Raw genomic sequence first — 72,089 nt, forward strand, 5'->3', positions numbered from 1 at the left:
TCATGTCCCAGCAGACCCCAGGTAAGTTGTCAAACTGTTCTCAAACGGTTTGACTACTTACTTTAAAATTCTTTTTAACATTTACTTAGTCCTTAAAGGACCACTATAGGTACCCAGACCACTTCAGCTCAATGAAGTGGTCTGGGTGCCAGGTTCTTCTAGTTTTAACCCTGCAGCTGAAAACATAGCAGTTTCAGAGAAACTGCTGTGTTTCACTAAGGGTTAATCCAGCTTCTAGTGGCGGTCTCACTGACAGTTCGTTAGAGGCTCTTCCGCGATTCTCACTGTGAAAATCACAGCGAGAAGACAAGCTGGACGTCCATAGGAAAGCATTTAGTAATGCTTTCCTATGGGCGGTTTGAATGCGTGCGTGGCTCTTGCCGCGAATGCGCATTCTAATCTGACGTCGGCAGAGGAAGGAGAATTCCCCCGAGGGAGCCCGGCTCTACTCTAATATTATAGTGCTACTTTAATATTTTGTCTTCGAAGGGCCCTGGACCTAATTTTGTCCGGGGGCCCAGAAGGCTGTCAGTCCACCCCTGGCCGCATGCAAGGTGTCAGATAGTGCTTTCATGTCCTCCTTGGTTACCATGGTTGCTGCCAGGGCTCTTATATCGGCGCTGATGTCAGCCAGCGAGAGTTCAGCCGGCTCAGAGGCATGTGTGCTGGCCGGGGAGTCGGCCATGTTTGCGCCCGCTGCCACGTGGCGTCCGGTCGTCGACAGTGCCAGGTACCCATCCATGGGACCAGCTTGGGAGTTGCTCGGGTGAGTCCTGGGGGTTTGTGAGCCGTCTGGGCGTTTTGTGCGCCCCATTATCGTGCCGTGCTGCGGGGTTAGCTTGCTGTAAAGGCTGTGTGGGACGGAGCTCTTCCCCTAAGCAGCCATTCTCGCTCGCGGCCAAACCACGCCCCCAGTAGTATTTCTTACCTATCTCATCCACTGCACATTTTCTCATACTTGTACACCAAGGCATTTTCACTCTCTCTCTTATCTCTGCAGGCATACGTTCAATGTACTTGGATTAATTTAATAAAATGACCAACAATTTCAATATTGCATGAGTATAAAGCCTTGTGCTGCATAACTAATCTCAGTTCCATGTTGAATAACTAGATAGGCTATAATATATATTTAAATAGCATTTTATTAAAATCATTCTTTTTTTTTAATCATTTAAAAAAACTACCGTAATAAAAAATATCTAAGTTTAAATGAAAAAGTTCCACTTTATTTGATCTCCTTTTTTGAAATAATCAATTTTCACCCACCCTGATTAAGGCCTTGATAGGCTTTTGTTGGGATGTGTCCAGATCCACAAAGGAATATCAGAAAATAGACAAGTTCGCACATCAAATAAAAAAAAGTTACCTGCGCACTTCCCAAATCCCTTCGCATATTTAAATAAATGCAGGTTATTTAGTAACTCCGATGGCCATTAGATGGAAGCCCACCTGCCACGTTAAGGCAAACCTCTTAGGTGGGTCCTACACTGACTATTCACCTTGCTTCCTTGAGCTTCAGGCAAAGAAATCTATTTGAGACATCAACACAATGTCTCTGGAACATAGATTTTTTTAAATCCAATTAATGCATATAATGCCACTATGTCTTAGTACAGGTACAGTGGCAATCTATGAAGCTTAGTTAATGTGCCCTGGACAAAAAAATATGTAACACACATACAAACACGCATATAAAAGAAAGTTAAGAGGAAGAGAGAAAATTTGCATAGTAATGGTCAGCTGGGTCGATTGTCATTTTCTTTGTTTGCAATCTTAAGGTTCCAAATGATAGTTCTGCAACTGACATATCTTTGAATATTTTATTTCAGGATGAGTATCCCTAAGTGGGCCCATGTCGTCATCCTTCCAATTACAGATATAGATTTATTTCTCTTGGCTAAGGATCCCTATGCTTCAGAGATCCTTGGTATTGCCAAAACCTTGGGTGTTCATCCTGGGGATGTGCTCGGTCTAAACCTTGTTTATGAAGCCACAGCGTAAGTATAGACAAGTCAAGATAAAATTATAGCATTTAATAAGCAGAACATAAAGCAAAAATACATTGAAATATCACAACATAAGAATAATGTATTTATTGTATTGGACCTGCATAGCTCAATGAAAATGTGGATGCTGCGCTGGTACACTGGGGAATCAGTAAGTTGTTTAATTGGACTAAAACTGTTTTGCAGATCACTCAATGTGGGTCCCATGGCACTCCGGGGACCATATTAATTACAGTTTTGTATGGTGCTTGGATTGTTTTTTAAAATAATGGGTAATTCAATTACTGATCTTTAATGGGTTAAATTAAGCTAAAAAGTTTCTGCTAGATTTTTCAAGGTACATTAAAGCCTTCAACATGCTCACGACCATTGGAGGCACATGAAGGAGTACAGCCAAACATAACTGCATTTTTATGTGTGTTGAAAGTTATTTTGTATACACTAAAAAGCTGCCTCCATAGCTGTCCTTCTTACTGTCCTGATGTAAAATATTTATGTCTAGAGGTGAGCTCAAAGTTCAACTTTGATAATCTGTCAAGATAATTTACCTAATTGGCCACGATGAAACGAAAATATGTAAGTGTTATTTTTCAACTATTTATGTTAGAGGTCATCTTGTTGATTTCATAATGTTTAAACAAGGCATGTCAAACTCGTCAAATTGCACAATTGGCCAAAACCCAATGAAAACCCCTTAGCTCTGAAACTGTTTTGCATATTTAAACATTAAACATATATATATATATATATATATATATGTGTGTGTATATACATATGTAACTGTGTAATGTATATACATAGTTCCACAGCTATCAAAGTATTTTCATGTTTAACTTCTTAAAAAGCAGTTTGGATGCTCCATGCTATCCTGGAAATAAGGACATTTTACACCATTAGGACAGAATGGAATGTCCTTTACTTTTGGTGCAATCAGGGTTAAATACCCAAGTATCAGTCTATCAGGGCTGCCATCAGAAATTTTTGGGCCCCTAACACAGCTCAAGGTCTGGGAATCACCTCCAAGTATGCCCTCAGGACCCATCTTCAAGTTTGCCAACATGGCCCACCTCCAAGTCCTCCCACAAGGATGCAGTGTGTATGAAGTGTATATAGGGTGTGTTTACGTATTAGATGCAGTGTGTGTAAAGAGGAGACGGTGTATGTTAGTGCATGTGTAGTGGATGTATTGCGTGTATATTTGTAAATATTTTGTTATATCTTTTCATGTGACAACACTAAAGAAATGACACTCTGCTACAATGTAAAGTAGTAAGTGTACAGCCTGTATAACAGTGTAAATTTGCTGTCCCCTCAAAATAACTCTACAGACAGATATTAATGTCTAAACCGTTGGCAACAAAAGTGAGTACACCCCTAAGTGAAAATGTTCAAATTGGTCCCAAAGTGTCAATATTTTGTGTTGCCACCATTATTTTCCAGCACTGCCTTAACCCTCATGGGAATGTGTTCACCAGAGCTTCACAGGTTGCCACTGGAGTCCTCTTCCAATCCTCCATGACAACACAGAGCTGGTGGATGTTAGAGACCTTGTGCTCCACCACCTTCCGTTTGAGGATGCCCCACAGAAGCTCAATAGGGATTAGGTCTGGAGACATGCTTGTCCAGTCCATCATCTTTACCTTCAGCTTCTTTAGCAAGGTAGTGGTCATCTTGGAGGTGGGATTGGGGTCATTATCATGTTATCATGGCGGCACCCAAATGCTTGTAAGAGGAGATCAAGGAGCTGGCTGAGTGTGATAGTATTTGCACTCCAACCAAGGCTGGCTGTACGACCAGCAGTACAGATTAAGCAATATGGGTTGAACTGTAGTTTCAGTCTGAAATTGTATATAGAAAAAGATGAAAAAAAAACTGTGTATAAAAGGCGCTTATAAAATATTGAAAATAGTGTAGATGCTACAACACTCTTGTGGGGGTCCCTCACACCCACCTCAAATTGTAGAAACTAGAAGAAAGGTAGAAAAGCCAAAGGCAGTTCACCTATATGAGTGGAGCATACAGTGATAATAATGGATACCTACCCTATAACAAGGGTCGTCTAGTCCTGATATTGTTGCAGTATCACTTTAAATTCAGCGTATATATACATAGAAAGAAAAACATATACAGGGAAATAATCTGTATGGTAATTAACCGTTGTGCAGTGATCAAAACAGAATGCTAACTCACATTTATTAGAGCCTAAGATGGGATAGGCTCAAATCACTTGCGCTTTAGTACCGTCTGGTGGTACTTGTCCCCTTTTTTTGAAGCGTTGGTGGAATCCCTCAGAGATAAGAGATACAAAGAAAACGTAATAGGAGATAATATAGTGTAGTAACTTAGGTTATAAAGGTGAGTATACTGTATCTTTAAATAGGTGCTCACCTTATTCAGAGCCAGGTACTCGGCTCTGAGTTTACCAGCTTGAGTGTCAATAAGGGAGACACTTTCCCTTCTTGGAGCAGGTTTGGTGAAGATCAGAGGAGACTTGAATTAAAAATAAAAATTTATTTTGCCAGCAGGCAGTAAAATACAAACAAATAAAATAGAATAAAAAAATGTCCCATAAATATCCTTCACTTCCGAGACGCGTTTCACCCTACTTGAGGGCTTTCTCAATCGGTGTTCACTGCTCTCCTCCTCATTCTGGTTTAAATATCCTGGTCCGGTTCTTCATTGGTAGATTTCCTCATTGGTTAGCCAATCACATCACTCGTTTGGGGGGAGTGTAGTGTGGCTTGTCAAAATCGTTTTTGTTTTTTTATTTATTTTTTTATTCTGTTTGTAACAGGAAGTGACATCACTTCTGGTATTGCGGTCGCCATTTTACTTGTGGGCAATAAGTAGGGAAAGTAGCAGAGTATCCTATATTCGTGCCTGTCACTTCCCTTATACTCTTTAAAGGGAAACTCCAGTGCCAGAAAAACGATCCGTTTTTCTGGCACTGGAGGGTCCCTCTCCCTCCCACCCACCAATCCCCGGTTACTGAAAGGGTGAAAACCCCTTCAGTCACTTACCTGGGACAGCGGCGATGTCCCTCGCCGCTGTCTCCGCCTCCGCGACGCTCCTCCTAGTGATTACGTCGACCGGTGGGCGAGACTAATCTCGCTCACCGGCCGAGGAGACCTAATGCGCATGCGCGGAAATGCCGCGCATGCGCATTACGTCTCCCCATAGGAAAGCATTGAAAAATCATTTCAATGCTTTCCTATGGGGTTTTGAGCGACGCTGGAGGTCCTCACACAGCGTGAGGACGTCCAGCGACGCTCTAGCACAGGAAACCTGTGCTAGAACCCAGGAAGTGACCTCTAGTGGCTGTCTAATAGACAGCCACTAGAGGTGGAGTAAACCCTGCAATGTAAATATTGCAGTTTATGAAAAACTGCAATAATTACAGTTGCAGGGTTAAGGGTAGTGGGAGTTGGCACCCAGACCACTCCAATGAGCAGAAGTGGTCTGGGTGCCTGGAGTGTCCCTTTAACCCATATTTTTTTACAATTTGTATTAGGCAAGTAGAAGGATGTACATATATCTTGTATATTGTAAAGATGTCCTCATTTGTGTCAAGCCAGATTCACCCCCAGTTACGCTAATTTGTTCATGTCATTTTGGGAACATCAACATGTATACACAAGGCGGGACTGGGAGGCGAGTCTGGTGCTCTATCGCCGTTACATAGACGATATTTTTTTAATCTGGAGGGGAGACGAAGAGTCCCTACTATCCTTCTTGTCAGAACTTAATGACAACACATGGGGTATTAAATTGGAGAGTAACTACAGCCGTCAGTCCGTTGATTTTTTGGACCTTCAAATATACATAGATGACGGAGAAATTAAAACTAAGACACATTTCAAAAAGGTAGATGTCAATAGTTATATTGATGAGACAAGTTGCCATTTTTCACCCTGGCTTACCAACGCACCTAAAGCACAATTGATGAGGATCAGGCGAAACTGTACTGATAATGAAGTTTTTAATATTCAATCTTGCAAAATTCTCAATGATTTTAAACAAAAGGCTATAAAGCCCAACTACTAGATAAAGCTCAACGTGAAGTTGCTCTAAAGGATAGAGAGTCACTCCTACAGTATAAAACCCCGCCCACTGATACAGAGGAACGTAATCTAGCGTTCATTTGTGATTTCAGCTGCCAGAGTTATAAATTAAAAAGAATTTTCCAGAAATACTGGCCAATTCTACAAAATGATACGTTCCTGAATAAGGTCTTACCAAATAAACCTATTTTTACCTATAGAGGAGTTCCCAGTTTAAGGACCAATTTAGTACGTAATCATATAAAAGAACGTGCAACGATTAAAAATGTCTTTAACCAAAAGAATGGCTTCTATGGCTGTGGCACATGTGGCGCTTGCAGAAATAGTGGCCAAAAAAAGAGACATATAACTTCATTCTCTACCTGCGAGTCTCAATTTCAAAGCAAACAGCCTAACAACTATAAAATAAATCAACTTATAACTTGCTATTCTAAACGAGTCATCTATCTTATCACATGTCAATGTGGTTTAAGTTATGTAGGTAGGACCACTAGATCCCTCTATATAAGAATACAGGAGCATATCTGTAATATTAGGAAGGGTTTTGATAAACACAGCCTTTCAGCACATTTTAAACATAAGCACAATTGTGACCCAACCCAATTGACATTTATGGGTATTCAAATTGTTAACATCAATTGGAGGGGTGAGGATCCAATAAGGAAGATGGGACAACAAGAGATGAGATGGATTTTCAATCTCAACACTATGATTCCCACCGGCCTTAATGGCGATTTTGAAATGTGTCATTTTTTATGATATTATCCCGAACAGCATGTATTAATCCTCTATGTTTATTATGTATTTGGAGTGAATAGATCCATTTCCCTTTATAAGATGCTTATCACATCTACTCTATACAATTCAAGTGAAACTTTAATCACAGGGGATTTAAAATTACTATTACTAACTAAGTTGAATCTTATCTCACTATATAATATATGTATGTAGCTACTGCTTTAAAGCTTTAAAAGGATTTATATACATGCTGTGGGAATGTCAATTTTCATTGAATTTCAATTTAATGCACAGTTTATTGATATATGTTTTTTCATTTATGCCCCAATCATTTTTTCTGCATGCTTGACACAAATGAGGACATCTTTACAATATACAAGATATATGTACATCCTTCTACTTGCCTAATACAAATTGTAAAAAAATATGGGTTAAAGAGTATAAGGGAAGTGACAGGCACGAATATAGGATACTCTGCTACTTTCCCTACTTATTGCCCACAAGTAAAATGGCGACCGCAATACCAGAAGTGATGTCACTTCCTGTTACAAACAGAATAAAAAAATAAATTAAAAAAACAAAAACGATTTTGACAAGTCACACTACACTCCCCCCAAACGAGTGATGTGATTGGCTAACCAATGAGGAAATCTACCAATGAAGAACCGGACCAGGATATTTAAACCAGAATGAGGAGGAGAGCAGTGAACACCGATTGAGAAAGCCCTCAAGTAGGGTGAAACGCGTCTCGGAAGTGAAGGATATTTATGGGACATTTTTTTATTCTATTTTATTTGTTTGTATTTTACTGCCTGCTGGCAAAATAAATTTTTATTTTTAATTCAAGTCTCCTCTGATCTTCACCAAACCTGCTCCAAGAAGGGAAAGTGTCTCCCTTATTGACACTCAAGCTGGTAAACTCAGAGCCGAGTACCTGGCTCTGAATAAGGTGAGCACCTATTTAAAGATACAGTATACTCACCTTTATAACCTAAGTTACTACACTATATTATCTCCTATTACGTTTTCTTTGTATCTCTGAGGGATTCCACCAACGCTTCAAAAAAAGGGGACAAGTACCACCAGACGGTACTAAAGCGCAAGTGATTTGAGCCTATCCCATCTTAGGCTCTAATGAATGTGAGTTAGCATTCTGTTTTGATCACTGCACAACGGTTAATTACCATACAGATTTGCACTATTATTTCCCTGTATATGTTTTTCTTTCTATGTATATATACGCTGAATTTAAAGTGATACTGCAACAATATCAGGACTAGACGACCCTTGTTATAGGGTAGGTATCCATTATTATCACTGTATGCTCCACTCATATAGGTGAACTGCCTTTGGCTTTTCTACCTTTCTTCTAGTTTCTGAAATTGTATATAGGTTTTATACTAAATCACAGAATGTATGTGTTGATAAAATACTTTCAGATTCAAAATTTTTATAACCACTCCCCCCAAAAAAACAAAGCATACAGTAAAATCAACAGTAATTGGTGTAAAGAGTCCCCTGCACTCCCTTAATATAAATTCCCTCCCCTTAATTAAAAAAAACCTCACACACCCCCTCCCAAAAAAACCAAAGCACACAGTAAAACCAACAGCAACAGTAAGTTGTGTAATAAAGACTCCCCTGCACTCTCTTAACATAAATTCCCTCCCCCACCCTTAATTAAAAAAAAAACCTTGCACACACCACCCCCTGAAAAACATACAGTAAAACCAACAGTAAGTTGTGTAATCAAGATTCCCCTGCACCCCCTAACATAAAGAGTCCCTTGCACCCCTTAACATAAATTTCCTCCCCCTTAATAAAAAAAATCTGCACCCCCTTAACATAAATTCCCTCCCCTGCTTAATTAAAAAAAACCTGCACACCCCTGCACCCCCATAACATAAATTCCCTCCCACACTTAATTAAAAAAAAAAAAAACAGCATACATTCTCTACTATTTGATGATGCCTTGAGTCTGCGCTGACCTTCTCTGCTCTGAGCCTCTCACCACTCGTGCCTCATGGATGTTGTATTCTTCTGCTCCTCCTGGAGATTCATGAAGGCGGCAACGCAGCGGCGCACGTCGGTGCGACGTTGGCGGCACGTTGCGCGACTCTGCAACACTTTTCCCCCTGCTGCTCCTCCATATTACTGCAGTCAGTGCATTGCAGTATAGTGAGGCTGGCCACAAAGGCGCAGAGGCCGGGGGGGTGACTCATGACACTGGCAGTCATGGCACCCCCCTAGTGGTTGGCACCCGGGGTGGGCCACCACCCCTTCTCCCTCATTAGTACGCCACTGGAGGGGATCATGCTCTGCTTCAGTATGTCACAGTACATGTTGGCATTCATTGTTCCCATGGTTCCCTCCCCAGTGCAGCACTCATGCAGGCCTAGACCATGACGCTCCCACCACCGTGCTTGACTGTAGGCAAGACACACTTGTACTCCTCACCTGGTTGCCGCCACACACGCTTGACACCATTTGAACCAAATAAGTTTATCTTTGTCTCATCGGACCACAGGACATGGTTCCAGTAATCCATGTCCTTAGTCTGCTTGTCTCCAGCAAACTGTTTGCGGGCTTTCATATTTAGAAGAGGCTTCCTTCTGGGATGACAGCCGTGCATACCAATTTGATGCAGTGTGCTGCGTATGGTCTGAGCACTGACAGGCTCTGCAGCAATGCTGGCAGCACTCATACGACTATTTCCCAAAGACAACCTCTGGATATGACGCTGAGCATGTGCACTCAACTTCTTTGGTCGACCATGGCAAGGCCTGTTCTGAGTGGAACCTGTCATGTAAAACCGCTGTATGGTCTTGCCCACCGTGCTACAGCTCAGTTTCAGGGTCTTGACAATATTCTTATAACCTATGCCATCTTTATGTTGAGCAACAATTCTTTTTTTCAGATCCTCAGAGAGTTCTTTGCCATGAGGTGCCACGTTGAACTTCCAGTGACCGGTATGAGAGAGTGTGAGAACGATAACACCAAATTTAACACACCTGCTCCACATTCACACCTGCGACCTTGTAACACTAACAAGTCACATGACATCAGGGAGGGAAAATGGCTAATTGGGCCTAATTTGGACATTTTCACTTAGGGGTGTACTCACGTTTGTTGCCAACGGTTTAGACATTAAAGGCTGTGTGTTGAGTTTTTTTGAGGGGACAGCAAATTTACACTGTTATACAGGCTGTACACTTACTACTTTATATTGTAGCAGTGTCATTTCTTCAGTGTTGTCACATAAAAAGATGAGGGGTGTACTCACTTTTGTGAGATACTGTATATATGTATGTGTGTATACGCTTACACACACACTTATACACATACAGAGACATACAGATTCACACACATTTACACACAATGACACTTAAATACACACTGACACACAGACTATGACACATATTTACACACACAGGTATACACGCACACATATACCCACCCTAACACACACACACACACACACAGATAAACAGACATTTGTAATATTCAAGCACCATTTAAAGGGAATCTCCAGTGCCAGGAAAACAATCCGTTTTCCTGGCACTGGAGGGTTCCTCTCCCTCCCACCCCCCAATCCCCGGTTACTGAAGGGGTGAAAACCCCTTCAGTCACTTACCTGAGGCAGCGGCGATGTCCCTCGCCGCTGTCTCCTCCTCCGCGCCTCTCCTCCTCTTCATTGCGTCGGCCGGTGGGCGGGACTGACCCCGCCCACCGGCCGAGGAGACCTAATGCGCATGCACGGCAATGCCACGCATGCGCATTACGTCTCCCCATAGGAAAGCATTGAAAAATAATTTCAATTCTTTCCTATGGGGAAATGAGCGACGCTGGAGGTCCTCACACAGCGTGAGGACGTCCAGCAACACTCTAGCACAGATAATCTGTGCTATAGAGCAGGAAGTGACCTCTAGTGGCTGTCTAGTAATTATTGCAGTTTATACAAAACTGGTAATTATTGCAGTTTATAAAAAACTGCAATAATTACTCTTGCAGGGTTAAGAGTAGTGGGAGTTGGCACCCAGACCACTCCAATGGGCAGAAGTGGTCTGGGTGCCTGGAGTGTCCCTTTAAAAAAAAAAAAAAAAATCAGACTTAAATGCAGTACACTTGTTTTTGCATGCAAATGATAATTTCAAGTACTTTTTGCCCTCTGACTATGTTAGGAGCAAATTGTAAATAGCCCTCAACAGTGCAAAGGTTAACCATGTGGTAGCCGGCCAGGGTTTGCTAGTCAGCTGTCATATTAAGATATAAAATCTATATATATAAAACCCCCACAATATTACTTTAAGGAAATGTTTCCCGATTGGTGTTCCGCAAACAAAATTGGGGTTCCGCGGTGATTTGCCCATTGGGTGGCCCAACCACTTAGTGACACACGATGAGTATTGCTAAACAGGGGCCCGGTTAGGCGAGGCGGACATTTCCTGGCAGTATTTCCCAGGCGAGGGGTCCGGGTCCCGGTAGTATGGGATGCTGGAAGAAGTGACTTCCTCCCAGACATAGCACGCCAACTGGAGGGAGAGAGAGAGGGAGCAGCAGGGAGTGAGCAGCTGCTGACCTGGCACACTAGCCTCAGCCAGCAATTTATCCCCCCCCCTCCTATTTTTTTTATCCCCTTAAAATTAGGTCCTTTCTAGTGACTGGGAAGAAGTGGCTTCCCACTACAATTAGTAGAGCATGGATGTTAAAAACCTCTCTTATATTAATATGGTGTCATATTGACCCACATAGACTCATACATATGCATATCTATATATGCACACACAGAGATTCATATACACAGACATTCAAATAAACACTCATAATTACAGACATACATACACACACACACACACACACACACACACACACACACTGGTAGAAATACCGATTGTGCTGCCGGTGCAGCTATACTGGGACCCACAGACTTGAGGGGCCTATTGGGTGTCTCTCATACTTAGGAACAGTGACACCTAATGGGCATCTCTGATCAGAGGCCGAGTCAGGCCCCTTTCAGATTTATACTGTTGGGAAGAAGTGAGTTCAGGTCACTTCTTTCCAGCTAACAGAACCATGTTCGAAGGCAGAGGAGGAGGCAGAGGGAAAAGAGACTCATTTCATTCTCGGCCACATTTGGACTCCAGAGAAGCCACTGTTCTGCACCACAAATGTTTGAAATCAGGGTGGTTAAAATATTTAAATTATGGCTTTTGTGTGTTATTGTCAGTGTCTGTATCTGTGTGTGTGTGTATTAGTGTGTATGTGTATCTGTGTCAGAATATATGTTTGTATCTTTGTCAGAATATGTGTGTATTTGTGTCAGAATATTTGTGCATCTGTTTGTGTGGCAGTGTGTATATGTATCTGTGTCAGAACGTGTGTGTATCTGCGTATTTTATACACAGAGGGCGCAGGGTATGTATACATACACCCCTGCAATCAAACTCCAACACCACACAAAAGCAGTGAGGCAAAGTGATGTCGCCAGACAAGGGCTGCCAGGAGAACTTGGCTTCATTCCTTTTCTCTTGGCGGGATGGGAGGGGACATGCCTGTAAGGGCTACACTATCCAAAACAGTATTATAATACAACATTTTGATTTTTGGTTGGAGTAACTCCTTAATATTAAAGGACCACTCCAGACACCATAACAACTTCATCGCAGTGAAATTGCCTGGAGTTGGACTGTTAACAAACAATTTAACCCTGAAGTCTGCAAGATGGCACATGATCGCTCTGACCCTACACTTACTCTGAATTTCTGAGACTTCGATCAAGAAGCCTCGTAACGGGTGACACTGGTAGCCAGAGCCTAGCACTATCTCCCCATTCAGAAAAGGGAGTGAAACAGATATGTACCTTTTTTTCCGTTAATCATTTGACTCCTTCAAGTAAGAAATTGTCATGGATTTCATAGTGTCCTTTTAATGATAATTGATGTATCTGAGAAGTCATTGACATTCCTGTGACTTGATAAAAGAATCAGAGAGAGGATAGGGGGCACTCCCGAGACCTACTTTTGTATGAAAGGTGCGTGGAACCAAATCCCCATATTTATACTTAGATAGGCATTTTAGTAGCCTTCTTTGTTCTCTTTGTAGTCTGAGTGTGCCGCAACTATTTATTCTCTCATTGATAAAAGAATCAGGCATTACTTAAAGGATCACTATAGTGTCAGGAAAACAAAGCAGTTTTCCTGACACTATAGTGCCCTGAGGGTGCCCCCACCCTCAGGATCCCCCTCCCGTGGCGCTGAAGGGGTTAAAACTCCTTCAGCAGCTTACCTTTATCCAGCGCCGGGCTCCCTCGGTGCTGGTGACCTCTCCTCCCCGTCCGATGTCAGCTCCCTAGTGGAGCGGAATGCGCATGAGCGGGAAGTGCTGCGCACGCATTTAAAGAGTCCACTAGAGGCTGGCTTAACCCCAAATGTAAACATAGCAGTTTCTCTGAAACTGCTATGTTTGCATCTGAAGGGTTAAAACCTGAGGGACATTGAGCTGAAGTGGTCTGGGTGACCATAGTGTCCCTTTAAGGATTTTTTTTTGCATTTTTTCTTTGCTGTGTATTTTAATGACAGATTGTCCTGTGTTAAGATGCATGGGTATAGATAATGTGTCACCTATTGCTCCTCAGTGAAGACGAATAGTTTTTGCGGAAGAATAGGTTTAAGGAAGAATAGCTTTTAGAGGAAACAAACTATAGAAACTATTTTGGTTTGGGGTTTTAGAATCTCAGGCAGTGAATAAACTCTTCACACAATATGTTACATGTGGGTACATACCACTTTCAGAAGACATAACATCACTTCATTATAAGCACCTTTAACCCTGTTATGGCCTGGGTAAGTGTGAAATGCAATGCACCAGTCTAAAGTGCTAACATTCCATTTCCCTATTCATTTTACTTTAATATGCATGTCTACTTTAACTCAGATCAACATAAATGTATTTCATGTATACTTACCCTCACCTCCTGTTGTACCCTTACGTGATTATCATAGGGTTAGCCAAATTCTACATGAACTCTTTGAGATTATTTATTGCGTAGTCAAAAAGGAAAACCCATTTCAAGGGGGAGAAGATAAGAGTTGTGTGCAGTTGTGGTGGTACCGCTAGACCACCAATGATAGATGAGGTGAAGAATGGTACAGGGTTGTTATGCCATTAAAAATTCTGGTGCAAGAAAAATCCTTGGACGATAATGTTTTTGTAATTGCATTTTGCAGCAGTGTATAAATGACATGTTGCATATTTAATCATTTTTCTTCAATGTAGGTATTGCACAAGCATAATAGCTCAAGATGAAAAAGGGAACCTTTATCATGGAAGAAATCTGGACTACAACTTTGCTGATATTTTAAGAAATCTGACAGTGGATCTTAATTTTATAAAGGGAGGGCAGGTACAGTAAGTCATCTAGATCCGATTGTTTTGATACAAAACCCCGTCCTATTGGTGCTGTGTGACATTTGCCACACATGCTCAGTAGTGCCCTCAGTGCTTCCCTTCCCTGTGCCCTCAATGCTTCTGCTGTGGCGAGAACGTGGCACTGCTGGATAAGAGGTGATTTTCAATGTTTTTAATTTGGAGAGGAGCGCTCATTAATCTAATCCGACTAAGAACAGTATTCTAATCCAACATATATGTATTTATAACCTTACAATGTTCCTTTAAGTTGTTACACAATTAAACGATCAGTGTCGCAACTGATCTGTGATAATGATTGTTACTTTTTAAAAAGCCACCAAGAGCCATGATGATGATTCTAAAGGAAGTTGGTGGGACGCAAATTGAAAAATACCAGAATAATGGTAACCTTGCTGTTTTTTGCCTGTTCTGCTGCCTGAATTGCAATCTTCTCAACTGTACTTGGTTCAGGGTCCTGCCGCTCTGTCCCGGGTACTATCCACATACAACAACGTAGCATGGGTACATTGTTAGACGTGCAAAACTTACTGCTTAAACTGATGTAAGAGAATCTCCTTAAAGGTATATTCTATGCAACATAAACTCTAACCCATCACTCTCAGGCAATCAATGTATCATCTAATTCCACATTATCAAAGCAGTTGAGATAGGTGGTTCCAGGATACCAAGAAGATCCTTGTTATCTATCATGTTGTTCCATAAACAGCGCTAGTGAACTCTAGCGAGCTATAGAGGTTATGTTGCTTAAAGTGGTCCTTTAAACAAAGCAAAGCCATGTCGACCTCTGCAGATCAGCCTGTTTTAGGAATGATTGTATGTTTGCATGAAGTGAGGTAGAGTCAGACAAATGAGAAAGGTGAATATCTACATATTTATTATGGTGTAAAATTGGTAATATCCATAGGGAAGTTGTGAACCTCAAGAAACTTCAGCTGTTGATATGAAATTGTACAGACATTCTAGTCTAGACCACAAACCGAATGAGTTATCATCGTGGTTCAAACAACACTATTTCTATGGAAGTAGTAGAGAGACTTATTTTAGCTCGTGCTAAAACACAGGGAGTGGGCAGGATAGAATTTCAGGTTGGCAGCTGCCTACAGGTGTCTGTCTACAAGGGGCACCAACATTGACTACAAATGTGCATTTTTTAAAATTTTAGATATATTTTGATATATTTTCTTTTTTCCCTTCATTTCTACATGCATTATTTGTTTGTGGACTTGCAGACTCGTATGGAGCAAGCACGAGAGAACTGCATTTTTGGAGGGGGTGTAGCGGGCACTTAAGAATGATGTGCCTACAAGCATCGGCCCTGCTAATGCAGCTAGCATAACAAGTAACTGTGTGAAGAATGGGGCTATTCAATCACTCTGCAACAGCTTTTTAAAACTTGGTTAAAGACTGTTACAAATAATTATGTGACAGCATCATTACCATAATCCTTTTTGAATTCTCTGCTAATGAGTATATTTCCCAGTTACATTATTTTTTTTTAAATGTATCAGATATGATCACATGTGCTGAGAGACTAATTTATATAATTTAGCTCTTGAATTTTCGATGCCAGCAGTAGCCTGCTCAAAAAGATGTCTGTTTTAAACATACTTATAGTGATGATCATATCACATATTCTAAATGACAGATAAAGACCTCACTAACAGGCAGGGCCGGTGCAAGGATTTCTGCCGCCCTAAGCAAAGATCCATTTTGCCACCCTCCTCATGAAAGCAAATACAATCTCACAGAGGTTTATTCAGGAAACTCTGAATTGCAGTGAGTTAAAAACCAAATTGCAAAGTTTAAGCAGAAACAGTTGAACTGTGACTGTAGCCGAATTGGAGAATTCTTCTAGATCAGCTATTTTGGCCTAAATTTTGCCATATGGTTTCCAGTTAGGTCTGCCTAATACACACATACTGCTTAATGCGTACATCCATAAACACACTGCCTAAGACATGCATCCATACACACATACTGCCTAATGGTACATTGAATAGACAATTTATCGCTGTGATAAAATATGTATTTAATGAATTTTGGTGAATTTAATTAATAAGACTAGCACAGACGAGCACACACACTGACAGACGAGCACACTCACTGACAGACACAAACACTTACAGACACACACTCACTGAAAGACACGCACACACACACACACACACAGACAGACACAAACACTTACAGACACACACTCACTGAAAGACACGCACACACACACAGAGACAGACACAAACACTGACAGACACACACTCACTGACAGACACACACACACACAGAGACAGACACACACTCACAGACACACAATTGTATTTTTTTTAGGCAAATTCAGCCTCCCTACTTACCTAGGGGTCCAGTGTAGGGCAGCTTCTCACTCCTCCAGCGCACTGTTTCATATGCTGGGGCCGGAATGACATATTCCGGCTCCCGGCATTACAGAGGGCGCGCGCGGGAGGAGTGAGAAGCTGGAAGAACAGCCTCCCTCGCCGCCCACAGTGCCGCCTAGATCCTGTACCTCTCTCCTCCGGCATTTCACGGCAGAGCAGGCACCTGCCATCAAGGTAATCAGGTGCCTGCTCAGCCATTCTTTAAAATCACGGCATCAGGGCCCCCTGTGACAGGGTCTTCTCTGGGCGCCCCCACCTTCGAGTGCCTGGAGTATCGGCCTTGCGCTGGGGGGGCGGATCAAGAGCCAGTGAGTCTCCCCCACTTGTTGAATGTGAAGCGTTGAGGTGTAACCACTTTAATTCGTTGTATCCTCTAACTCCTTCCTCATAGCAGATGTGACATGATCATAGTGTACGTTCACTGGCCAGTACAGACTACACCATAGCCTTGTGTCCATTGCTTCTCAGATTGCTCAGCATTCCTCTAATTCTCTAGCTAACCTTATGGTGTGTGTTGTATGTCGGCCCCTCAAGCCCACTTTTACCTGACCAGTTGGTGTACCTAGTCCCGGTGGGCATTTGCTCTTCCTCTATCTCCACTGCCTCTATCCCTGTTGTATTGATGTTTTTTGTCTCCTAAACTTCAATTCTCCTCTCCCGAAACCTCTATCAAAACCACCATGCCCCCTCCCTGGTACCACCTCTCCTTAAACTCACATCACAGTCACACTCATTCACACTCTCACCTTCAATCAATCAAACATTCATTCACACACTGTCACAGACACAGTCACACTCATTCACACTCTCACCTTCAATCAATCAAACATTCATTCACACACTGTTAATTACTCTGTCAAAAGAAAATATAAATAGGTGGGAAAAAGGTATTGTGCAGATGTTTATGTTTTGATGCTTCATGTGCTGTGTGTGTGGAAATGTGTAGTGTATTAAATGTAATCATAATCAGTTCAAAACCTTTACTAAACAAATGATTCCTCTTTGTCACCATCCTCGGCCCTGTGTCATAGTTCTAACCCACAAAACACAGACAAATCATGATACAAATGTCATGATTTATATAGTGTGTTGCTAATGAACTTGGATTATAAACTCTACTTGATTGATCGCAAGTTTCGATTTCACATCCATTAATGATTTGATAAGCAGAGCAAGATCCTTTGTGTGTATGTATGCCGTACGCTGCCTTAATTATATAAGTACGGAGAAAATGGCAGCCTTTTAAACTAATGGAACCTGGATATCATTGATTGGATATATACTGACAGAGGAAATATTGTTGCATCAATAAAATCATTTTATTTTACCTCTTCTGAAGAATTGAACCCTGAGTATGTTAAGGTAAAACTAAGCTTCAATATATCTTTAAATGCAGTAATTGATTATATTTATCAACAACTGATCATTCTCCACTGCCATTTTGATTCAGTTATAGTTGTCCTCTAATTCCAGATAGTATATACAGGAACAACTTTCATAGGGTATGTTGGTCTGTGGACAGGACAGAGCCCTCATATATTCACAGTTTCTGGCGACGCACGAGGTAAACCTTATTTGTTTTGCCTTTTCTTATTGTATTAAATGTATTAAAGGTTTATATTCTGGGTGCTAATTAAATATCGCATGTTACAGCATTAATTTGGTTTCAAAATTAAATTCCATCAAAGTCCCAAAAACATATTTATGCACAAAACCAAACCCGTTTAGAGAAGGAAAACCCCATGTTATCACATGGAAACTATTTGTCATGCTTTTAATAGAATGACTGTTACAGCCTGTGGAGAGATTTTCCTGATCAGTTGTGTTTGCGTACCTTTTGTCAATTGGATTTCAGTTTGCTACCATTTGGAATTTTAACTCCAGAGACTTTTATAAAATACTATAGGATTTAAACATAAACAAGCATCTCTTCACCTTTCAGCTTTTCACTAATTTCCTTACTTACAGAGCAAGATGGCAAGTGGTGGGAAAATGCAATTTATGCTTTCCTGAAGAGAAGCTCTCCTGTCAGCTGGCTGATTAGAGATGTAAGTAATAATAATAATAATATTGCAATACAAGTCTTGAACAAATAGGTAATCCAACAATACTGTGCTATTTGTATGGTTGCATAATTTACCAGTACATATCCCATAGGATGAAATTAATGTGTTCTCCTTAAAAGTGAAACCCACTTGGATTTTTCTGTTATGACATCTGGATTACTTCACTCTAATGTCATATGTACAGTTAGATAACCAATGGATGAAGGAACCCAGTTAAAGGGACACTCCAGGCACCCAGACCACTTCTGCCCATTGGGGTGGCCTGGGTGCCAACTCCCACTACCCTTAACCCTGCAAGTGTAATTATTGCAGTTTTTATAAACTGCAATATTTACCTACTAGACAGCCACTAGAGGACACTTCCGTGTTCATAGAACACGACAAGTGTGTTATAACTACGCTGGATGTCCTCACGCTATGTGAGGACCTCCAGCGTCGCCGAAATCCCCATAGGAAAGCATTGAAGGCATTATTCAATGCTTACCTATGGGGAGGTCTAACGCACATGTGCGGCATTAGGTCTCCCCCGCCGCCGGATGAGCAATAGGAGGAGCGTAGTCGGAGCCTGACCCAGTGCCGAGGGACATCGGTGCTGGATGCAGGTAAGTCACTGAAGGGGTTTTAACCCCTTCAGCAACTTGGGATGGGGGGTGGGAGGGAGAGGGGACCTGCAGTGCCAGGAAAACGGTTTGTTTTCCTGGTACTGGAGAGTCCCTTTAAGTCCTAACTAAACAATGAGCACATCAGTTGCAACATATCCATGAGAACTATGACAGTGACACTTACATTATGGCAAATGAATGAATCAGTTTCAACTTGGGGGTATCTTGTGAGAAAATATTTTGTAGACTGTTGATCTAAGCCATTCTTTCTTCAGCCATGGAGCAGTGTAAGTCCCAGGTATATGTATAGTTCCTCTACCAATATTATTTGCTTGTGTGGGAGAGAAGCAACATTCTCTTTGTCGTGAATAGATCCTGTTTGCGTTGGAATTGTATTTAGTACTATGGTCGTATAGATGTACCTGTTTCACAAACTCTGTTGCAGTTATTCTTCAAAAACAAACCCCTTGATTGGTCATTACCTCTGGTAGCCTTCATGAGTTGGATGTGTAATTTTTAAAAAATGTTAATGCACAGTTTATTTTCACAAATATCACACATAATCCTTCTTTTCACCAGACTTTAAACAATGCCAAGGATTTCCAATCAGCTGTTTTACATCTCTCTGTTACTCCAATCATTGCTGAAACATACTATATTATGGCTGGGACACAACCGAAAGAGGGAGTGGTTATTACCAGAAACAGAAATGGACCTGCTGATATTTGGCCTTTGGATCCATTATATGGAGAGTGAGTTGCTTATAACTAATAGCTGCACAGCACTGTCCTTAAAGTTACACTTTGAAAGGCAGCAATCACTGTATGCTGCACATTGAAGGGCAAAAGACAAAATACCTGGGAAACTATCTTCACTGCATTGGAATTTAATTGAAATTCCATATCAATCAGGAGATAACATAAGACAAAGAATGAATTACTTTGTCTTATGGCAAAGTACAATTTGTTCAAAAAGAGTAAAGTTTTTAGTCTGTCATAAATGAAATATAGTTAATGGACTATAACCAGCAAAAGGTCTGCACTCATCATTCTCCCAGTTTGTGTTAAACATAGGACTCTTTCAGCACTTACAGACTGACTCCTCAACTGTACTTCGGCTAATGCAAAAGTGGACTTAAACATTAACTACTCGAATGCTCGTCTGCTCTCAGCCTATCATTGCCACCCAAAGTTGAATGGGCTAAATTGGAAGTTCCTTACTGCATTAGTTGAATAACAGGAGAGGGATAAGTCTGTAGGTTTGTGAAGAACCTAGTCGTCAAACTGCTCGACCATGGTCTGACACAAGCTGGTGTGCTTTACATAGAAACATAGAATGTGACGGCAGATAAGAACCATTCGGCTCATCTAGTCAATTTTCTAAATACTTTCATTATAGTTAGGATAGCCTTATGCCTATCCCACACATACTTAAACTCCTTTACTGTGTTAACCTCTACCACTTCAGCTGGAAGGCTATTCCATGCATCCACTCAGGGGCATATTAGCCGCGAGGCTAACAAGGCATTTGCCTTGGGCGGCATTTTCCAGGGGGCGGCAAAAAACGCCGCCCCCAAATGCCCAGGGCAAATGCCTTGTTAGCCTTGCGGCTAACCGACATGCCGTCTGGGCGGGCGGGCAGCGCTGGCGCGGGAGCACTTCCTCTGAGCTGTCTGCTCAGCCCCCTCGCGCGCCACAGAGTGAGGCAGGGAGCCGGAAGATGACGTCATATTCCGGCTCCCAGCCTCACTCTGCGGGCGGCGCGCAGACAGCAGACAGCTCAAAGGAAGTGCTCCCTCGCCAGCGCCGCCCAGCAGCCACTGGACCACCAGGGAGAAATAGGAACCCCCCCAGCATTCCCAAAGGTAAGGAGGCTGGGGGGGTTAAATTTAAAAAAAATAAAAAAGTGTGAAATATGTGAGTGAGTGAGTATGTGTGTATGTCTGTTAGTGTGTGTCTGTTAGTGTGTGTCTGTGAATGTCTGTGTGTGTCTGTCTGTTAGTGTGTGTCTGTCTGTTAGTGTGTCTGTGTATGTCTGTTAGTGTGTCTGTGTGTATGTCTGTTAGTGTGTGAATGTCAGTGTGTGTGTATGTCTGTTAGTGTGTGTGTCTGTGTATGTCTGTTAGTGTGTCTGTGTGTGTATGTCTGTTAGTGTGTGTCTGTTAGTGCGTGTGTGTGTCTGTTAGTGTGTGTGTGTATCTGCTAGTGAGTGTGTCTGTTAGTGAGTGTGACTAAGTGTGTGTGTTTCTGTTAGCGAGTGTGTGTTTCTGTTAGCTAGTGTATGCGTATCTGTAAGTGAATGTGTGTGTGTGTGTGTATTTAGAAGGCGGGGCGGGGGAAGGGTGGGGGTGGTGCGGGCGGGGGGAAGGGTTGGATGGGGGTGGCGCGGGCGGGAGGGGGGCGCCTAAGTTTTGTCCTGCCTAGGGCAGCACAAAACCAGGATACACCACTGCATCCACTACCCTCTCAGTAAAGTAATACTTCCTGATATTATTTTTAAACCTTTGCCCCTCTAATTTAAGACTATGTCCTCTTGTTGTGGTAGTTTTTCTTCTTTTAAATATAGTCTCCTGCTTTACTATGTTGATTCCCTTTATGTATTTAAATGTTTCTATCATATCCCCCCTGTCTCGTATTTTCTACACAAATCATTTATGTATCTAAAAAAATTTATTTTTACCCTTTTTTTTACTGACTGTGCTATTTTCTCTCCATTCTCCTTCCACGTAAGCCTTACAATACACTATATAGAGCTCCTGTATAGTCATGAGACTTGGGGGGGAACAAGACAATTTTTTTTTTTTGTATAAAATATTTAAAATAAATTTTATATAAACACACATATATATATAATACATTGCTAAACATAAATACACACAAATACAAGAAATCCATGTATAAAGTGGAATAATGAGGCAAAAATGTGGTTCTTTGTTGAGCTCATTTGCATACGCCTACCCAGAATCCCTTGCAGTAGTGAGAGCACTGTTAAAGTGAGATTTCTGTGGGAAAAGCATGTCTTATGGCTTGACAGGTGTGTGTATTTGTGTTTAGCAATGTATTAACTATGCACTTACTTCACTTACTTCATCCACACTTTTTCCCCACCACAACTATGTGGTGTGTGTGTGTGTGTGTGTATATATATATATATATATATATATATATATATATTAAAAAAATTACAAACAGGGTAGCTGCAGTCACCAAACATGTATAAATGGGGTTCTGCTGGGGCCAATTCATACAAAGTACAATATCCAGTGTGCTCACTCATCCACTAAACAGCAACTTCAAAGCTTGCAGATTTTATTAGTTTTTCTTTTTTCTAAGAACACCTAATCTAGGCAAAAAAATAATGAGGGTTTATATATAAATATATTTGGGAGTCTAGGCCAACTCCCTGGTTTTGCACCCCTCCATGTCACAGGTGTCTCATTCCAGGGTCCTATTTACATTGTACTGCAGAGAGCCCCAGGGATTATTTACACTCTTCTTAATCACTACAATCAAGCTTTTTTAAAGGTAGTCTGAATTTACTGAATACCATTCTAGAATTACAAGTTCAGTTCAGAATTACGTTTGTGGTTGATGGTGGTCAGAATTCTTTCAGTACTGTGACTATAATTCAGATAAGTTTGAGGGTTATCTTTAACAGACATCAAATTGCTGCAAGGCAAATTAGCATATTCTGTGCTGATCTCTGAGTGTTCTTAGACCTTCCTTAAATAAATACATGAATTCTAGTACCATTAGGGATTTTCCTTGTCTTGTTACAGCTATGCAATGTAGGTATGTAAATAGTTCATCGGTTTTAAATTGACCTACTTGATAATTGTAAAAAATGAAGGTGTCTCTTTTTAAATACTTTGGTTTGCATGAGTAATTGTATTTATCTTTTCTTCTGTACATACAGATGGTTCCACGTTGAGACAAATTATGATCACTGGACCAACCCTCCTCCAACAGATGACCGCAGGTACATCCATGCTCATGCATAGTCTGTTTCCCTGTGGTTTATATGCTAAATTTTTCATGCTTCTAAAACTAGACTGTGTGTGAGCAGGATTTATTTCCATTTTTCTATTCAGAGGACCGCAACCTTTGCAATTCTAGTAAAGCTTGTATTTTCTGGAGGCCTGTTGGCTCCCACCAATCACAGTTTTACAAACAGACGTGACTTACCATGACCATTCCTGATGTACTGTAGGAGAGGGAGTGGGGAGAGGAGAGTTATGTTGTCTGGAGTACACCTTGTGTAGATATTAAGAGTAATTAAATACCAGTGGAAGACCAATATATGATCTCCTAGTCACCACCCTGTTTTGATACAAGGATCATTGACAGTCCACATTTTCAAGGCAATATTTATAAATCTCTCCTCTCTCTTTTAATTTTTTAAAAACATTTTTTCTCTTCTTTCCCTTCCCCTCCAACACCATGCTGTAAAACAGGCAGACACTGTAACGTTATGATTATTCTCTTATTTTTCATCTTTTCTTTTTCCCGTTCAGCTAAAGGGAAACTCCAGACCTCTAAAGCACTTTAGCTTGTTTAAAGAGAGCCTATAGGCACCCAGACCACTTCAGCTCATTGAAGTCGTCTCGGTACAGTGTCCTTATTGCACTTAGTGGTGAAATGTAAAACATTGCAGTTCGAGAGAAACTGCAATGTTTACATTGAAGCACTAAGTCTGCCTCCAGTGGCTGTCTGATCCGGTAACCGACGCTCTGCATGAGGATATCCAGCGTCCGCTATTTCCCCATATGAAAAGCATTGATTCAATGCTTTCCTATGGGGAGGGCCAAATGAGCGCGCGGCTCTCGTTTTTAACTGTTTGAACAGAAAAAAGGGGAAGGGTGAATTGGAGGTAGACAGTAACAAATACCTCACAGTCATAACCTTTCCTAGATAAAAAGCAACCCATAAATTGATAAAACATAACCTTTATTGGATTCAATAGAAGACTTAGTGTAGGATGTGTATAGGATATCATATATAAAAATAATAATAGCCTAGAGCAGGCTTTAAATGGCCAAGAATAAACTAAACTATTTATATAAAAAGATTACTTAGAGGAAAAGAAAAGGAGAAATGGTCAAATTACTGTGAAAACCATCATTGCCAGAAACAGAAAAGTACTTAAGTCACCTGCTTCGGTTGGATATCTCCTTTAGAAAAAAAGGAGAGAGAAGAAACAATAATAATGTAAGCACAACCCCCACCTGTGGACGTCGGGCCCTCATACCACCCTCATAGAGTCTGTTTCTGACCATTTGAGCAGACACATGCACATTTGTGGCCTGCTGGAAGTTATTTTGCAGGGCTCTGGCAGTGCTCCTCCTATTCCTCCTTGCATAAAGGCAGAGGTAGCGGTCCTGCTGCTAGGTTGTTGCCCTCCTACGGCCTCCTCCACGTCACCTGATGTAATGGCCTGTCTCCTGGTAGCGCCTCCATGCTCTGGACACTACGCTGATAGACACAGCAAACCTTCTTGCCACAGCTCACATTGATGTGCCATCCTGGATGAGCTGCACTACCTGAGCCACTTGTGTGGGTTGTAGACTCCGTCTCATGCTACCACTAGAGTGAAAGCACCGCCAGCATTCAAAAGTGACCAAAACATCAGCCAGGAAGAATAGGAACTGAGAAGTGGTCTGTGGTCACCACCTGCAGAACCACTTCTTTATTGGGGGTGTCTTGCTAATTGTCTATAATTTCCACCTGTTGTCTATCCCATTTGCACAACAGCATGTGAAATTGATTGTCACTCAGTGTTGCTTCCTAAGTGCACAGTTTGATTTCACAGAAGTGTGATTGACTTGGAGTTACATTGTGGTGTTTAACCCCTTAAGGACCAAACTTCTGGAATAAAAGGGAATCATGACATGTCACACATGTCATGTGTCCTTAAGGGGTTAAGTGTTCCCTTTATTTTTTTGAGCAGTGTACATCAACATGGAATCATAGTTGTAAGACTTCCAACAATATACATAAGGGACACACACAAAAAAAATGAAAAGAGAAGAAAAATAGTGCAACACTGCATGGATAGTTCTATTAATAGATTTCCATAATTCTAAATAAACCTTATCATGTATGCAGAAATTTAAATGTGTCATTTTGTGAAGTTTTTCAGATATTTGTTTTGAAGAGTTTAACTCTTTTTTTTTTTTTGTCTCACAGAACTCCAGCTATTAAAGCTATGAATGCAACTGGCCAGGCAAACATCACCCTAGATAGTTTATATAGGGTGAGTTATATGTTTATATACATTATGCTGTAATCTAAATAAAGAACTCATACTATTAAACTGTAGTAATCAACCCAAACCAGCTACTTGATATTATGGTTAAAGTATTTAGGATTTTGATAAGATTTCTAAAACTTTCCATTAATTCACAATATATTGATTTTTAAAACCACACAAAATACATATTTATTAAGATAATAATTATTATAATTATTGAATTGATGCAGAATAAAATAGAGATATAAGTTAAGAAGGTTGGCTATGGCATTTAGATTTAATTTGCCTTATTATATTAAAAAATAGCCAGGAAATGGCTGGACTTTGGGCACTGGTTAAAGGTACAATTCAGGCATAACAACAAATGTTGTGCTCCTTATAACTTTTAAGTATAAAAGAAACAACAACAAAAAACGGTATTTTTGCATCAGTATTTATATATATATATATATATATTTTTTAATTACATAAAATAAACAAACAATGCATTTTTTGAAATTTTTTTGGATGGTTTGGAAGAACTAGTTCCTATTTCTGTTGTTTTTAATTATTTACCTCCAAATAAAGCATTATTCTTTTACTATTGAAATCTTCAAAAAAAATAGCTATTATTAAAACATAGGACAAAACAGCAATTGTGTGTATAGATTGTTCAGGGAAACAATGTAAAAAAAAACTAAATTCTATGCATATAGTAAGCATGGCAAATAAAAGTAAGTCAATAAACTGCTTGAGGGTATTTGTGAGGGACATGCTGTCAGTTTTGGAAAGTCAGATAGCCATAATGGCATCTCAATGTAAAAAAATATTGTCTGTTAATGTCCACAGAAAGTATAGTGGCAAACATTAGCAATCAGTACTATACAGTTATTGCAGGTTGGTATAACAGCATTGTTATTCTTATTAAGAATTTAACTATTTTATTATAAGGCACTTTAGAAATCAGGATCTTAACATGTATAGCTTGGAGGAAATACGAGTCAGGGGGGATATGATAGAAACATTAAAATAAATAAAGGGAATCAACACAGTAAAGGAGGTGTGTATATTTAAAATAAAGAAAAGTACCACAAGAGGCAAAGGTTTAAAAATAATATCATGAAGTATCCCTTTACTGAGAGGGTAGTGGATGCATTGAATAGTTTTTCAGCTGGAGTGGTAGAGGGTAACACATTGAGGAAGTTTAAGCATGCTTGAGATAGGCATAAGGCAATCCTAGATATGGGGGGTACCTAAGGGATCTGTACTTGGACCTATTCTCTTTAATATTTTTATTAGTGATATTGCAGAAGGTCTTGATGGTAAGGTATGTCTTTTTGCTGATGATACTAAGATATGTAACAGGGTTGATGTTCCAGGAGTGATAAGCCAAATGGCTAATGATTTAAGTAAACTAGAAAAATGGTCAGAGTTGTGGCAACTGACATTTAATGTGGATAAGTGCAAGATAATGCATCTTGGACGTAAAAACCCAAGGGCAGAGTACAGAATATTTGATAGAGTCCTAACCTCAACATCTGAGGAAATGGATTTAGGGGTGATTATTTCTGATGACTTAAAGGTAGGCAGACAATGTAATAGAGCAGCAGGAAATGCTAGCAGAATGCTTGGTTGTATAGGGAGAGGTATTAGCAGTAGAAAGAGGGAAGTGCTCATGCCATTGTACAGAACACTGGTGAGACCTCACTTGGAGTACTGTACACAGAACTGGAGACCGTATCTTCAGAAGGATATTGATACCTTAGAGAGAGTTCAGAGAAGGGCTACTAAACTGGTTCATGGACTGCAGGATAAAACTTACCAGGAAAGGTTAAAGGATCTTAACATGTATAGCTTGGAGGAAAGACGAGACAGGGGGGATATGATAGAAACATTTAAATACCTAAAGGGAATCAACACAGTAAAGGAGGAGACTATATTTAAAAGAAGAAAAACTACCACAACAAGAGGACATAGTCTTAAATTGGAGGGACAAAGGTTTAAAAATAATATCAGGAAGTATTACTTTACTGAGAGGGTAGTGGATGCATGGAACAGCCTTCCAGCTGAAGTGGTAGATGTTAACACAGTAAATGAGTTTTAGCATGCGTGGGAAAGGCATAAGGCTATCCTAACTATAAGATAAGGTCAGGGACTAATGAAAGTATTTAGAAAATTGGGCAGACTAGATGGGCCAAATGGTTCTTATCTGCCGTCACATTCTATGTTTCTATGTTTCTGTTTCAATGTCGCTTTTCACCTGTTTGCTAAGAAATCATGTATTATCATCTGTTTGCTAAGATCTAGCTTAGTCCGTGGCAGATCTTTTTTGACAGCATTTTCATTGGTGCCCATGGTTGCAGTTTATTACTTTTTTATTAATATTCGGTGTTGCATTAACTTGGCAAGTGAATAATAGCGTACTACCATCTGTAGCAAAATGCTATTTTTGTTTAATAAAATGTGTACTTTTTTCTACTCAAATAGGTATTATCAGTAACACCAGTATTAAATCAGTAAGTAAAATTTGTATTGATTTTATTTTTTTTATTCTGCTTCTCTACAACAAAATATCTCTGGTGGACAGAGCTGTCCGTGAGAAAACCTGGGACTGCTTAAAATGCACAAGCTGGGTCCCCAGAGATAACACTCACAAACACATATGCATTCCAGACACACTTTAAGACACATAGTCGTACACAAATGCAAAATGCCAGTCAGACCTACACACAGGGATACTCAATGCCAGACACACAGATACCAATACACACTGCCAGACAGATACCGACAGACAGACACACATACACACTGACAGAAATACGTACAAATCTAATATGTTTTAGCCACCCTTCTCTCTGCCTGCCTTTCGTCAGAGGGCTTTGCTGGGCTGTCCTTCTCCTCTTGTGTGTCTTATTTTGAGCACTGTGAGGAAACAAGGTAGGTAGGTAGAGACATGCAGATATTGAAGTGAGAAAGGGCAATTAAGAGAAGAAAGCTGAGGAGAGGACATTTGAGATTTAAAGAAAGGAGGGCATGGTAAAGATCAGATAGGGGAAAGTAATAAAAGTTGAAAATAAATTAACAGGACTATTGATGCAATAACTAACATTAACAAAAACAATTTGTTATCAATTAGCTGAAAAACTATAGGGGAGGTAGGGTAATAGGAAAGCAAATGTAAATTTAAAAACAGAGATAAAAAATAGATAGTGCAGGTATTCTTGAGAAGATCTTCCAGAGATGCTACCTCCACATAAGTCTTTTGAGCTGCAACACTTGCTGGCTGTGAGTCCTGGGAGCAATCTTTAAGTTTGTTTATTGGCCCTCCTATAAAACAGGAGGGTTGTGACGATACGATGCACTAAAAAGCAAACCGAGCACTGCTGAAATACAGTAGTGAACAAATAATTCCTAAATAAAATAATATTACTTAATGCACCAAAAATAAAGAAAATATACAACTTGCAGAACATATATATATATATATATATATATATATATATATATATATATATATATATATATATATATATCATGTCTAGACTCTGTCACAAGTGAAATTCCATATGTGAGAGGAAGTGTATTAAGCTTTATTAAATTGCAGGCTTACAACTTCCATCACAAAAAGTATAGTCATAAAATACTTGTAACACATATTGAGGGTAAACACATATAGAGGAGAAACGAAAGTAGGTATAACATTGCAACAAAAAGACTTCAAACAAGATCTTCAAAATAAGTATAAAATATAGTATCCTTTGATATAGAGAATCCTGCAAACTTGTCACTTTGCCTAGATAAATGCTGCGCATAGCATAGTTTCTATTGAAAAGGCAGAACAGGAAGAAAGTATATAGAATCCCTATCTCCCTTGTAATCTTGCTAGATAGAAAAGATAAAGTGCAGAGAAAACTATATCTAAAAAGTGCTCAGTGCATCATGTGCAAAGCGTGCACAGTTTGCAGAGTGTTGAGACAAACGCCCAACACGCATTTCGGTACAGATCACATGCACCATCATCAGGGGAAAATACCAAATGGGAGTGACCTCCTATAAATAGGTATATCCCCCTCCCTTCAAGCATTTGGAAAGAAAGACAATGTTATCAGTATGAATATGTTTTTTGTGTTATTGTCCTGTTGCACCAAGAAGAAGTGATCAGTTTTTTGTTCTTGGATTTTAGACAAACAGTATATACTACGGTTATGAGTGCTGCCTTTCCTGAGAAGTATACAACTCGGATCAGAAATTAGCAAAAAGGTGTGTATTCCAAGCTGGACATTTTCCTTTTACTTTGTTTTAACATTCATTTATTATTATAAAATGTGCCAGTTTTTTGGACGTGTTCTACCCTTTATGGTGTGATCAGTCTGATAATATATAATATAGACCAAAAACGGGCACATTTTATAATAATAAATTAATATAATATAGAATTATATATAATATAATATGATATGGGTTCTCATGGTATTGGCACACATTGAGCCAAAACTAACTTCAGAAATGATTGCAACCCACAGATTTTGAGCTATTTGAGTTGTCCATTCTCAATATTTAAAAATTGTATTTATATAAGTAAATATATTATTGAGAACAACTAATACGAAATATAATTTCGTGCTTACATCCCATTGATTAGACAATGATTTTAGAACACTGGCAGGAATATTCTCTAAAAAAAAAAAAGGACACTCTAAGTACCAAAACAGCTTTAACTAAATTAGTGGTTTTGGTATATTATTATATTTATATAGCGCCAATAAATTCTGTAGCGCTTTACAATGGGTGGACTAACTAACAGAAACAGAGGGGTTGAGGGCCCTGTTCAATGAGCTTACATGCTAGAGGGAATAAAGTGACACAAAAGGTAAGGGAAGTATTAGGGAAGTAGATTGGCCAACCAAGGGAGATCACAACCAAGGGAGATGTGGCTAGGACTGCATAAACAAAGTGATGTACTGCAAGCAATCTATTGATTTATTTAATGTTTGTGCTTTTTTTATGCAGGTCAATGATGTACTTCAAGTTCTCAGCATCTAGAACATATTTATATACCAATAATCAGTTTTTAAACCAATGAGAGGATTTTGAAAAACAAAATATTCTAATTTAATCAAAACACAGGTCATGATTTTGCCATGCACTGATCTGTTTTCCTTGCTCCATTTTTCTTTATCACATGAGCCTCCAGGTGTCTCTAATCCTAACTATTTAATTACCCCAAAGGCTACAGTGCATTTGCTTATATCCCCAGATCTCTGGACATTAACTACAAACAAACTCTGCATTCTCCTGTGTCAATGTCGCATTTCCATTAGATTGTAAGCTCACAAGTTATCTTGCTAACCACTTTGTATAACTGTAATCACCATGTTAATTATTTATTTGTATTTTTTTCCTTGTACAACGCTGCAAAATATGCTGGCGCTACGTAAATACTAAATAAATAACAATAATTAGCATGGAAACCAGAGCAACCAGTCAGCACGTTGCTTTATGGACTCCTCATCTTTTACTTTTTTTTTTCCATTTATTTTTTACACTTTGGAACAAAACTCTTTTATGTATCTCTCCCACAGTGTCTCCAATTTAAGGTACCAAAAGTAACTAGCTGGTTGGGCTGCTTACATGTTTCTTGGCCAGGTTATTGCATTGTTAGCTCATACACATGTGAACTATAAAAAAAGTATAGAGGCATTTCAGGTGTAATGGTTGCATTTCGTGTCAGTTTATCTTTATATCTTAGCATGAGGAAGCACGTAGTGTAAATTCCAGTTTAGCAAGTCATCGTGAGGCTGAAAATACAGATACATTTTTTGTTTGCATAGTCAAAACATTAGATGCATGGTACATTGTTAAACGTGTGAGTTCTGCAAACAGCTACACTTCATGATTCATTTCCAGAATTTGACAAAATATGGCAGCCCTGAAATGCCTACCTTCCGACACCGGTTAAAGACACGCATCCCCCCATTTTTTCTTTCAAATATTACTAGCATATTGCCTAGCCACCTTTTGTTTTCCTATATCCAGCTTCAGTTCCATTTCTTTTCTGTTCACCTATATCCTTTGCAAACTACAAACTTTTTTTAATTTCTTCATATTTTTTTTGTATTTCATAATTTCTTGTATTTACAAGTTCTATTATTCGTACAATCTTCACTTTCACTTTCTTCACAATTTTTTGGTAAACTACGATTATTTACTTTTTTACATGGTATCTCAAGTCTAGTTATTCAGGCTAACTCTATCCTCCTATAACGCTATTGGAAAATGATTTAGGGTCATTAGTTACAAGTTATTATATGGTACTGGATTTTATAATAATAATAAAAAATGATTGTTATACATGGACTAAATTCCCCACCTGTATTTTCTGTCTATTTAATTTGTTCTAAGATGCATTTTTACACCATTGGAATGTTGATTTTTGTGCTTTAATAAAAGTTGTTTAAAAACAAGAGTGAGTTTTGCAATATAAATGGAAGACCAGTAGTCGGTGACAAGTGATTGACGATGAATCAAGAATGTTGTAAAGGATATATTTTGTTTAAATTTAGTGTCTTCCACTTTAACCCCTTAAGGACCAAACTTCTGGAATAAAAGGGAATCATGACGTGTCACACACGTCATGTGTCCTTAAGGGGTTAAAGTTAAACCATTACTGTTATTACATCATCGTTTTGGTATTGTCAACACTGCAGCATTTGTAGCATCAAAAAGCATTTTAAACATTTATCTTACATTGTGTTATTTCATTTTGAGTGAGTATTTTTGAGTTTCTATATAATTAATTTCCTTTTATTCCAGAAGAGACACCTGGTACAAACAAATGTACACCTTTCAAATTGAACGGAATGATAAAGTGTGTCAATGACCATTGCAACCAACATTTCATTAAATAAAAAAATATAATCAGTAAATCTTCTAAATAGTGATGTCCCGAACAGTTTGCCGGGAACCGTTCACCGGCGAACATAGCGAGTTTGCAGTTGCGAACACGCGCGATGTTCGGTCCGCCCCCTATTCGTCATGGAGGTGGGAGGGTCTGGGAGGGAGGGTCTGCTGCTGATTGGCTGGAATGTGTCTGCTGACTGTGAGGTGCAGGGTCAAAGTTTACTCAATGATGACGAATAGGGGGCGGACCGAACATCGCGCGTGTTCGCGACCGCGAACACGCTATGTTCGCCAGCGAACGGTTCCCGGTGAACTGTTTGGGACATCACTACTTCTAAACAGAATATCGATTAAGCTAGAAAAGGGTTAGGATCATAGTGAAAAGCTAAAGGTAGTCATGTTTTGCGATTACTTTATCCAATTGTTATGAATTGAAAACTAAAATGCTCAATCTAGGCAAACATAGCTGACACGGAAACCTTTCCAACGTCACCATGTTCACATGTTCAGGATTATTTACCAAAGTGAGAATTCAAAGTGAATTCATTGTGAATTTAAAATTATGGGCAAGAGAAGCTGAACTGAAACCACGGCTTACTTTGAGATTTTCTCCAGTCTGGATATTTTGACCTTAAATTTGAAATTCACTTGGAATTCACACTTTAGTCAATAACCTAATCTAAGGCAAAGAAAATGTGTTTTTTATAGTAAGAGCAATAAGGATGTGGAATTCTCTGCCTGAAGAGGTGGTTTTATCAGAGTCCATACAGATGTTTAAACAGCAATTGGATAAATACTTGCAAAAACAGAACATACAGGGATATAATTTCTAATTAGTGGGGTAATAGCTGCTTGATCCAAAGAGACATCTGACTGCTATTTTGGGGTCAAGAAGGAATTTTTTTCCTAGTTTGTTGCAAAATTGGAATCACTTCAGACTGGGTTTTTTTTTTTACTTCTTTTGGATCAACAGCAAAAACATACGTGAGAAAGGCTGAATTTGATGGACGCAAGTCTCTTTTCAGCTATACGTCTGAGGTTTTTTATTTTTTTAAATATGGGTAAGATAGGAATAGGCCTTTAAATACAGCTCACACGAATATCAAAGCCAAAAATAGTCTTTTCACTCCAAATGGTTATTTTCTGTGCATGTATATTAAAGTAACTGAATGTCACAATTTGACAATCATAATAATGTGTATTTATTTATACAATGAATGATGCATGACGAGTTTACTTGTTTTTCATAATGTTTAACATTTAGAGTGCAGAGTCTATGTGTGGCATTGATATAAGAGACAAAACAGCCGTCAATAAGTCTGTCAGTCACACATCTGTCCCAATATGTTGATGTCCCACTGCTGCCACCAACTGTTAAATCCTATTAAAGATGAAGAGTCAAGTTGTTTGTTTAAGGTTTATTGAAAAGAGCTAGATTATGAATCCAAATGAAGAATCAAGATACAACAGAGCATTTCTTAACTATATAACTGGATAAAACTAGTTAAAACATTAATTAGTATTTCAAATAGTAGAATATTTTAGCTACTAGGAAGAACTAATTCAAAGATTGCTTTCTATTCTAGTTTTACATCACCCACTAAACCCCCACAACCATTGAAAAAAATAAGAAAACTACACATGGACATTGGGCCAAAAATGGTACGTTTAAGGCCTGCTTAAATTACTGCAATCACAAACTCGCCTCCTAACCTATACTTGGTCATCTCCAAATTTTATCTCGAAGACCTCACTTGTATTTTTGTTAACTGTGAATATTTACTTTTATACATAGTATTTTACTCAAACTCGGTAATGAAACAGAATACAGATTAATTTTACCAAACATATAAGCCATCCCAGCCAAACTCCCAGTACATTTATCTTCTTACAGGACAATCACATGCATTCTTTGGTACACAGTTACTTCCTCTTTCGATAGCTTTTTGACAGCTTAATATTAACAGGACCAAACTTGTTGTGGCTCCATGCCTCACATGGTAGTGTAATGGAGGACACAGTGAATACATGTCATATGTTAGGGTAGTTTTATTATTGTACACATTTACAATATTCACATGTACGGTGCCCTCCACTAGTATTGGCACTCTTAGTAAATATGAGCAAAGAAGGCTCTGAGAACTTGTCTTTTTCTTTAATCTGTTGTTCAAAGAAAATACACAATAATACACTTTGCTCTGATGAATATCAAACAATAGCAAACGCAACACAGGTTTATAAAAAAAAATCTTTGTTAAATATATGTGGCACAATTATTTGCACCCTTCTAGTCCATACTTTGTGCTTCCTCCTTTTGCCAAGATAACAGCTCTGGGTCTTCTCCTATAATGCCTAATGAGGTTGGAGGATACACGGCAAGGGATCTGAGACCAATCCTCCATACAGAAGCTCCCCAGATCCTTCAAATGTTGAGGTCAACACTGGTGGACTCCCATCTTCAGTTCACCCCACGGGTTTTCTGTGGGGTTCAAGTCAGGATACTAGGATGGCCATGGCAGGACCTTGATTTCGTGGTCAGTTAACCATTTTTTGTGTTGATTTTGATTTATGTTTTGGATTATTGTCCTGCTGGAAGATCCAACCATGGCCATTTTAAGCTTTCTAACATAGGCAGTCAGGTGTTCATTTAATATCTGTTGAGTCCATAATGCCATGCATCCTAACAAAATGTCCAGGTCCTCTGGCAGCAAAATTGCCCCCAAACATTAAAGAGCCACCACCATATTTAACCATGGGCATGATATTATTTTCCATATGGTTACCTGTCTGTTTTAGCCAAACCCATCTCTGGTATTTATTGGCAAAAAGCTCTACTTTAGTTTCATCTGACTATAGAATCCAATCTTATTCCAGTAGTGTCTTAGATTAAAGTAGAGGCTTTTCTCTTGAAACCCTTCCAAACTATTTGTAGTGATGTAAGTGATGTCGGATTGTAGTTTTGGAGACTTTTTGACTCCAAGACGCAATTAATTTCTGTAATTCTCCAGCTGGGATCCTTGAAAAAAAATTTGGCCGCTCTGACCATCCGCTTCACAGTGTGTTCAGACAATATAGACACACATCAACTTCAGCTTCTAGAATTTCTTAATTATTGTCCTGATGATGGGAATGGGCATTTGCCATTATTTTGTTATTTTATATATATTTTATAAACCTGTGTTGTGTTTGCAATAGTCTGATATTCATGAAAGCAGAGTAGTTTTGTGTTTTTTTTAGCAAAATGTCAAAAGGTTTAAAAAAAGAAAATTTTCACAGCGTCTGACAACAGTAGTCAAACCATTTGATTGGCACAGCGCTTCGCTTTGCACAATAAACCCCTAATGCTTTCCTATGCAAAAGCATTGGATTGGCTTATATCGTCAATGTTGATGGTCTCATCCAAGGGGGCGGAGCAGCAGCGGGGCCAGACTGACTGTACTCGTGTGGCGCTGGAAAAAAGTGAGCACTCAAAGGTAAGATTGTTATTTTTGAACTATAGTGCCAGGAATACGTTTATATTCCTGACACTATAATGTTCCTTTCAAATAGATGCATTAAAGGATCACTATAGTGTCAGGAAAACAAAGTGGTTTTCCTGACACTTCAGTGCCCTGAGGGTGCCACCACCCTCAGGGTCCCCCTCCTTTGGCGCTGAAGGGGTTAAAACCCCTTCAGCATCTTACCTTAATCCAGCGCCGGGCTCCCTCGGCGCTGGTGACCTCTCCTCCCCCGCTGACGTCAGCTCCCGCAACGTCAATGCTTTCCTATGAACGCTCTGAGCGAGGGAGGCATAATATGCCTCCAGCATCGCAGATGCGCCTCTAGTGGCTGTCCGGAAGACAGCCACTAAACTGCTCTGTTTGCATCTGAAGGGTTAAAACCTGAGGGACCATTGAGCTGAAGTGGTCTGGGTGACTATAGTGTCCCTTTAATGTAAGTCTGTATTTGTATAACTCTGTTGGGAGATATTCTTAATATGTAAAGCACATCATTTGGATCTTTTATTTTTAATTTAAAGCACAATATTTAATTGTTAGGCTGACAGAACCATGTTTTCCTGTAATAATTACATTTTACCCCCTGACCTTTTCATATTAATAGCTTCTCCTTAAGCACAGTTACCTGCTTACTCATATGCTCCTCTCCACATGGATAAACAGATATTAAGACAGTGACCTAATTTTTTTGAGTACGGTCCTGCATCGAGCAAGCGTATACGCTGTGTATAGAGAACACACAACGCTCATCTCTGGCAGGTAAGCTGCACATATGCAGCAATATGTTTTTATTTATTATTTTTAAACCATGTACTATGTTGTAAACAAACAGATAATGAGACCACACAGGCTAAGATAACATGTTGAGACCATGATAAAGAATTAAGCAGAAAAGGATTAAGTATTCTTTTTTAAAACATTATTGTGTTTTCTTACTAACTCTGCAAATCTACATTACACATAAAAACATTGTTAAAAATAAGCTATTCTTTGAAGATTAGTGAAGGCTAAGCAGGTGCTGTACTGAGTGCAAAGTGCTAAATATGAATAGAGGTTCCTTTGGTTTCCACGGTGATTGCTCCTTATTTTGCAACCTGCATCGGAATAGTACCTGTTTTGTGTTTTGCCCTATTATAATAATTATGCAATCGGTGCTTATATCAGGACTTGGAGTCTATCCTACCCCTAATTATCCATGCAATCACAAATGTTTCTTCTCCTTCCTGGCATTTGAGTTAAAAATAAATATAAATCAATCAATAAAATATACACATTTTAGCAAACATACTTATTCTTATAGGACTATGCAGTCATTGCAACATATAAACATATTCTATACACTTAAATTAGTAAACATAGGGTTAAACGCAGAATTGGAGTAACTGAAAAACAAATTGAAAAAAAAAAAGATTAAAATAGTCAAACTGTGACTATAGCATTGAGAATGCCCTGATCAGACAGTTTTTTGTAAATTTACCGTTTGGTTTTGGTTTCACTACTAATTGGTGTTTAGTTACTAAACCTCTAAATGTTGTATTTGGAATGTCACTATAGACAAGCGGTGATTTATTTTGATTTGTATGTTCCATTCCTATGTTTAATAGTCCTGTTATTGGCGGAGAGGTGATATTGTTGTCCAGACCTCAATGTATTTATTAATAAATTATGAATATATAAAGGTTTTACACTAAGCTATACAAATAAGATAATAATATGACTGTTGCAGATATGATGCATGTTACATGAATCTCCATACAGGAGCATTTGGTATCTAAAAAAAAATGTTGATAATTACTCAAGTCTAACTAGAATAAATAAGGTCAAATCTTGCTGAACTCAAGAATGTGAGAGAAGGAGTTGGTATGATGCTATGACTTTAATATAAATTGTCAAATAATCACCAGGGTCTGCATTGCAAAGGATAGAGCAACATTAAATAGCCCTTAAGGTAGTCTGTAGGAACTATATCACTATGGTCTGCCTTGGAAGCCAACAGGATAAGTCTGTCTTAAAGGAAAACTCCGACATTAATACTGATATTCCGTTTTAAGGTTTGGGGTGTTCCGTTATCCCTAACCATGACAGGTGTACCCCATACAAAAATATATAACTCACTGTTTTATCCAGCGGCTAATCCCCTCTTGTCACTACTCCACTCTGCTTAGGGACACTGTCAGTGACAACAACCCCCTTTCTTGTCCGCCCTTGTGCAGCAATTTATTTAGAAATTGGCACTTTTATGAATTGGGAGAACGAGGTCATGCATTTAACGCCTAAAGCACTTCAGCCAGCTAAATGCTTCAGGTGTTTGGAGTGTACATTTAACTAGTACATTTTCAAATGAACCAAAAGCCAGTTTTCATACAAGAAAGTAATGAATGCCTCGCACAGAGTTTTGAAAAGCAAATTCTACTAAATTAATATCAATTAAAATATATTTTCTTAATTAAAATATTAAAATAGCCAACTAGGGTACTGCGTAAGGCACATATGCATTTTGTTTTCAACAGCACTTCAGTAATAATTAACCCCTTAAGGACACATGACGCAAATAATGATTCCCTTTTATTCAAGAAGTTGTGTCCTTAAGGGGTTAATGGAATAAAGTCACTTAGTTTTTATGTTTACTATGGGGAAACAATGGATTGGCTGTTATCATCGATTGATTAATGCAGCCATAGACACAAGACCAGCCACGGTGAAAACGTGCGGCAGTGGAAAAAAGGTAAGTTTAACACCTTTTATCTCCAAAGAGAGGAACCAGAGAGAAATATCTATTCCAGCACTATAGTAATAGGTATATATATTTGTATTTCTAATACTATAGTGTTACTTTAAGGTTAAAGTAGTCAAACTAGAAATGTGACCTTAAATTTGAAATTGACTTCCTGACAATCCTCATGTTGTGGACCTGGTGCTGTATCCATTCGGGTGCCAGTACTGCCCTGTTCGTTCCTGAAAGAGTGTCCTCTTGGTTCGTTTGTCGAACATTCTGGGCTCCCCTGACTCCATACCTTGCCTCTCAAGGAAGGCATACAAGCGCTCTCCCTGGGTGGCCGCCATTCATGAACAAGCAAAAATCGAATGTACCAGCAAATGGCTGCCATTTTGTCTCCCGAACGCTAACAGCGGGACTTGGCCGCAAACTTCGTGGAACTATATTTGGGAACTTGACCATGCGGTTCCTGGTATATTTGTTTCACTGTTTTGCCCCAATTACAGACATGCCAGGAGAGTGCTAATTGGAGGGAAGGTACTATAGACTATGATGAACAATCGTTCCCTAAGAGCCAGGGGGGGTACCCATTTATTTGGGACTCCGGATATTTGACTATCCAACACCACTTTTTCCCTGGAACTATTTCGGGCTTCACCCAAGTGTGTCGCTGGTCAAAACTTTCCACTGGTGGTGATTGGACAATTCCTTATGGATCCGGGCACTATTTGGACAAGAGCTATCCATGGATGTATGACGTGGGGTTTCTGTGGGATTTAACTGTATTTTGGGGTGTTTTATGTTCAGCTCTCTGTATTCAGGAGATAATTAACTTACTGGGCCGAAAGGGGCGAACATGCCCAAAAAGAGGGCATGTCTGCCCAAAGAACTGGAAGGCCAGCCTGGCATGAATGCATGTCAGGCTACCTGTGAATCATGCAGGCTGGCAAACTAAGGGCATACTATGCAGACCGCAAACTGAGCTTGACATAAATGTGTCTAATGATGCGCCTACTCCTCGCTTTCTAAGGACTGTTCCCTAGCACTCACATGTCCACTTGTCTCCTTACCTTCTTACTAACAGACAGAAGCTCCTGGTATATAGTCTGGGACAGAGAAAAGGTGTATGTAGTGAGTGTAGAAGAAAGGGGACATGCCAAAGTGTTAAAGAAACCAAAGTCAGCATTAACTTAACTAATTTCATTGTCAGCCAGTCCACACAGGTTTTGTTCCCCTACATCCCTCTTAAGCTTCCATACTAGGGTTAGGGTTGCCACCTTTCTTGAAAAAAAAATACTGGCCTTAATTATTTGCATAATTAATTATGTATGCGTGACATCACATGATGTAAATCACAAGGAGTGACATAAGAGAAAATTCTGTAAAATCTTCTTACAGTTTGATTTTGCTGTATAGATGGATTGCTGCCAGTGTCTCATTGTCCCTATGTATAACAGTGTCTCAGTGTCCACATGTCGCCCAGTCCCCTAGTCTCCCAGTGTCTCAATGTCCCCATTTATCCCAGTGTCCTCTAGTGTCTGTGTCCCCAGGTCTCCAAGTGTCCTCCTATCAGTGTCCCTATCTACCACAGTGTGGAAAGGAGAAAAGATGCCGCTATAGTCGGAGATTTGAATTGTCATGCAGGGTAATAGAGCATTAGAGTGGAATGATGGACATGTAGGCTCATATGATGTACTGAAATATAGATGGCTGATTTGGGATATGTATGTATCGAACGCTGGGCAAAAGAGAAGGTGAAAGTTGCCACCTCCCAGCCTTGCCCCCCTCGACTCTCGGAACAACGAATGGTGTGTGAATGTGCTGCATGAGTTGACGTGTATTGATATGGATTTTTCGGTTCCTTTCTTTTTTCTTTTTTTTTTTTACAATACGTAATGTTGATTATATTGTTGCTAGATAGATATCCCAGAGGATAAATCTGGGTAGATATTAGAAGGTAGAGCCTGGTTACCAGAAATCCATATATAATGTTAACATCTGAAGATGATTGTATGTATGTATATACTTGTTTGATGTATTTCATGTGATGGATGTAAAACTTATATGATGAATAAAAAAAACATTTTTACAACCAAAAAAACCAACAAATTTTAAGAAAGTATATTTTTTTCCCAGAACACTTGTCATTCCAAAAAGTGCATCCATGTGTTTAAAGGAACACTCCCCTGTAATAAATAAAAACATTAGAACACATAATGGCTGAGTGTGTAAAGACAATTTAGATTTCTGCCCCCACACAGTGGGCTGCATTACGTTTTAACAGTCAGTAGATTTCTTTTGATAGAGAAACAAATTGGGGAGCACCAGCAAAGCTACTCATAGAGAAGTAACTGAATCCAATAATTCTCTCTAAAAAAAAATTGCCTTCTGTTTTATGCTATAGCATGACGCAATATGGCAGAGCACTTTCCTAAACAGTTTGGCGGGTGCAATTTAGGAGCTTCATACAATGCAGATTTCTCTTGAAATTGGCATTTTTATAAAGTAAGAAAGAGAGAGGCTCTTTTAACTTGTAAAGCATCTCAGCAAGCTGATGTGCCTTAGGGGTTAGCTATATGCAATTTTCATGTCAAAGTTACAAGTTTAACATAAACTTTATTTTTAGTACTTTTAATCTGTTTAATAAAACATCACTGAGATATGACTGTAGCGGACACAGGAGGATCAGTCCCTGCCCTGGGATTCAGACCTAGTTCACCAAAGCATTCGTCCCTTCTCCAAGAGGAAAACTCCAACAAGGATCTGCTCCTTTCAGCACTGTCTGACTGGTAGTTTAAAGTAGATCACACAGAGCTCCACCAGCATAGAAACAATTATCAAAATTCCCCACAATAAAGTTAGGAGGAATATTGTTTTTTTTAGACTGGTAACCAGTTTTAAATAGACCACAATGTTTACATAAAAGTTAGGCACACAAAGATAAAGAAGTGAAGGCTCATTAACCCCTTAAGGACACAGCTTCAGAAGTTTGTCTTACCCTTAACCCATTAAGGACACATGACATGTGTGACATGTCATGATTCCCTTTTATTCCAGAAGTTTGGTCCTTAAGGGGTTAAGGACACAAGCAATTTTTTAATTTTTTGCTGTTTTTGTTCAACTGCAATTTGCATCTCTCTCATTCACTGCACCAACAAATATTATATACCGTATTTTAGAGGACAAAAAGGACTTTAATTTGATGTCATATATACATATACAAATTCTCATTAATTATAAAAAAAAGTCCAAAAATGGGGGGGGGGGGGGAGTGGGGGGGTGGAACAGAATTCTTTTTTTTTTTTTTACAGTTTAGGCAATAATAATGTGTGCATAATATGTCCATCTTAGGAAAAGTTATTCAAAATAAATAATTTTATGTGTCTTGATTTATAGAGTACATTATATGTATAGGATTTCAGCCTATTTTGAAAGTTACAGGTCACAAAACACAAGGACTATAATAAAATGTCAATGTGAAACAAAGTTTGTCTTGTTAGTTTAGTAGCCATCACAAAAAACTAAATTGCCACGCAAAGGTATATATTTATATAAAGTAGACATCACAGGCTATTTAAGGTTATTTTGACACTTTTTATGTTTCCATTTCATCGCCAATCTCTGCTAAATATTGGAGTAAAATTGTAGATTATGCTAACGTAGTGTACTAATAATCTTAATTTTAGTAATGACAGGAGGCGAGTATTTTGCATTGACTTTCTATACTTAAAACTCCAGCAGCAACAAGTCAATCAAAAAACTTTAACCAATGAGAAAACAACAGTCATCATAGATATAAGGTAGGACAGCCCCTAATTCTCTCTCTTTCTTTGGTGTGAATGTAGATAGTCCCTTTTAACTGGAAACGGAAAACTGTAGAAACTTGAGCATCCTGATAACTTCAAACTGTAACGAATAGAAGGAATTACATTCCGCTTGTAGTCGATGGAAGTATTCATATTAAAAAGAAGGAGAAATAAGTGAAAGGTGTTGGTAGACCGTGATTCCACAATTCACTCTTGTACATTTATAGATAATATAATTATCTATAAATAGAATAATATGAAACTCGAATTAAAGAGTTATTCAGGATATAACAACATCATAAATCTCATATCAAACCCTCCATAATTGTCATTAACTACAATTTATAAATTATAGCAGAAGTTGGTACATAGATAAGAGCATAGGCGTGCGCAGCCTTTTGCATTAGAGTGTGCACCCTAAAGCACAAGCACACGCCGCGTATATATATGTATTATTATGTATGTATGTATATATATATATATATATATATATACACACACACACATACACTGCTGTGTGTGTGTGCTGTGTGAGGGTGCTGTTAGTGTGCTATGTGGGTGAGGGTGTTTGTATGTGCGCGCTTGTGAGGGTGCTGTTAATGTACTGTGTGTGAGGGTGCTGTTTGTGTGTGAGGGTACTGGTAGTGTACTGTGTGTGTGTTTGTTAGGGTGCTGTTTGTGTTTGTGAGGGTACTGTTAGTGTGCTGTGCATGTGTGAGGTTGCTGTTTGTGTGCTGTGTGTGAGGGGGCTGTTTGTGTGCTGTGTGTAAAGGTGCTGTGTGTGTTTGTGAGGGTGCTGTTTGTGAGTGCTGTATATGTATGTCTGTTGGTGCTGTATGTGTGTTGGTGCTTTATGTGTGTTGGTGCTGTATGTGTGTGGGTTCTGTGTATGTGTGTGGTGCTGTGTATGTGTGCTGTATGTGTGTATGTATGTGGGTGCTATATGTGTGTGGGTGCTGTGTATGTGTGTGGGTGCTGTATGTGTGTTGGTGCTGTGTATGTCTGTGGGTGCTGTATGCGTGTATGTCTGTGGGTGCTGTATGTGTGTAGGTGCTGTGTATGTGTGTGGGTGCTGTATGTGTGTTGGTGCTGTGTATGTCTGTGGGTGCTGTATGTGTGTATGTCTGTGGGTGCTGTATGTGTGTAGGTGCTGTGTATGTGTGTGGGTGCTGTATGTGTGTGGGTGCTGTGTGTGGGTGCTGTATGTGTGTTGGTGCTGTGTATGTCTGTGGGTGCTGTATGTGTGTATGTCTGTGGGTGCTGTATGTGTGTAGGTGCTGTGTATGTGTGTTGGTGCTGTGTATGTCTGTGGGTGCTGTATGTGTGTGGGTGATTGTGGGGGGGGGAGGTGGGGGTACATTACTTAATATCCCCCCTCCCTTCTTACTTTATGTAGGGAGGGGGGATTATTGTTCTTTGCTGCCTTCCCTGGTGGTCCAGTGGAGGTGGGGGCAGATTATTTAATATCCCCCCTGCCTTACCTTATGTAGGGAGGGGGGATCCTTTCTGCCTTCCCTGGTGGTCCAGAATGCTTAATATCCCCCCTCCCTTCTTACATTATGCCTGGGAGGGGGGATCCTTTCTGCTGCTGCCATCCCTGGTGGTCCAGTGGTGAGTGAACTCTAGCCTGCGGGGCTAGAGTTCACTCTCGCGAGATCTGAGCGTTTCCGCGGCAACGCTCAGATCTCGCGAGAGGAACTCGGCGGAGCTGCTGGCAAGAGCTCCGCCGGTCCTCTCCTGCCTCTCTCCCTGCCTGTGGGTCGGTGGGGAGGGAGGCTGAAAGCAGAGCCGGCGTTTGGATAGCGCCGGCTCTGCATGAGCCGACAGGGGGGATCCTGAGATCTCCCCTGCCGGTCTCAATACATAGGCGTGCCGAGGGGATTAGGGTGTGCCCAGGCACACCCGGCACACCCCGTGCGCACGCCTATGGATAAGAGTAGTACAAAATATGGATAAAAGGGGAAGGAAACATAAAAAGGGGGGGGGAGGATACTCACCTCCTGTCATTACTAAAATTATAAGATTATTAGTACACTACGTTAGCATAATCTACACTTTTATCACATGACAGTAGGCCTCATATTTAGCATTTTTAACGCTATCCGATTAGAGAAAAAGAAGCGTGAGAGGAAAGACGGAAATACATATTCCGAAAGGATTCTTCCCGAGACCAGTCTGCCGAACGCATGATGTCTGAGATAGGAAGTTGAGAATAATGGTGATAGGAGTTGTAAAGGGATTAGTCCCTCTCCAAACACCAGCTAGACCATTTGTTCCAGGCTGCGAGGTAGCTCCGTCTGGTTCCGGGTGCCCACAAGTCCCATAGCAGGTCCTGAGTGATTTGCGATAGACCGTCTGTAGCCCAGGTTCCCCTGAAATAGTCCAAGCCACCAGATCTAGTCGTCCTTGTAGTACCAGAGGGTGCAGTTCTCCCTGAGGGCCGGATAGTAGGAGGGGAAACGAGGGTAGGAGGAGAGGATGGTCATAGGGTAGTTCCAGAGAGACCGGGAACCATGCTTGACTCTGCTGGAGCGTTGTCCAGAGGAGCATAGATATCTTCAGGTTGCGTACCTGGTTTATACTCACGTCAAAATGGAGAGTGGGGAAAAGGCGTAAGGTCAGGTCTAAAGGAACGCGTCCACTGCTTCACAGTCTAGATCTGGTAGCCAGCTGAAGTACCTGAGCAGTTGACAATTGGTCCGTGAGGCAAATAGGTCGATGATGAGAGGACCCCTGCATTCATCCTTACTTTGGAATATCGACTCGTGGAGGTGCCAGTTGCTACTGTCCCTCCAATGTCGTGAATACCAGTTCACTATGAGGTTGGATATTCCCGGTAGGTATTCTGCCTGTAACCTAATATTGTGTGAGAGAAAGAAACTGTAAATGTATTTTGTTGCATCTGTTAGTGCCCAGGATCAAGCCCCACCCAGACAATTGATATATTGGACTGCTGAGATTTTGTCCTTGCACATCAAGATGCAGCAGTCAGACATGTGGCTGGCCAGACTGCGGATGGCAAAGGAGCCTGCTATCAGTTCCAGGCAGTTGATGTGCAATTCCTTCTCCTCGAGTAACCAGAGTCCTCTTGTGGATGATCCCACACAATGTGCTCCCCAGCACCGTAGGCTGGTGTCCGACTCCACCACGGAATTCGGTGTGGGACTAAAATTGTCTTTCCCATTCCAGACTTGCCTGTGGAGAAGCCACCAATGGAACTCCGTGCGTATCTCATTCGTGAGAGGGATCGTCTGGTCGTATTAGATTCCGGATCGCAGATAGTGTGCCTTCAGCCGTTAGTTAGTGGCTCGGTAGTAAAGAGTATCTGGGTAAATAGCCTGTATGGAAGTGGAGAGTAGTCCCACGACCCGAGCGAGGAGATAAGGTTGAGGGTGATCCATATTCAGTATCTTCCAAATTTCTTTGCGCATACAATAGCTGTTACACCCACAGAAATTAGGGAATGTCTTTGTCAATTCAAGAAAAAATGTTAAAAAAATAAAAAAAAAATTTAAAAGTACATTTTTAGTTTTTTTATTTAACAGACTACTATTTTGGGTATAATATGAAACTCAGTAGTCACATCTCGACAATTCTCGGATTATAAAAGACATTTCCAAATGTGGAATATTTTTTTACTTACCAAAATTAATTGTTTAATGAATACTCCCCAAAAACGTTGATTCCTTTTTTTCCCCTGTGTGTATACAGAAAGAATTGAAAGAACTATCAGGCAGCAATTAAGGAAAAGTCTAGAGTATTTGTTTCAGAACCGTTTCTAATCCTAATCCCTTACAGATCCTTTCAATGTCTTAAGAGTCACATGGCAGCATTAGCGCTGTGTACGTAGTTATGTAAATAAGTAACAGGCCTGTAATGTCTGCATAGAAGCACATATTATATAGCAGAGAAGTAAACCATGAGCAATAGCTGTGGATGTTTGCTAACGTTCTGGAAACTGGCCAAATATATATGATTACTTTTCGAGAATTGGGACGATGGTTCATAAAGGAATACAGGTTTTTACGATATTAAACAAGCAATGTAATTCTAGGCTAATGTGGCTAATTTTTAAACTAAGAGGTAAGTGTTGTCTTTGTCAGAAAAACATTCTATTTAGTCGAAACGTAAAGGAAATTTGCATTTTTACTTATGCGTAATCATATGTGAGGCTTCATTCACTAAAGTTCTGTAAATCTGATTGTGTGTTATTTTGTGTTAGTTCTACCATTTGTAAGGTAGAACTGATTTGTAATTTAGGTAAGAAATAGTCCTTTGTGTTTCATTCAGCTGAAGTGATAAATGTTAAGCTTTTTTTTTTTTTGCTATTTTGTTACTATTGCATGCATAACTGATTAATTGCATGCATTAAAATATTATTGGCCATAATCTACCGCATCCAATTTTTCCCATAGAAGGTGTGATAAACGGAGCTGGATGTTTGTCCTATGTGATAAACTAGAATTTTTGTAACTTTATTTTCTGGGAAGATTTTTTTTTACCTGCTCGGACCAAACCTATTCTACTGTAAAATAAATGTATAGCCTAATGTGCAGTTAGCCAGGCATCACAGCCTGTTAAAAAAAAAAGTCGATATGTGGGATTTTGTCATTCACTATACTCAGTCTGATGGACGTCGTGTCAGCTAAGCAGGTAAACAGCTGATAAACAGTAGACTTGTGCACAAATGTGTTTCAGCAGGTTTGAATGAATAAAATCCCATTCAGTCTACACCCAAACAAATCGATCCAGGATATATCTGTGGAAGCTTATTCTCAAAATCTGGCACAGATTAAAAGGAATTTGATTACTTTACCCAAGCTGAAACACATTTGTGCACAAATCTTCTGAATATTGGGTGAGGGGGGAAGATTCAGAAGAGGGCATGTATGTGACACTATTTGTGCCTGACTTGTGCATTCAGTTTCAAACTAATTGCAATTTGTCTGAATTTGGGCGATCGGTGCAATATTGAAATTCTGTAACTCCGAAATTGACAACAGGTTTGTTTGTTTTGTGATTCGGAGTTTGCCCATGGCACCATAAAATGTGAAGATTGATGGGAAAAATGATGAATTATGCTTAGTGTACTGCCACTAAATATTGATGTTATTCACAGCTAAAGCAACATGACCAGCAGAGGAAAAAATGAGGAGCATTAAAATTCAACGTTTATATATTTATTAAATAATAATAATAACATACATAAATATAGATTTTTTTATTTTTTTTTACTGATCTTGATCATTACAGATCACTTAATCTGTGAATCAAATGTTGGGAAAATTCACCTATTGGTGCACTGTAAAATGTATATAGATACAAAAATTATATTATGCATATATCTTGCAGTATACTAATCAGCCCATTTCGGTGCCCTTTTGGTTCACCTGAATTATTTTCTCCAAAACTATTGCATTGAAAGTCATCTGAACTGAAACACCACAAATTGGACAAATTAGTTTTTTTGGCAAAAAAACGTTTGACAAATAGATTATTCCAATATTTTTTTTATTTTTATAGTGCATGAAAGATCACAACATTTCTTGTATGGCCACAACAGCCTTGACAAGCGCATTGGTTACAAGTGTATGAGCATATTTGTGGTAGGAAAGAAACTTGTACATAGTTTAGTGAGTTGCTTGGTTCATAGTATCATTGATGAGTTTAGCTTGAGAATAGTGAGGGTAAGGAAAAGGACCAGAAGCTTATCTAGTGAGCTTGTAGCCATTACGTACAATGAGGAGCGATGCCTGTTTTGCGTAAGTTGTACATACATTAATGAAGGCAATCATGTGCATCCCAAATAGCAGTAGGCTGTACAATTGCATGATACAGCGAGTCATACAGAGGGTATTACTATTTATGTGACATTCGGGGCTGACGCTCGTTTGAGGTTTTACCACCGTATGTCACCTCGCAGTGTATGTATAGTGTCCGATGTCTGTTTGCCTCTGACTGCTTGTGGTGAGGATGTCATCTGCGTAGGAGTGGGTATTAGTGTGATACAGTGTGTGGTAGAGGCTTGTTGCGGTGGGTGATGCCCCATAAGGTGGGGTATGTGGTGTTCTGATGTTCCGTGTTTGGAACACAGGGACTGCTCTGGAGGAGGGAGGGCGGCCTGTGGGCAGCAGGGAGATGTGGGTCGAGGTATCCCTTCAGTTGCAGTCGCCTGTAGCGTGGGGTCATGGGTTCTGGGGTCCTCAGGTAGCAGGTTGGTCCGTGGTGTGTGGTAGGGGGTCTGTCGCCGGGGTTCTGTAGTGTGTGTTTGCTTTGCATCTCTGACAGGACCCCCGTTCGTTACCTGGCGTGTGGCTTGTGTCGGCCTCTGTCAGGCGTGGGAGGGAGTCGTGCGTGTCAGGTGTCTCAGGTGGTTCTCGTGCTCGGCGTTGTCACTCTAGTAGGGGGTGACGTGCGGTCAGGGGTAGTAGGAGGGGGGTAAAGGGGAGGTGGTGATGGCGGGGGGTGACCAGGAATTAGTTTGGGTGTGCCTGGGTGTGAGAGGTGGGGTGCGGGCTTCGGGCTCCCAAGCCTGGGCCCGCGTCCCAGCTCCCCCCGTCCCTGGGTCCGGCATCGGCGCGCTCTTTTCGGTTCCGTCTTTCCGTCGGGACTGCCTCCGATGTTCCGTCGTTCCTGTCTGTGCCCTCCGGCAGGGGGGGCCTCGTGTTTGATCCCGGGGGTTGCGTGTCCCCTCCGGTCCCGGTGGGGGAGGCGAGCCATCTTAGCCAGTGGTACCAGGTGTCGTGGTAGCGCTGTATACGTCCGGCCGCCGAGAGGATCAGCTCCTCGATCTGTCTGATGTCCTCCACTCTGGCTAGCCATTCTCTTGGCGTCGGGGCCGTGGGTTGTTTCCAGTGTGTCGGAATAAGACTATGCGCCGCGTTTAGGAGATGTGGTATCACTGATCTCTTGAATTTAGTTGTGAAGATTAAGGTTAGTTGGAGTAGGTAGGTTTCCGGTGTGAGTTGTATGTTTGCGTCCGTTATGGTCACCATGACAGCGTGAATCGCCGACCAAAAGGGTTTGATGTGTGGGCAGGTCCACCAAATATGGAAGTGGGATCCCAGTTCCCTCCCGCACCTCCAGCATTCGGGTTCGCAGGCAGCTGTTATTATGGATAGTTTCTCGGGTGTCCTGTACCAGTGCGAGAGCATTTTATACCCAGTTTCCTGGAATTTGGTGGCTATGGATGCTTTATGTATGAGCGTGAACACTGTGGTCCATTGTTCCGCAGGGAGTGCGTGTCCTAGATCCCTTTCCCAGTATTTAGTGAAATAAGGGAGAGGTGCATCGGTGGATGGTGTAATCTGTGTGCGGTATAGTAACGATATTGCGTGTGGTGGGCTCGGGGGGTTCGTGCACATCGTCTCAAAGGCGGTGAGTGCTCGGGCCGCTGAGTCCAGTCCAGGCGTGGTCTGCAGGAACCTCTTCAGTTGATGGTATTTGAAGAGGAGCGACCAGGTGTGCGGGTTATTCGGGACCAGTTCTCCCAGGGGTGTGATTGTGCCCTGTTTGTACACGTCCTTCAACCTGCAGGGGGTTGGTAGTCCCAGCACTGTAATGTAGCGGGGATCCTCCGCCGGAGGGAGTCGTGGGTTGTGCGATACAGGGCAGAGAGATGAGAGCTCCGGGGCCATGTCCTTTTGTAGGGCCAGTCTCCTCCAGATGGTCATTGTGACGTTCAGCGTTGGATGTTGTTTCGGCAATTCGCCTGGCGTTGCTTTCGGTAGCCACGGGAGGAGGGAGAGGGGAGTTCGCGAGAAGCTCGCCTCTATCGGTATCCACAGTTTGTCCTTTGGGTTGTGTGTCCATTCAATCAGTCGTTGGAGGTGTATCGCCTGTCGGTATTTTGTCAGGTCTGGTAAGCCTAGGCCCCCATGCAGTTTGGGTTTGGTGAGAGTGGCAAAGTTCAGTCTCGCTTTTTTACGGTGCCACACGTATCCTGCCATTGTTTTTCGGACTTGTGCAAAAAAGGATTTGGGGATATGGACTGGTAGGGTCTGTAGGAGGTACAGGAGACGTGGGAGAACATTCATCTTGAGTACACTGATCCTGCCCAGCCATGTGATATGGGGGAGGTGCCAGGCATTCAAGTCTTTTGTGATCCGTTCCAGGAGGGGGGGGAAGTTGATGCGGAAGGTGTCCGTAGGGTCCGCCGATAGCCATGTCCCCAGGTATTTGATCGCCTCTGCGCACCAGCGGAAGGGGAAGTCGTTCTGTAAGCTGGTAACCAGCGCTTGGGGGCATCCCACATTGAGAATTTCAGATTCAGTGTAGTTGATTTTTAGGTTTGACAAGGTGCCATACGTGTCGAATTGCTGCAACAGTACTCTGAGAGAGGGCCGTGGGTTGGTGATAGTGAACAGGAGGTCATCCGCATATGCGGAGACTTTGCTGACTCCCCAGCTGCCTCCAATTCCGGAGATGCCCGGTTGAGCTCTAATGGCGTTGAGGAACGGCTCCAGACTGAGGACAAAGAGCAAAGGTGATAATGGACAGCCTTGTCTCGTGCCGTTTTTTATCTCAAACGGGTCTGAGAGGAGTCCGTTCACCTGTACCCTGGCTGTTGGGTTGGTGTACAGGGCCGATATCCAGGCCATCATGTGCTGACCTAATCCGAGGTGTGCCAGTGTGGACCGCAGGAAGGACCAATCGACCCTGTCGAAGGCCTTCTCCGCGTCCGTTGAGACCAGTAGGGCGGGCAAAGGACCCTGCTTTGCTGCGTGGATCAGGTTGAGCGTCTTGGTGGTGTTGTCCCTGGCCTCTCTGCCTTCCACGAATCCTACCTGGTCAGGGTGGATTAGGTCTGGCAGTAGCGGTTGGAGGCGAAGAGCCAGAATCTTGGCGAACAATTTGAGGTCAGTGTTCAGCAAGGAGATCGGGCGGTAACTGGCACAGGAGGACGGGTCCTTCCCTTCTTTTGGTATTATCACTACGTGGGCTCGAAGCGAGGCGGGGTCTAATGAGCCTCCGTTTTGAATGGAGTTGAAGAGGTTGAGCAAGTGTGGGGTAAGAACGTCCGCGAACATCTTGTAATATTTTGCCGTATATCCGTCCGGGCCAGGACTCTTGCCCTGCTTGGCTTTTTTGATGGCCAAGCATACTTCTGCGCTCGTGATGTCTTCCTCCAGGGCAGCGACGGTTTCGGGTGGGAGCTTAGTTGTCATGTGTCGTGTGATATATGCCTTCTGGCGAGCCTCGAAGGTCTCCGCCGTTACGGTCTGGCGTGAAGGGTTTGCGGGTAGGTTGTATAGTGAGGAGTAATATTGTCTGAACCCCTCCGCGATTGTTTTCAGCGTGAGCAGTGATTGTCCCCTCAGTGTGATCCGTTGGACATGGCTCTTTTGCCTCCGTGCTCTCAGCGCTCTGGCGAGCAGTTCCCGTATTCATAGAATGTTTTTTTCGTGAGTTGAAACTGGAATGTAATCTTAGATGTGAGGCGCGTGTTTAGATCTGCTTTGGCGTCCAGGAGTTGTTTGTAGGTAGCGTCGTCAAGGGAGCGTTTGTGTCGTGTTTCAAGTTGGGTCACTCGGTCGATGAGGTGTGAAATCTCTTGTGCGCGTTGTCGTTTCAGGCGGGTGCCGTGCTTGATGAGAATGCCTCTGATGACGCATTTGTGCGCTTCCCAAATGGTGGGTAGTGTGCAGTCAGGTGGCTTGTTGGTGAGGAAGTAGTGTTCCAAAGCGGTGCGTATTTCCGTTTGGATGATTGGGTCTTCCAGGAGGGATTCGTTTAGCTTCCACGTCCATTGCGGTTTGTAGGGTCTGGGGTTATCGATGGCGAGGATTAGTGGTGTGTGGTCGGACCAGGTTATGGGTGCAATGCGGGCAGATCTCAGCGTGTCTAGGTTCCTGTGTTGTATGAAGAAGTAGTCTAATCTCGAGTAGGAGCTGTGTGGTGCTGAGTAGTATGTGTAGTCCCTTTCCGTATTGTGGAGAATGCGCCAGCAGTCCACTAGTAGATGCTCGGAGAGAAGGGATCTCATGCCTCGGAGGACATGGTCCGGAATCGTGGAGACGCCTTTCGACGTGTCGACTCTGGGGTCCAGGGGGGCATTGAAGTCCCCTCCAATTATGACGGTGCCCTCTCCAAATGTTTCCAGGGTTCGTAGGGCGGAGGACAGGAATTGCTTCTGGCCCTTGTTCGGGAGGTATAAATTCGCCAGAGTGATTTGGGAGTTGCCTATTTTCCCTTTAATGAAAAGGTACCTGCCTTCTGCGTCCTGTATCTCCGCTTCAAATTTGAATTGGATGTCTGCTGAGAGCAGAATGGCCACTCCCTTGGATTTGTTCAGGGGGTTGTGGGCGAAGTATCCCGTGGGATAGTATCTGTTGGAGAATCTAGGGGCCTGGGGAGCGTGGAAGTGGGTTTCCTGGAAGAAGGCCACCGATATCCCCAGTGCCCTAATCTCTCGCAGGGCTCTGGCTCGTTTGTGTGGTGAGTTGAGGCCCCTTGCGTTTATCGTGTAGAGGTTGATGGAGTTGCCATCGCTTCTGCCCGCGTCAGGGGCGTGGGGAGTGGGGGGGGGCGAACCCATGCCACCGGGTCACCTTCAGGCCCGAAGTGGGAGGTGTAAGGAGGGGAGGGGTAGGGGCAGTGGGGAGGGGTGTGGGGTGTGGTAGGTGTGATCAGATCGCAGAGGCGACAGTAAGTAGGGGTAATGTGCCGCTGGGAGGCGGAGGTCCAGGGACGAAGTCCTGTGGGTCCACCTCACAGGTTGTTGGCAGTACACCCGTGGGGTTGGTAGTGTCGGGGGAGGGATGGTCGCCCACTGATGACTTCCTGGTGAGTGGTGAGTCACAGTCGGCCCTCATCCGTCTCCTGCTGCCCATTAGCTCTGTGGTGGAGGTTGAAGTGGCACCCATGAAGGGTAGAGTCGTAAAAGGGAGCGTAAGTGGTCTGTGTAGTGTGGAAGCGGATGTCCGCTTCGGCCCCGCAGTGTTGTTTTCGTGTGTTGAGCGTTGCGAGGATGGGGCGGGGTGAGGGAGGGACTTTCTGATACATTCGTATAACCTATATCATTAAACAGTAGCATGCACAGGAAGATCGTAGGTAACATTTTAAACAAGTCAAACATTTCAGACGTTTTAAACATATTGAACAAGTTAAACCAGTTGAGCAAGGTAAGCATCTCAAACATGCCGATGTAGGGTGATGTGCAGTGGTGCGATGGCACTCAGTCATCTGTCGGTGGGAGTGTGCGTCGTGGGGTGCACGTCTGTTCGAGAGGTGACCAGTCAGGAATGAGGGGGGTTGGTGGGATCGAGGTGGGGGGGAGCATATGCGAGTTTGTCATTACCCTTTCAGTTTCCGTCTCGGTGTTTTGTTAATTCAGGTTGTCTCACGTGGGTAGGGTTATGGGTAATATCGGCGTATCTGTATCTCGTGGGCGTTTGTAGTGTGGTCGTGTACCTGCGGCTAAGTGTGCGTACTCACGATGGTATGTGCCCCTGTGTGCTCTGTCCACCCTTTCTGGTGTCAGCCCTGTCGTCTATCGGCACTATTTGGTGGTGTTTCGGGCCTTCAGGGGGCTCGTCAGGGAGGGTCAGTCTTCCCGTCGTGTTGTACCACCCCCTTGCTGTTGTAAAGGCAAATATGACATTTTAAAGATTACATGGATTAAGATAAAGATAAACAACCTTGACATGAGCGGTACATCTTTGTAACATGGAAGATCTTAGGTAACATTCTGAACAAGTCAAACATTTCAGACGTTTTAGACATATTGATCAAGTTAAACCAGTTGAGCAAGGTAAGCATCTCAAGCATACCCATGTAGGGTGATGTGCAGTGGTGCGATGGCACTCAGCCATCTGTCGGTGGGAGTGTGCGTCGTGGGGTACACGTCTGTTCGAGAGGTGACCAGTCCGGAATGAGGGGGGTTGGTGGGATCGAGGTGGGGGGGAGCGTATGCGAGTTTGTCATTACCCTTTGAGTTTCCGTCTCGGTGTTTTGTTAGTTCATGTTGTCTCACGTGGGTAGGGTTATGGGTAATATCGACGTATCTGTATCTCGTGGCCGTTTGTAGTGTGGTCGTGTACCTGCGGCTAAGTGTGCGTACTCACGGCGGTATGTGCCCCTGTGTGCTCTGTCCACCCTTTCTGGTGTCAGCCCAGTCGTCTATCGGCACTATGTGGTGATGTTTCGGGCCTTCGGGGGGCTCGTCAGGGAGGGTCAGTCTTCCCGTCGTGTTGTACCACCCCCTTGCTGTTGTAAAGGCAAATATGACATTTTAAAGACATTACATGGATTAGAATAAAGATAAACAACATTGACATGAGCGGTACATCTATGTAACATTGTGACCATCATTAGGCAGTGCTTCGGTGATCTGTCCCCCCGGTATCAGTACCTGAATGTGTGTGCAAAGGTGTGATGAGTAGAGTTTTGTCATGCAGGTGTAGGCCTATATAGTTAAGAGTGAGATGTTTGTATTTTCTGTGTGTGTTGTCTCCTGGGGTGGATGCGGTTTGCGGTGTGTCTGTGGTGTCTGTGTTCCCCTGCAGTATACTTGCACAGCTGGGCACATTTCCCCCAGTGGTCTCCGAGAGAGTGTTCAGAGCGTCTCTGGGTCAGTAATCCACAGAGGTTCAGAAAATCACCAGGCAGGAGCTTCAGCGTGAGGGTGGGGTGTAGTCTCTGGTAGGCAATCGGAGTGGAATGTCAGATGTCTACGTTGTAGGGCCCATATGGCCTGTATGGGGATTTACGGGGCAATCCAGATAGGTTGGGGGGGCAGGGGGGAGTCCAGCTATGTGAAGCTGTGGTGTGCAGGTGCACGTTGTCTATGGGTTGGTGAGCAGCATCCAAGGGGTCTTGCCGTGAAGGTGAGAGAGGGGCCGATAAAAACGAGGAAGTTTCAGGTTTGGGGAAGGGTATCTTGATGCCTGTCGAGGGTAGGCGGGTAGTGCCCATTGATGTGTAGTTCAGACATGGGTCATGAGTGGAGGGGGGTGGGTAGTGCCCCCTTTATTCTTCAGGTGCTGCTTGCAGGGGGGAAGTGAAGTCGGTGTCTGGGCCTTGGTGTATGATGCGGTGGGTCGGTCTTCCTGCGGAGCGTTCGTTCATCGGGTAACCAGTCCAATCCGGGATGGGGATTCGTGGGAGGCCAAGCGCCTCTTGAAAGGCCTGGGTGTATTGTGGCGTGCGAATTGTGGCTTCCGTGGTGCCCCGTCGGGTCGTGAGGGCAAAGGGGAATTGCCATCTATACCGGATCTGGGCCTCTTGTAGCGCGGCGGTTATGGGCCGTAATGCCCTCCGGGCCTGCAGGGTTAGGTGGGAGAGGTCGTTGTAGAGCTCGACCACTTGCCCCTCGTGCCTCCAGGAGCGTTCTGTGCGAGCTTTCCGCATAATGTCTTCCTTTAGTTGGAAGTCAGGGATGTGGCAAATTATGTCTCTGGGGGGGCACCCGGGGGTGGTTTGGGCCTCAGTGCCCTGTGCGCCCTGTCTATAGGGATGCGGGCTTCCCTGGGCCGGCCTAGGATGCGATTAAATAATGGTATTAGGAGGGCCCTGGTATCCTCTGGGGCCTCTGATTCCCTGCAGCCTCTTACCCTGATGTTGTGCCTTCTGCCACGGTTGTCCAGGTCCTCAACGTGGAGGCGCAGGTCCTGCAGTTGTCTGGTTTGTGCTGTGATGGCTGGGAGTGCAGGACAGTGCTGGTCTGGGCCCTGGGATTCAAGGGCCTGCACCCTTGCCTCCAGTGCTGTGAGGGAGGTGCCAAGGGCCGAGATTTCTGTGCGCAGCGTGGATTTGACCTCCTCCAGGAGGGTCTGGAAATCTTCCTTCTTCGGCAGGGATGCAAAGAGGGCATACCAGTCCGGCGTTTGTGGTGCCGGTATGCTGCCTCGTGTGTTGGGACCGTCGTCCGACATCTCGGAGCTCGGCGAGGAGGGCGCCATATTGGAGTCCTCCCGGCGTTTGGAGGTAACTCCTAATTGAGGGGTGGGAGCTGGTCCCATGGGTTCTTGGTGTGGAGGGGGTCATTTGGGACCGTCTAGTGCCTCCCATGGGTGCCGGTTCGTGCAGTTTTAGCGGTGCTTGAGAGCAGGCAGGAGCGGAGCGCGAGGATTAGGCGGCCATTCTCGTCCGGCGCCAATCCACGCCCTCTGACAAATAGATTAGACTGAACCGACTTTTTTTTTATTTTTTATTTTTTTTACCGTGCACAAGTCTATTGTTTTCTCCTGAGACAGAACTAAGAATTACCATATTACACAGTCTAAGGAAATACAATCCTATTTTTCCTAATGTCAGTAACCATTGACTGTCCTATTTCCTTTGTAGGGAATACCTAGAAGTAATAATGGCGCTGCCTTTGCCAGTCACTAGTTGAAGCCAAAAACCTTCGACTTTTCAACTGTTGCCATGATGTGTGTATCAATTTTCGTTTCTTAACATTAAGCAGAAAACACTGGTAAGTAAATGTTTACAGGTATCAAATACTATGTATGCATGGATACAGTTTTTGTGACACTTTTATAAGTATTGTAGGTGGCAGATTTTTGCTATATGTTACAAAATGGCGACTTTAAGGATTTTTAATATTATGATTCTGTACCCCAAATCCTTCCCAGGATTTTTAATATTATGATTTTGTACCTTTGAATTTTGAAACTCCATTGCTATTAAATAAACATAAATGTCACTATAATTGAATTCAATGTGTGCACATAAGTGCATGGCTGAATGGGTTACCAACACAACTCCCAAATAATTGAAAAAAATTAAGATGATTTGAAACTATAGGTATTTACAAATACTGTATTTACAATATAAACATTATGTGAAGACAGGCTTAAAAATATTTTCAATAATGTATTTAATTTAATTTAGATCATTGGTGGGAAGTAAACCATGGGATGTGGGACATCTGCAAACTCCACTCACAGTCACTCAATCCAAAGATCTAGAAAAAGTAAGTAGAGCATTGAATATCCACTGCAGTATACCTGTTTGTTTATATATTTATATCAACAAGGAGAAACATCCAAACTATAACTGATATTTTTAAAGGAAAACAATAGTAGAATACAAAACTATAACCCTAACACTACAGTGCCTGAGAGGTTAAAAAAAAAAATATTTAAACTTATCCTATTCAAGCGGAGGTGGCCCTCCAACGTCAGCAAATGGGGGACCTAATATGCATGAGCAGCGAAGGCTGCACGTGCATTCGGGCTTCTCAATAGAAAAGCATTAACTTTATATATATTTCTATGGGGATGTTTTAGATGATGTCCAGCATTGTTCTCAAACTCTGGCTGTCTGTCTGAATATATCTATCAGTCTGTTTATTAAAGCAAACCATTAGCAAAGTATAAATAATCTTTTTTCTTCTCTCTTTTCCACATTATAGCAGCCAAGTCTATCAATCAAGGTATGGACACAGTTAACTATTTATTTTTTTTCCAAGTCAAATTCAGTTGGGCGTTTAACAATATAATAAATATTGGGTGTAGAAATACGAGAAAGAACTACAATGGAAATAATGCAAATCATACAGTCAAAAGAAAAGTGATGGGATAAATTAGAAGAGGGAGGAGGAGAGACCATGCATGTGGGCCAGGAGAAGATCCAGAAATGCAGTGGTGTGTTTTTTATATGATATAAAATAATTAGAATGTTTTTTGTTGTTGAAGGCCATAAAAATTATATTTAGATTGACACATGAATATTTGTCTTTGAAATTGATCATACATTTAAACTATTTTGTAGTAGCAGCTCCTAATTTTGGTCATTTTTAGAAAAACTGCATGAGAAACATTGCTCAAGAGTTACATGATAAGAACATGGGCATTCAAGTGGTTTGACGGGTTTGCCCAAGCACCTCAAATACAGTCAAATTGTCCTTTCTTCCCCTCTTTATGTTTCTGTGGTCACTTTTGAGAGAGGTTTTTGATGGCTTGATATCTTAAGTCATTATCTCTTTATGCCTGGTTATCAACAGAGCCAACAATTTTAATGTTGTACTCATTTTTTAAATTAGATGGTAATTTAGTCAGGGTTTACACCCTTATTCCACATAACCTAATGTAATATATTATTATGTAACTATAAATACTACTTGTAATCAGGGACAGGTTTGTATGTAAAGATAATGTTAGTGGTTAGTGTTAAGGAAGATTTCAAGTTAGACATGGGTTAATGTTAGCTTTAGAGTACATAAGGTGTCTAGTATTAAGAGTTTTAAAGCTTGAGATGGGTTATAGTAGTGGTATTAGGAGTGCTTAGAATGATTGTGTTTAGAGTTGTAGTGGGGTTATATTTACTGTAGTACTTGGGTGCAAAGGATGTTTAAGATTATTGAGCTTAGTGTTCGAGTTGGGTTACTTTTATAAATGTGGTAATTTGTTTTGGCATTTTAAGAGACGTTCTAACTAGGATTGACATAGAGAGGTTTTGTCCAGATTTAGGTTTTGAGAGTTTAAATATCAGTTTAGCCCCTTAAGGACTGAGGCAGTTGTACAAGTTGTGATCAAAACAAAAAGTAAACAAAACCTTGAATTTGCGATATATATCTGTTCAGGCGTAATTCACATCTTTCATATTAAATGCTCCCACACTTATATATCATTTTGTTCAACATAATTAAATATGAATAAAATGTAAAAAAAAATAATATGAGAAATTAAGACATTTTGTTATTTGTTTTAGTTCTGCATGGCATTCTTACTGGGAATGTCATAATACTGTTAGCTGTTACTGCAATAAAGTACACATATTTGTATTCAGCAAGGTCTCCCGAGTAAAATAGTACCCCCATGTACAAGATTTATGTTGTTTTGGAAAGTTACAGGGTTAAATATAGCACGTTACATTTTTCAGTTTATACACATTTAAATTTGTCAGAATGGTTACGTTGCCTTTGAGACTGTATCGTAACCCAGGAATGAAAATTAACCCCATGATGGCATACCATTTGCAAAAGTAGACAACCCAAGGTATTACCAATGGGGTATGTCCAGTCTTTTTAGTAGCCAGTTAGTCACAAACACTGGCCAAAGTTAGCGTTCATATTTGTTTGTGTGTGAAAAATGCAAAAAACGAATTTGAATGCTAATTTTGGCCAGTGTTTGTGACTACTAAAAAAGACTGGACATACCCCATTTGCAGTACTTGGGTTGTCTACCTTTGCAAATGGTATGCCATCATAGGGGTAATTCTCATTCCTGGGCTACCATACGGTCTTAAAGGCAACATAACCAACCTGGCAAATTTCAATGAGAAAAAAAGGAAAGTCTTATATTTGACTCAGTAGCTTTTGAAAACACCATAAAACCTGTACATGGGGGTTACTGTTATACTCGGAAGACCTCACTGAACACAAATATTAGTGTTTCAAAATAGTAAAACGTATCACAACAATTATATCGTCAGTGAAAGTGCCGTTTGTGTGTGAAAAATGCAAAAAATATTTTTTATAGTGTGCTGGACAGTTACAGGGTTATATATAGGGCTTGCAAGCCAAATTCTCTGGATTTTCTGCCTTGGTTAGCAGGCAGGTCCCCCAAATTGTAATTAATAAAATTACCTAATTATGTAAAAATATTATATAAATATATTTGTAGAATTTAAATCTATATGTATATATATATATATATATTTTTTTTACATTATTTTTATATATTTATATATAGAAAAAAAAACAGAAAATCCTTGCACTCAGGCTATACTATGATGTATTTGCCGGGTGCTCAGCCTGGGACTTTGGTTATCCAAGTAACGAAAGGTATGGCAGCACTCACGGTCTTCAATAAAATGTCCTCTTTGTTTGCAAGTTTAAAAAGTGAGAGATCAAGTTGGATCATCCCACTTGATCTCACGTTTTAAACTTGCAAATAAAGAGGACATTTTATTGAAGATCGTGAGTGCTGCCATACCTTTCGTTTTATATATATATATATATATATGTAGATAGATACATGTATCTATTTATAACGTTATTCTAAATTTATTTTGAATTTAATATATATGTATATTAATATCAAAATACACTTAGAACAAATTTAAACCGGTATATAATTTTTTAGAAATTTATTTTTATTATTTTTTTAAAATGTATTCATTGATTGCAGTGTACTGGAACTGTCAACAGTATAGAGCAGTCTTATGCTTGCAGGTTTGATTTGTATATCGGCACCTACGATCTCCACTTCGATCTATTATAGATAGCTCTTAGAGCCAATTATCTAGTATACTAACAATAAAGGGGATTCAGATCTACTATTCTATTACTGCAGTATAATGGGATTTCTAGAGGTATAGGGCATTTTTATGCTTGCAGGTTCTATCGGTATAGCTGCACCTGCGATCTCTATTTTTGACTTACCATAGATAGCTTTTGGAGCTGCTATCCATTGTCTATCCATACATGTTAGGGTCTGCGGTCTTTTAATTTGACTATTGCAGACAGCTCTTTGAACTACCCGTCCAGTACACTCCCTGCACTTAGACCAGTTTCTTTATATTCCATTGCTCTCCCATTATTATTGCTATTCCAGCTAAATGTCTTTCCCAAACAGCACAGACGTGTGCTGTAGCTCATTATCTTTATACCACTAAGACATTAGAGCTTATTCAAGTTACACTAACTTTGTATCTTGTTTTGTTTTTAGCGATTTCTTTGATTTCTTTTTGATTTTTTGCACTTTTGGGTTATTGTTACTATATATATATTTTTTTTTGATACTATTCAGTATATAATAAATTCTTTTTTGTTTTTTGACCTTTTGGTCTTTTTACTTGTGCCTTCTGTCTTCATATACCTTCTGGCTACTATGTAGTACAGGCACATGTTAGTTTTCTCCCAGTGTCAGATACACTATTCCTCCATTTATTGTTCACTTCCACTAGGGGTTACCCCCCTGTATTCAGTGTATCTCATTTGGCTGCATCGAATTTGTCTTTTTTTATATATATATATATATATATATATATATATATATTAAAATACACTTAGAATAATGGTTTATGTATGTGTATGTGCATATAAAAGTACTCGGATCATGTATATATATATATATATATATATAATCCGAGTACTTTTATTTACTTTAATAAACTTTTTTTATTAACTTTTAATAACTTTCTAAACTTTTTGCAGGCATTAGGGGGATTACCTGAGAGCTCAGGCAGTCCCCCTGCAGGCACTGCATAAGCCGGCTATTCCGGCCATGTGATCGCAAGGACTCCACGATCCCATAGCCCGGGAGGACCGGATCAGGTAGAGGGGGTCTGCCTGAGCTCCCAGGGGAATGGTGGGGACTCAGTGAGTACAAATGACGGCGGGGACGTTCTGTGCCACCCTCCGGCATTTAGAGCCACTCCAAAAAGGACGGCATAGAATGCCCACCGTCCTTACGGGGTTAAGCAATAGGTAGGTTTTCTTGGGATAGGGAAAAGGGTGTTTAGAGCATACGGGATTTGAAATGTTATTCGCAAAGTACACCTCCTCCTTTGATTTCTGTTGTTCGGTCACCCTCCTATGATTGATTGTAGAACTGCAAGTGTTGTTATACAGTGTGCATCACTCAGTGCTTCCCATGCTCCTCCTGCAAGGCATTTCCTCTACACCCACTATAACTGTGCCTGCAGCTCTGCTATGAAGCATAGGAGGCTGACTGGAAAACAGAGGACACTGGCCAAGACTACTGGTGCTTATCTCCCCCACCAGCTCATTTAAGTGCTTCTCCCACGTGTATTAGGAGGGACTTATTTGGGCTTAAATTCCTCTGTGCCTCTTTTCTATTCTAATGTGCCTCCTTTTTAGGAACTCCATATTATTGGTTTGTTTGAGTGTATAACAGAGCTCAGCAGCTATAATACTCAACATAATGTTTAGACTGTGTTTAAACTACAATAAATGTGTTTATACATTAGTCTGTGATCTGTTCTAAACTGTTGTTTAGTTGCAAAAAATATTTATTAGGAAATCACACTTTGTGTATTTGAAATGTTGGGGAGTATGCTTAAGCTTCAAAAAGGCACATTGTAAGTGCTCAAAACAGAAGCCCCCTACAAGAGACGTGCTTGTAGGCAGGTATCTACTCTAACTAAGTGATATTCCCTGGACACAGGATACATGGTCAGCTTAAACAGATAATTGATGCATCAGTCCTGTCATGGCTCTTACTCATTTATGACCAAATATGAACCACCTAGTATGATCTAAACCAACACAAAAAGAAAACGTAACGTGCTAATGCTTTCCTGCAGGTTCTTCGCTCGTACCAGCTGGGACAGGTATGTCTCCTTTATGTGCAAGTATGAAATTATGATTTTTCTGCCAAATGTAAAAGGATGCACAATTTTACCTTAGCAATGCTGCTTGCAAGGCATTAAAGGGTTACTCCAACCTCCATAAGTGGTTAGTTATTTGAAGTGGTCTCGATGCCTGGAGTCTGTGTGTGCAGCATTTTATACTGTTGTGTATCACTGAATAGAGAGCAAACAGCAAACCATTCACAGTGACTGATTCCCATACAATATTGACCAGACCAGTTTGGAGTATCGCCTTGTGGTTCACATCTTGGATGCTTTTATGGTTGAGAGATTCTGAAACCAGTCTGAAACAGCCCTGGAATGTTGAGTTGAACCGTTTGTGGTGCATAGTTTTATTTGAGTCCATGACATTAACGGACAACTTGTAATTGTTATTATATTGGATATTCTACTATCTGATTCTGATGTTTCATGTGATCAATGCTGTAGCTAAGCAATGCATCATAATACACACCAAATAATATAAAACACATTCATTTCAAGCCATGCAGTGGATTAAATTCACCATAGTAAAACATAGTTTATCAGAAGCTTGATGATAAGTGTCCTATCAAAAATGAATGTGGGTAGGTGAAACACATGATGTATGTAGAGTATAGCAGACTAAGAGCAAAATATACATGTTGGCAATATTGTGGAGTTTGTGAAGTTATGATTATTGGGATTGGTGCATCTTTAAATTCATACTTTTTTTAAAGAAAAAAGAGCAAGTAGCATGAAAATGCTCTTATAAAGAAGAGGGATTATTTGCGGTGTAGAAGTTTAGATTATAACACTTTGAGAAGAGCACAGGAGACAAGTCGTTGAGTACTGAGTTGTGAAAGCAGGGGTCATAAAGGGTAATAAGCTTAAATGTTATTCTTGAGTAGTAGGCAGTGGCAGGATATACACATGTCTCAGTAGAAGACAATCAAAGTGCAAGTGGATGAGTTAGATGGGAGCCTTGTATATATATATATATATATATATACACACATGATAGGATATATACAATGATCATAGTCACATACATTATGCTACTGGATGTGGTTTTAGTGTCCTATGTGTTTAGAACAAATCCAGGGCTCATTTTCATGTGAAGAAAGCAATCACTGGCAAGTGAAGAGTGGTTGTCCATATACTTTAAAGATTGTATTACTATTCAGCAGCCAGAGTTGCCGCAAGCCCTTAATATGTAATGAGTCCAAAAGTAGATTTTTTTTTAGTAGTTGGCTTAAAACTGCTGCATGTATATATTTTAATTCATGGAATCACCAATATCGAATTCCTATTTGCACATACAGACCCTATAATTATAGTCGACTGTTAGCAGTTAAGTCTTACATTAAGAGGTCCTAACTGAGGCTTGAGCACGGAGTACTAGAAATCAATATGAGGAAGGTAATTTGAAAATTTTCCAAATATTAATGTAATACTTTCTTGATTTTGCAGCATTCAAATCAGCAGTTCTGATCCAACGCTGGTATCGACGCTACATAGCCCAAATGGAAGTGAGGAGAAGATGCACATGGAGCATATTCCAATCTATAGAGTACACGGGGGAGCAGGACCAAATCAAAGTAACATGCTCTTCTGTAGTACACAATACATAAGCTATACATAGAACTGCAGCAAATTATTACCATAATGTCTGGATAATATTACCATAATGTCTGGAGTCCTTTTGCACTTTCTCTTGTTTCAGTGTTAAACCATTTTCGAGCAATCTAACACTGAACGAGGGTCCCTGCCCACAGCCCATTCCCAATGGCCAAAACAGAAATTACATACTTCCTTCTAGTCATACCAATTTATACCAGCAATGGGCATAGTGATAGGCTGAAATAGGTCAGCTGACACTCTCAGCCAATCAGAGACACTCATTGTTGATCAAGATAATGCTACCTCGTTAGCCCAAGCAGCACAGAGGAGATGGGCTTCGGGGGATTCTTGTTCATCATTAAAACATTAAAACCAATGAGTTGAAGCAGATGCAGTGCCTACTGTGTCTCTTTATGAAGCTGCCATTGTCATAGTACACCAAAAGTATAATTGCCAATTCTACTGAAGCACAAGCTCAAAAATAAAAGTATAATATAATAAAATAAATAATATAATACAGTATAGAAGAGGTGGCAAAGTCTAGAAGCCAGTGACAGATCTGGGTGGAAGTACCCAGGCAATTACCACCCTGCAATGATTGAGTTGTAACTAGGTACCATGTTTTCCTTCTGTTTGTGATCTGACCTGGGCATGAATATGCAAAGGATCAATCTCTGCTTCCCCTGCCAGAACTGACCAATTGTAAATTATAGGGATATGTACTTAGAAGCACCTGGAGAAATGATATTTTAAGTCCACCGCCCCTTCAGCGGGTCCTCACACATTTTTGTATGACAAAGCTGGGCTGTGCAAGCATACAAACATGAGCGATTTCCAACTGGGAGTGGAACGGAACCACCAGAGTAAAGTACATAATAGAAGAAAGAAAGAAATAAAGCTGAGGGAGAAAAAAAGATATGTGTGGAGGTACAGAAGAGAGAGATAGGGATGAAGAGAGGGAGATTGAGTTGGGGGGATATGAATAATTGGGATGGTGTAGATGAATAGATCTGGGAGAAGGGAGCTTGTATGAGAGGGATTGGGCGGTGGGTGAGAGAGAGATTGGGCTGGGGAGAAAGAGTGAGACAGATGAAAGAGACAGAGCTGTGGAGAGAAATAATCAGCACTGGGGAGAGAGGGAGACAGAGAGATGGGGCTTGGTAAGAAGATTCAGGGAAAGAAATGGCGTTCAGGGTAGAGAGAGAAAAGGATTAGAGATGAGAAGAAGCAAAGAGAGAGTGATAGAATAGAGACAGAGATACATGGATGGAGAGGGAGAGATAGAGATTAGAAGGATAGGTAGAGAGGTGGGGTTGTTTTGCAGGTTCAGTCACAGGGCTGTAAGTGTGGACTCCGGCACCTACTGGAGTCACACTAATGTTCAGTGTGTATTGCAGAAACAACTGACAATAAAAATCACGGTCATGTGCACTGTGTATGAGTGTATCACTTAGCTACACTGCTATTAAACTATCATATGTGGGGCGCTGGCTGTTCAGACCCTGAAGTTTCCCCTGTTATAAATGTGTTTACAATCCTGAATGCAATGGCATTTCGCAACATGAATACACAGACACTACAAGTTTCTTGTAGTGGATCCCCACATCCAAATAATCAACTTAAAAATTACATTCATGTTACTGTTACTTTTAAAAGCTCTGATTTTGCATGTTAAGTAGCACAATATTTGTTGAAATGTATACTCCAGCACTTGTTGTTGTTTGATATTAGAGTGCTATATAGCTCAAAGTGCATTTAAGATCCTGTTCTGGAGAATTCCAGAGAAGAAAAAGCCCTATAAATGCTGGATATTATCACATATACTATTACGAGGCCCCTAAATTTCCACTCGCCAATAGTCCAAGGAAGCATAGAAATTCCCCCCTTGTGCGTGTGCCATGGACTCTTCAGACATGAGTGAAGTGCAACTTTTAAGGCCTAGGTAGCATAGGATATCCTAGTAGCATAGGATTTTACATTTTAAGGGCTGCTATTTTATTACTTTATTATATTACAAGAGCCTTGACCTTCCCTGCCGGGTTTTTAGGTAAGTATTTGACCCACTGTCCTCTTGTCACCCTGAAATCTATATCACTAACAACCTGTTGTCTAGGAGCACCACAATGATCTTCTCATCCTACCATTTAGCAGTTTGCTTACAAATAAGCCTCATTAATTCCTGGATGACCCAGATTTTGAGGTATGATTCAGAGGCTTTTAATCTTGTCAACATTCTCTTTGTGAAAACATGCTCTGCTAAATTATCTGGTGGTACTGCCCAGAATTTCTATGTGAAAACATTGTCTGCTAATAGAGCCACCTGTAGATACCAGTACGACTGGTCACAGCTATATGTAAGGGATGCCAATATGTAATCACAGCTAAGATGGTACATGCTAATTTCTACAGATAGTAAACAGATTACAGTACTAAGGAGCAGGTGTATTTTTGTGTGTAGAGTTAGTGTTTCTTTGTAATTTTATCATTTTAATACATGGATGTGTTTGTATGGAATGTTACCATTTGCGTGCAGAGGTGAATTTGGATGTAGTGCTTGATTTTAAATGTGGATGTACATTTGTGTGTAGTATTGGTTTTTCAGTGTTTGTATATAATTTTGGAGTTAGAGTTCAGAGGTGTCCTTTTATGTCATGTTTGTGTTTGCAGGAGTGTGTGTTGTGTTGGTGTTTGATTGCTGGGATGTCTGTACATGTCATGTCCCACACATACTTAATAACAAACAAACACACCGACACATACACATTCATATACATGAAAACACAGGCACACACACTAAAACAGATACACACCTTGAAACACAGATACACAAACTGGAACATACAGATACACACCAGCACATACACAACTTGACACACAGATACACACACTGACAGATACACACATTGGTACACAGATACACACTGTGTGTCAAGGTGTGTGTATGGATTTGTGGGTTAAGGAGTTTGGATCTGTGTGTCAGTGTGTGTATCTGTGTGCATCTGAGTGTCAAGTTATATCTGTGTTCCTGTGTTTGTATGTGTCAGTGTGTATATCTGTGTGTCAGTGTGTATCTCTGTGTGTGTGTGTGTGTGTATGTATCTGACACACAGATATACACACAGGCACATAGTAGCATACAGATACACACACTGACAGAAACATTGACACACATACACATACTGACAGATACACAGACCTTGGCACACAGATACACACATTGGCACACATACTGACACACAGATACACACTAGCACGTACACACACAGACACAGATACACACACATATGTTTAAATTTGCTGTTCACTTACCTTTTTTTCTGCAGGAGGGTCTTCAGTGCTGCTGGCTCACTTCCTCCCAGCATCCCATACAGCAGGGGTCTGGTCGCGCTCTGAGACGGCCACGGCGCCTGACTGGACCCCTCTTTAGTGATACCCATCGGGTGGCCCTAAATGATTTCGGCCACCCGGTGGGCAAATGGCCATGGAACGCCAATTTTGTTCTCGCAGAACCCTAGGATTTCACGGAACACTAGTTGGGAAATGCTGGTGTAGAGACACATTGATTGCATCGATAGATTAGAAGCAATTGGTGAGTTCAGCCTATCCATATATAAGTGTCATTGTGAAACTACTTGTTTGTTTACAACATAGATTTATGTATACATTTCTTTATTGTGTTTATTCTACTGGATGATAGTCCAGGTATTTACTAAACTTTTTTCTTTTTGATATTGCTATCCTAAACATTTAAAAAACAAACAAACAAACAAAAATAATAGTATTTAACCCCTTAAGGACACATGACATGTGTGACACGTCATGATTCCCTTTTATTCCAGAAGTTTGGTCTTTAAGGGGTTAAATACAAGCAGCACACAATGGACACCAGACAAAACTGTCAGGATCGGGACAGGGATCCAACATGCAGAGTACAAACAGTAGCCAGATACGTATACCGGACCTTAGAATGGCCGGACTAACGTAAGTAGTACAGTATAGAATGGTCAAATACAAGCCGAGGTCGAGGGTAACAGAAGACAGGTAAGCGAGAGACAAGCCGAATCAAGGGTAACAGAGATAAGCAGAGTAAGGTAAACAAGCCGGGTCAAAACCAAAAGGGATAATAGAATACACAAGCACTGAGTGACTAGAACAAGCTAGAACCACGACAGGGCAATGAGCTAATGAAAGAAGCTCTGTTAAATACCCTGTTCAGAGCAGTAACCACGCCTCCAAGGCGTCCTGATTGGTCCTGCAGCAATTGAGTGACAGGTCGTTCCGGAGGAGTGTCCTGATGACAACTTCCTGCCTAGATGCTGTAAAAGGCAGTCACTCCCTCGCGGCCGGCCTTGCATGACCGGATAGACCGTGGGGAAGGGAGCCATCAGGCCGTCTGGATGGAGCAACAGCTAAGTCTCTACCTCTTTCGGAGGTAGAGACCACAGGTACCCTGACAGTACCCCCCCTCTTAGATACGCGCACCGGGCGGAATACACCAGGGCGAGAAGGGAATCTAGAGTGAAACGCCCTGCGGAGACGGGGAGCATGCACCTCCTCCTGAGGTACCCAACTTCTCTCCTCAGGACCATAACCCTTCCAATCGACCAGATATTGCAGTCTCCCCCGGGAGATTCGAGAATCAACGATGGAATTGACCTCATACTCCTCCTGACCCTCCACCTGAACTGAGCGGGGAGGGGCGATCGTGGAGGAGAACCTGTTACATATAAATGGTTTTAGCAAGGAAACATGAAATGAATTAGGAATGCGTAAGGCATTAGGCAACGCTAAACGATACGCAACTGGGTTGATTTGAGACAGTACCCTGTAAGGTCCAATATATCGAGGAGCAAACTTCATAGACGGCACTTTTAACCGAATGTTTCTAGTACTTAACCATACTCTATCGCCTGGAACAAACACCGATGCTGCCCTTCTACGTTTGTCAGCTTGTCTTTTAACCAGCGTAGAATTGTGCAGAAGGATTTGTCGAGTTTGATCCCACAACTTTCTTAAATTGGCAACATGAACATCCACCGACGGTATCCCTTGAGAAGAAGACTCCGAAGGAAGGATGGAAGGATGAAAGCCATAATTCAAGAAAAAAGGGCTAGAATGCGTAGAATCACAAATGAGATTGTTATGTGCAAACTCCGCCCAAGGAATCAAACCGACCCAATCGTCCTGGTGTTCTGAAACGAAACAACGTAAATATTGTTCAACTTTTTGGTTAGTGCGTTCAGCAGCTCCATTGGACTGAGGGTGATAGGCAGAGGAGAAATTCAATTTGATGCCTAGTTGGGAGCAGAATGATCTCCAAAAACGGGAAACAAATTGGGAGCCTCTGTCAGAGACAATTTGGGAAGGTATCCCATGCAAACGGAATATCTCCCTGGCGAATATCTCCGCTAATTCGGGCGAAGATGGGAGTTTAGGTAAGGGAATGAAGTGAGCCATTTTAGTAAATCTGTCTACCACAGTGAGGATGACAGTCTGTTTTTTAGAAATAGGCAAATCAACAATGAAGTCCATTGCCAGGCAGGACCAAGGCTTTTCAGGAACCTCTAAAGGGTGCAGAAATCCGCATGGAAGCGAATGGGGTAGCTTGGTCTTGGTACAAACTTCACATGCCCCGATGAATTCTTTAATATCCTTGTGTAAGTCAGGCCACCAAAAATCTTTAGAGACCAGCGCATAAGTCTTGCGGATGCCAGGATGCCCAGCCACCTTGCTGTTATGGAGACAGCGTAGCACCTCCAGTTGGAGAGCGGCAGGAACGAAGTGTCGATCCCCAGGAGTCTGTTTGGGTGCCAAATGCTGAAACTTCATGATCTCAGAAAGCAATGGAGAGTGAATCCTGAGATTCGTGTTCGCGATGATATTCCCCTTAGGAACTATGGAGGACAGAAGTGGTTCAGTTATAGTGGATGGTTCATATTGACGAGACAAAGCATCGGCTTTAGAGTTCTTAGAACCAGGTCTATACGTAAGAACATAATTAAAGTGAGTGAGGAACAAAGCCCAGCGAGCCTGCCTGGCGGACAAGCGCTTAGCCTCCCCAATATAAGACAAGTTCTTATGATCCGTTAGAATAGTAACAGGGTGTAGTGTCCCTTCCAGTAAATGTCTCCACTCCTTTAACCCCTTAAGGACACATGACGTGTGTGACACGTCATGATTCCCTTTTATTCCAGAAGTTTGGTCCTTAAGGGGTTAAAGCCTTAATGACCGCTAACAGTTCCCTCTCCCCGATGTCATATCTGCTCTCAGGCCCAGAAATTTTTTTAGAGAAGAAACCACAAGGGTGTAACGGTTTATCCACCCCTAACCTTTGAGACAGAACAGCCCCAACTCCTGTCTCAGAAGCATCAACCTCGAGCAAGAAAGGCAGAGTCGTATCAGGATGAACTAGAATGGGAGCTGAGGCAAAAAGTTCCTTGAGAGTCTTAAAAGCAACAAGAGCTTCCTCAGACCAGAACTTAGTATCAGCCCCTTGTTTGGTCATATTGGTAATTGGCGCAATGATAGAGGAGTAACCCTTAATGAAGCGCCTATAGTAGTTGGAAAAACCAATAAACCTTTGGATAACCTTGAGTCCTTTGGGCAAAGGCCAGTCTAAAATAGATTGGAGTTTACCAGGATCCATTTTAAAACCTTCCCCAGAAATCACGTACCCAAGAAAGTCTACCTGAGACTGATCAAAACTGCACTTCTCCAATTTGCAGTATAGACCATGTTGCAGAAGTTTGTGTAACACCTTTCTGACCTGTCTATGGTGAGTCTCAATCTCCTTAGAGTGTATTAGTATGTCGTCCAGGTAAACAATAACACAATCATGCTGAAACTCCCTAAGTACCTCATTATTCAACTCTTGAAATACTGCAGGAGCATTGCATAGTCCAAATGGCATAACAGTGTATTCGTAATGGCCATACCGGGTATTGAATGCCGTCATCCACTCGTGACCTTGCTGGATTCTCACCAAATTGTAAGCCCCTCTGAGATCTAACTTGGTGAAGATTTTGATGCCCTTAAGACGATCAAATAACTCGGTAATCAGTGGGATAGGATAGGCATTTCTGACAGTTATTTTATTCAAGCCTCGGTAATCGATACACGGTCTCAGCGTACCATCCTTCTTCTTAATGAAAAAGAACCCCGCCCCGGCCGGAGAAGAAGACCTCCTGATGAATCCCTTTTCTAAATTCTCCTGAATATACTCCTCTAGAACCGAGTTTTCCTGAACAGACAAAGGATATACATGGCCCCTCGGAGGCATAGTCCCGGGTAGAAGCTTAATTTTACAGTCAAATGACCTGTGTGGCGGCAAAGAATCGGCATTCTTCTTGTCAAACACTGCCCTTAAGTCTAGGTAAAGGTCTGGTATTTGTCTTTCAGTGGCCTGAGTAGGGTTCTCCTGTATGTTAATATTAGCTAATGGAGAAACCTTGCACAAACACCGATCCTGGCAGCCCTGGCCCCACGAGAGTATCTCCCCTAATTCCCAATCGATAATAGGGTTTTGTTCTTTCAACCATGGGTACCCCAGAACTATGGGAGCGGAGGGAGACGAAATGAGCAGAAGAGATAAATTCTCCACGTGTAGGATACCAACATTTAACTCAATGGGTATGGTCTCACGAAAGATAACAGGGTCTAGTAGTGGTCTACCATCTATGGCCTCAACGGCCAAGGGTGTCTCCCTTAGCTGGGATGGGAAATTGTTTTTACTAGCAAAGGCTTGGTCGATAAAATTCTCAGCAGCACCAGAATCTATCAAAGCC

The 72,089-nt window shown here is 41.3% G+C and overlaps 2 protein-coding genes across 3 annotated transcripts in view; both read left to right on the forward strand.

The window, feature by feature from the left end:
* Window positions 1-683: 683 nt before the first annotated feature.
* On the forward strand, window positions 684-30,565 carry LOC134566121 (N-acylethanolamine-hydrolyzing acid amidase-like). The gene is made up of 9 exons (XM_063425827.1): window positions 684-766; window positions 1,833-2,000; window positions 14,084-14,210; window positions 14,550-14,619; window positions 18,595-18,674; window positions 19,874-20,046; window positions 23,210-23,272; window positions 25,480-25,546; window positions 30,533-30,565. Exons 1-9 carry the CDS (start codon window positions 684-686, stop codon window positions 30,563-30,565), a joined length of 864 nt encoding a protein of 287 aa, XP_063281897.1.
* A 6,060-nt stretch (window positions 30,566-36,625) lies between these two features.
* Window positions 36,626-72,089, forward strand: part of PPEF2 (protein phosphatase with EF-hand domain 2) — an 88,987-nt gene continuing 53,523 nt past the window's right edge. Inside the window, exons 1-6 of one of the 2 annotated variants that reach the window (XM_063458685.1) lie at window positions 36,626-36,678; window positions 56,728-56,857; window positions 57,277-57,358; window positions 57,800-57,820; window positions 62,659-62,685; window positions 64,156-64,283. In XM_063458685.1, the coding sequence (XP_063314755.1) occupies window positions 57,298-57,358; window positions 57,800-57,820; window positions 62,659-62,685; window positions 64,156-64,283 (237 nt within the window). In that variant the 5' untranslated portion in view covers window positions 36,626-36,678; window positions 56,728-56,857; window positions 57,277-57,297. Of the gene's footprint in view, window positions 36,679-46,352; window positions 46,525-56,727; window positions 56,858-57,276; window positions 57,359-57,799; window positions 57,821-62,658; window positions 62,686-64,155; window positions 64,284-72,089 lie in introns of those variants that run through there. The other variant, XM_063458684.1, reaches the window with a different exon arrangement.

This window comes from Pelobates fuscus, chromosome 6 (assembly GCF_036172605.1).
Source record: "Pelobates fuscus isolate aPelFus1 chromosome 6, aPelFus1.pri, whole genome shotgun sequence".
NCBI classification, from domain to species: Eukaryota; Metazoa; Chordata; class Amphibia; order Anura; family Pelobatidae; genus Pelobates; species Pelobates fuscus.

Coding starts and splice junctions, on each gene's coding strand:
- LOC134566121 (XM_063425827.1), top strand. CDS start 684: ATGTTTGCGCCCGCTGCCACGTGGCGTCCGGTCGTCGACAGTGCCAGG. Junction 14,211..14,549: donor ATTTTATAAAGGGAGGGCAG/GTACAGTAAGTC, acceptor CTTTTTAAAAAG/CCACCAAGAGCCATGATGAT. Junction 14,620..18,594: donor TGAAAAATACCAGAATAATG/GTAACCTTGCTG, acceptor CCTTACTTACAG/AGCAAGATGGCAAGTGGTGG.